This window comes from Camelus dromedarius, chromosome 12 (genome assembly GCF_036321535.1).
Source record: "Camelus dromedarius isolate mCamDro1 chromosome 12, mCamDro1.pat, whole genome shotgun sequence".
NCBI lineage: Eukaryota > Metazoa > Chordata > Mammalia > Artiodactyla > Camelidae > Camelus > Camelus dromedarius.
The window spans coordinates 59,564,930-59,637,018 of record NC_087447.1 but is presented as its reverse complement, the minus strand read 5'-3'; the positions used below and the strand labels follow the sequence as shown (position 1 = coordinate 59,637,018).

The 72,089-nt window shown below is 42.3% G+C and overlaps 1 protein-coding gene across 1 annotated transcript; it reads left to right on the top strand.

Annotated features, from left to right (window-relative positions):
• The first annotated feature begins 13,727 nt into the window (after window positions 1–13,727).
• RAB38 (RAB38, member RAS oncogene family) lies at window positions 13,728–70,167 on the top strand. Its single transcript, XM_010990608.3, has 3 exons — window positions 13,728–14,013; window positions 35,715–35,995; window positions 69,356–70,167. The coding sequence occupies exons 1-3, from the start codon at window positions 13,812–13,814 to the stop codon at window positions 69,506–69,508; spliced, it is 636 nt and encodes a 211-aa protein (XP_010988910.1). The 5' UTR covers window positions 13,728–13,811; the 3' UTR covers window positions 69,509–70,167.
• Window positions 70,168–72,089: the final 1,922 nt, after the last annotated feature.

Sequence of the window (72,089 nt, the reverse complement as noted above, 5' to 3'; positions counted from 1 at the left end):
AAGCATGAGGATTTAGTAAAGTTCTTAAAGCTATTTATCTAATTTGACCATACTTGATTTAAAACTTACTATTTGGATCTATTTCACTTTAATAAATAAGTACAATAGGTAAATAATGAAAATAAATAGGTTTGTTTGATTACATTTGCTGTATCATCTTGAAATAAACTATTCATCTTAGTGCTCTAGAAATTGAGTATTTCACATATCATATATTACATGTAGCATCTTATAAAGGATATTTTTGTAGAATTTATTTGTTGAGTATCACCCCAAATTAAATCTTTAATTAAAAAAGAAACTTTGAATCTTTCTTAAAATGTGTGAAATGCTTTGATGCACTCAAGATAAAGAGTGTTAAGTACTAAGTATAATTAGATGTATAAAATTTGCATGTGTGAAAATTATGTTCAAAGACTACATCTTTTTTTGTAAAATTCACATTTTGGAATAACTTCCAAAATACATGAAAGATAATTTATATGGCTCAAGAAGACTATTTTTATTACCCTCTATTTAATTTTGAAAAAAAATGTTTTATTATCTTTTGAAAAGGAAATGATATTTTCTTAACATGCCATTTCCTGTGATATATCACTTCCTACATAATGTGTTAAAAATAAGGAAAAACTCATTAAGACTCTAGTGATGTTATACTTAAGGAGCTGTATTTGAGTTCAAAGGTGATAATTTGCTGAGCTTCATCTGAGATACACTTTTAGGGGAATATGATGTATGATAATTTGGAAAAAATGTATTTCATAATGTTTGAAATAAAGGATATCCCCATTATGTAAATAAGTAGAATTAAGAAATCCAGGTACATATACAGTATTGTTATAACTGTATTTATACATCTATATAGGTACATGTACATTCCAAAGAAATAGAAATAAATAATAAAATAATATGTAATATAATGTTGGCAGTGATTGTGTTAGATGATGAAATTATAGCCGAGTTATTTTTTCTACTTTCTATATTTGCCAGACTTCCTGAAAATGCACCTATATGAATGTATAATAAAAAAAGAAAAATAGCTATTTGTCATGAATGAAAATTCAAGATTTAATATATGTATTAGCAGAAAGAAGCATTTATGACTTACTAGTAACTCTCCAAAAATAAATTTTCTTTCTAGTAATTATATTTTATTCCCTCATAAAGTAAAGTATTTAACAGATTGGTGAAGAGAAGTTCAGAAAAATTATTGCTATTAAGCAATAGTAGTTCATATTTTTTAAGCACCTAATCTATGTACTTTACATGCATTAACTTGGTAATCAGAACAACCCTACAAGATACTGCTGTTTTTAGCTCCATTTTACAGGAGAAGAAAGTGACACAGAGAGGTTAAGTATCTTGCCCATGATCACACAGCTAATAAATGGCAGAAGCAGAATGAACCCAGGCAGTTTGGCTCCAGGGCCCACACTCTGAACCAGGATACTTTTCTATCAAAGGTCTACTCTGTGCTGTGAACTTTTGATTATTTGTCATTGTTTAATGGAAAGGATGAATACTTCAGATCTGGATGATTGAGTTTAAATCCCAGTTCAAGTATTGCCATGTACTGTATCTTTGGAAAGGAAATCTAGCCCCTTGGCCTGAGTTTCTTCATAAATAAATGGGAATAATGATACTAGACAGCCATGAAAAAGAATGGACTTGGATCACATACTGGATATGGACATGAAAAAGTCTCCAAGACGCATTGTTAACTGACTTCCCCATAATTATACAGGCAGTGAGTCGTGGAGCCACAGTTCACACTCAGATCTGCTTGATGCGAAAGCAGCATGTGTTACAGACTTACAGAGGGGCGAGGGGATCACTTCTATTTGGCAATGTTCAGTGATGCTTTCTTAGAGGAGGTTGGATTCTTTCTGTCTTTTAGATTTATAGTATGAGCTATAGAGTTCTTTTAGCCCTACAGTATACGCCATATGCTTAGCCTTACAGTAGGGTATTGGCATTCAGTCTTGTAGCAGAGTTCTTTCACTCTTACGGGACAGGCAACAGGAGGACTAAGAAATCGTAACTTACTTTTGTATCGCGATCTCTTCAGTTTCCTAAACGACTGCTTAGTCAATTGTCTGATTTGATTTTTACAGCTAGAGAAGGTGCTAATATTCATCATATTTTACTGCCAAAGAATCTGAGGCTTAGAGAGGTCCAATGACAGCTCAAGGTCAAACTCCAAGTGAATTATAGAGCTGAGACCCAGTAATTTGTCTTTTTCAGTGGAATTTGAAGAATCATGAATGCAAAGTTAAGAGTTACCACTGGCCTCCCAACTTAATATGTCCCAGGATCTGCTCTGCGTGTTTCCTTCTGTCAGCCAAAATGATCATTATTTCCCTTGCTGGGACCCATAATTACAGCCTTTCAATAATGCTTGTCAGTCCAGTGTTCCAAATCTTGTTTTTCCTAGTCCTGCTAACTTCTCTGTATAATAAATGCCAGGCAGCACTAGCTAATTAGCAGACAGCAGACAATGCACATTGATACATAACTCTTACTCTTCCAAGGCCCCTGTTTACTGCCAGTGACTTGCGACCTCACTGTGAACCCAGATACAATAAAGCTACCACTGTGATTAGGGTTAGAATACATGTAATCTCCTTAGCCTTAGTTGAAACTGTGAAAATCCCTTTCATCTTCAATTATTATTTATTTGGCCCATTTCTCTGGAGGGCAAGGGGCTGTCTAATCCCCCAGGCTGAGCCTCAGGAGTCTGTTTTAGCAGGAAAGAATGCCAACCTTGCATACCAGGCACTGGAAGACTGGGCCGTGGGTCAGAGAGGCCACGACCCCAATGGCGGTGGAGATGGGGAAGCTTTAGGAGCTTGCTTGTCTGATGGGTATTTTCCAAGGGAGCTGCTTCAAAAATGACTCAAGACAAGTTCCCAGCAATGCAAAATTTTTCTAAATGGAGGCGAATTAGCAAACTGTAGAACTTTTTATTAAAAAAACAACAATACATAAGCTGAGGTACTGCAGAGTGACTCAGGAGTCACCAGTTCAGAGGATTCAGCTAGTTGAACTACTGCACTCCCAAAGGATCTCATGTCAGCAGAGCCAAGATGTGCTCATCGGAGATGCACAAACCTTATGCCAGAATAGCTGAGAATGTTGGAGGGTGTGTTTATCAAGACCATATGCCCAGATTGAATTACCTTGGAGGAAGTCAACTTTAGTGAGTCAGTGGTAAAGGCTTGGCTAAAGACTTGTTCATCAATCAAATGGAGGAGACAGAACCAAAAACCCTTGTCGGTGGCTGTCACCAGGAGCACGAAACAAGGCTGTTTCCATGGAAAAGGAGATGTTCTGACCCACTGCTGTTGTAAACACTTGGAGTTTTAGATGCCTGGTCTTCCTGAGACTTCTGGAGGTCCTGATGTCATTTTTTGGAATTTATCATGGGATTATCAGGTTCAAGAAATCTAACAGACAAGTCTGGGGGGGGGGGTGGCCCTCTGGTCCTCGTGTCTCTATTCCTCATATCGTAGGCCAATTTGTATAACAATATGGCTTATCCCGGGAAGATGATCCCAGCTGTCTAGATAAGCATCTCCTTCCCAAGGTCAAGTGGTGGAGGAGGCTGGCACCAGTCAGTACACCTTCTGACTCAGGAATCCTGCTGCTGACAGAGATCTGGGATCCAAACTCTCATCAACAGAAAGGTATTTCCAGACACCTTTAATGGGTAGATTTGAATCTAAATAGGCCAGAGCTAAGAGTTTTTAGGTCAGAGCAACAACAGCATCAACAAACTCCCATCCTTCCTCATCGCCACACTTTTCTGTCTTTTCTTTGAGTTCTTCCTAACCCAAATTTCTGAAATAAAGATGGTCATTCGATGTCAGAGGGGAGGTTAGTGGATACAAGTCACTTTTCCCTGCCTCCCAGCTTGCCCCAGGTTGAGTTTAGCTCAATGAAAGGGCCTTCCAACAGTAACACAATTTAAGAATTCCTGTCCCCCACAGACCATCTGTTACCTCTTTCACAAAACACCTAGGTTATTGTTGAGACTGGGGCATGTTAGGGCTTGCCAATCTATAGGCAACCTACAATTCCAGTGCTATTTAAACTCTTCCAGTGTGGTGCGTTGCGGGGCAGGAAGTGCTGAGTAGTAAATTTTCCAATGACTTTTTTAGGAGGCTGCTATGAGATTGTTATCAAAAATTGACAAAGAGAACTTAATTGATGAGGCTGTATATTTATGTCTTAGGAAGTGGTCACTTTTTTTTTTTTTTAAAGTAGATAAATAGATCTGAACATCTCTTGGAAATTGAGTAGCTAATGAAATACTCTTGATTGAAGACTTGGAAAAGCAAGGTGAGGAAATCTTCCAGAAGGTAGCATAACGAGACAAAAAGAACAAAACAGTAATTTAAGAAGTTTTAATAATGATGGTCTAGAGTTAGATTAGTTAGAAAAAGGCAGAGAAAATTGTTCAAGAAATGATGTGCAAGAATGCTTCTGGAAAATGAAGTGAGTATCTAGATGTCAGAGACTACTTAGTGACTTAAACAACAGTATACTACTGTGAGATTTCAAATTGCCAAAAGTAAATGAATATAAGTAGCAAATCCAAAATAATTATACATTAATTTTCATCAATTTTAAAGTCTATATATATATAGTAGAGAATTTAGGAAAGCATAAAGAAGAAAAATTACCATTAAGTCTATCATTCATATTTTGTTTAGTTTCCTTCCAGCTATATGTATAAACATGCATATGTTTGCAAAGTCTGGATGATTTTATATGTGTGTGTGTGTGTGTGTGTGTGTATGTATTTACATTTGTTTCATATGTAATTTTATACTTTGCTTTTTTCAGAATAATATTATGTCCTAAACACTTTGTGACACTAAATATTCTTCATAAACATGCTGTTTAATGGCTATAAATATTAAATTTGATGGATATGACATTACCTTTTTCTAATTAAAATATAGTTTCAGGTGTATAGCAAAGATTCAGTTATACATATATAATGTGTGTGTGTATATATATATATAACTTATAATGGAAAATACATATATATATTCTTTTTCAGATTCTTTTCCATTATAAGTTATTACAAGATATTGTATATAGCTCCCTGTGCTATACAGTAGGTCCTGACATTGTCTTTTTAACCAATTTTCTATTGATTGGCACTCAGATTGCTACTAAAAATAGTGCTGCATTAAATATCTTGTGCATAAATCATTGAAAGACTGATTATTTCTTTAGGATAGATTCTTTAAAGAAGAATAGCTGATCAAACGGCACTTACTATTTCTTGGGTAATTATGCCTGTATTTGAGACTCTTCATGCATATGGCCAGGTTGTCTTTGAGGAGGTCTTAACAATTTAGGGAAGCTGTTAAAGGGAGCTATAGGGGTGGGAGGTGAAGTGACCAGGTCGACCTGGGAGTTAGTAGCAGTCACAAATGGAACACAGTCCTTAACACTTACAGCCCAGCAGTCTTTGGACCCCCTGCCCCCTTCCCATTGCTTTCTGCAGAAGCTGGCAGCAATGCTCAAGTTCCTTGTAGAAATTAGGCAGCTTGTAGCACCCAGGACTCAAAGTGATTGGCAGTAACATAAGACATGGCCACAACATCATTCATATTTTTCATTGTCATTAAAGCATTTACTGAGTGTCTGTGGGAGTCAGGGCACTTCATGTAGCCTGGCCTGAATGAGGACAAAACATGTCTTGAGCCCACAGGTGGGACACGGCAGGGACTGTGCCAGGTACTGGTAGGATAGAGATTGGGAAGAAATCTACAAAAAGAGGGAGGCTAAGGGTAGGGTATAGCTCAAGATATTAGCATTATAGATTGCATGCTTAGCATGCATGAGGTCCTGGGTTCAATCCCCAGTACTTCCTCTAAAAAAATTAATAAATAAACCTAATCCCCCTTCCCCAAAACCAAAACAAAAGAGTGAGGTTAGATAGGACATAGACCCGTGAGATGGCGTATGTATAAACTGCTATTGCACGGGCGTGCTCGGGAGGGAAATGACCTCTTCTGTCTGACTCAAAGAGGTTCATCATTTAGGATTTGCTTTGTCTGCATAGAACAGAAAATACATCAACAAAGGGCTGTATAAGATAGAATGTATTCTTCGCACACAAAATAAACTCAGAAGTTGAGAGTGGAGGAGTGCCCCACTGAAGTAATTTATTTATAAAGAAGATTGATCCAGGAGTGACAACAAAACAGGTCCAAGCAGGGGAAATGGAGTCAGGGAGGTAGGGTGAGGAAACATCTCCTTGATGAGAGGTTAAGAGGACAGACGTGAAAAGGACAGGATGAACGGGAGAGATACTGGAGGGAAGAGTCAGAGAATTGGTGTCAGTCCAAAAGTAGGGCACAAGCCGGAAGGAGGCAAGGTAATAGCAAGGTTTGGGAGGGCCACATCTTTGGGGGAAGACGGTAAGTTTCCTTCCGGGCAGATGGAGCTTGTGGGGACCGCTTGTGGGGAAGGCTTCCGTCATTTCCTTGCCACCTGAGCCTGGGCTGCTGTGGCAGCCACCCCAGGACAGTGTGGGGACCTCTTGTGGGAGGTTCTGGAGTGTCAGCCCGGTTATGCCGCCCATGAAATGCTGCTGTGGTTCTCCTGGGAAGGCAAACCTCTCAGCACTGATAAGATCCGTGCAATCAGGATGAGGAAAGGTTGGCTGGAAAATTACCGAAACCTAAAACACTGACACTGTGTACCTACTGAAGAGGCCTAGAAAGAGTCATTACATGATGACTGCTGGGAATCCTCCTCCAAGACCACTCAGTGGACACCCTTTTTTTTTTTTTAATTTGTTTTCTTCTTTTGAAAATAATCATATTCCCTCTAAAAATAAAATGGGAAACATAGGAAAACAGAAAAATATATAATAAAAGCAAAGCAGTAATTTTATCATCCAGAAATCATCTCTAATAACATATTGGTGTATGATTTTCTAGAACTTTATGCGTGTGTATGTGGATAATGGAAATTATGTATTTTTATGCCAAACTGGGTATATATTTTATAATTTTTTCCCAATTTTAAAATGCTGTGATAAAACATTGTGACTATCTTTCCAAGCTAATCAATATTTTTCTTAAACATCACTTATAAAGGTTGTATAATACGCCATCACATATTTATAACATTGTAATATTTAACCTCACGCATATTTAGAAAGCTCCCTTTTTTCTATAATAAACAACACTGTAATATGCATTCATGAAGTTAAATTTTTACAAATGTCTTTCTTTATTCATTATCTTAAATTCCTACAAATATAATTTTTACATCAAGGGGCACAGACACTTTTGAGGCTTTTGATGCATATAATCAAATTTCTCTATAAGAGCTTTTTCTTAAATTATAATCCCACTAGTATCATATGATAGTGCCCGTTTCTTTGCATCCTTATTTGATATTGAATATTTTTAGTATTAAAACATTTGTCAATTTGAAAAGTGAAAATTGGTATCTCATTATTGTTTAACTTTTCCGCTTCTATTACTAGGGCAAAATATTTTTTCGCATTACTATCGGCTTTTTGTTTTTCTTGTGTGGTCAATTGTTTATTCATATCCCTATTCCTTTATCTATTTGGAGGTTTGAAAAAAACTTATAAGAGCTTTTTATATACATAGTGTATTCTCTTTTGCCTGTCTTAAATGTCACAAATTATTCCCCATTTTTCATTTGCCATTTGTCTTGCTTCTGGTGATATATATATATATCAAGCAAGACAAATGGCAAATGAAAAATATATATATATTTATATATATATACACACACACACACACACACACATATATATATATATATATATACCCATTTAAAATGTTTTTCTTTGAGAGGGAGGGAGGTAATCAGGTTTATTTATTTATTTTTTTAATGGAGGTACTGGAGATTGAACCCAGGACTTTATACATGCTAGGCACACGCTCTCCCCTGAGCTATTCTCTTCCCCCCTAAAATGTTTGTCTTTTTATGATTTCTACCTTTAGTGTAATGCTTAAAAATCCTTTGCCTACAGTAATATTAGATCTACATTCACCTCTATGTTCTACTAGTACTTTCATGGAGTAGAGGAAATGCACTAAGGAAGCTGAGATAGCATCAGAGGACTCAGGCTGATGGGATGGGTGGCAATAAGGAGGGAGGGGTCAAGTGTGACTGAGTTTTCAGGTTTGGTAGATTCTGGAGAGGGTGGACCCAATGACTAAAACTAGGAATACAGGAAAAGGAACAAGTCTGTTAGGGTAGATAGTGACTTCAGTTTTGCACATGCTACATTTGAAACGTCCTCCAGAAAGCCTAGCAGAAATGCCCAAAAGGCAGTTGCAAGGAGGGTGTGGAATGCAGGAGTGAGGCCAGGGTTTTAAGTAGGGGCACAGAAACCAGCAGCAGACACTTGGTAGGTGAGCAGCATTTTCTTGCTGAGCCCCTCACTGCATTACTTCCTTTCATCTTCTGACAACTTTAGGAGGTAGAAATTATTATTCTCATATTATACATGAGGGGACAGGCCAACAGAAATTAAATTACTTTACTGAGGTCTTACACTTGGGTAGTGGTGGGCCTCGAATGTGAAATCAAATAAGTCAGCCTGGTTGCTGAGTTTAATCTCCTGCCAGTTGGCTCTCCTGGCAAAGGAGTGCGCCAGCTCCAGGAGGGAAAGTCTGAGTCCCGAGGATGGAGAACCGTGCTCTCGAGGCGTGGGCAGCAAAGAAGGGGAGAAGCCAGTGAAGGCATTAGAGAAGGAGGCAGAGGGCCGTGTGTGTGTGTGTGTGTGTGTGTGTGTGTCAGTGGTGTGTGTGTGTCCGTGGTGTATGGTGTGTGTGTATCCGTGGTGTGTGGTGTGTGTGTGTATCCGTGGTGTGTGGGGTGTGTGTGTGCGCGCTGAATGACATTCTAACCAGAATACCCACTGTTTGATGGCAGGGGCTTATATCTTAAATATTCTTGTAGATAAATGAAACCTCACTCCTGACCTCGACCGTCCAAAAATTCTGTCAGTGTTTTACGTATAAATATTTCTTGATTGACACTCTGATGTTGTGTCAGTAACTTTCTGGAGTTACCCTAGACCACACCAGTCCCTGTGTCCAAACTTGCTATGAACGAGGGGCTCATTCACAGGAGAATCTCAGTATTATTAAGCCGTTGAGTTCTCTGCGAGCTGCAGAGGTGGAGTCCTAGGTCTTTACTCTCTACACAGGCCGGGTAGGATCACTCCCACAAACGAATAGCATGCCGTTTTCACTCGTGTTGCCTTTTTGCCTGAGTTGTTGAATACATGTGAGATAAAGCCTTTTATCTTTGAATCATACATTTTCCTTTTCCTCTTTTGTTAGATATTTCCCCGCATATTTAGGACTTTCTAAAATACCTTTTTAGAAACCCTTTTTCCTTACAGCCTGAATATCTAGTAGTTTAGCAGAAACAAAGCTGGAATAGAAGCCTGGACCTGGATTGTATCGCATGCCAAAGGAGTGTGGTAGGGTAGGAAAAGCACGGATTTAGGAATTAAGAGTTCTAATTTTCATTCTATCCCTTTTGGGTAAATTATTTAAATTCTTTGAGCCCCATTTCCCTCATTATAAAGTGGGGGTATGTACTAACAGGGTGGTTGTGAGGGTTAAATAAAATAACCAAGATAAAGGGCTTGGCCCATTGTAGGCGCCCAGTACAAGGAAGCTGGAACTCTGAGTTCATATAGAATCATTTTGCTCCATGTCCTTCTCAGATGCTTGCCCTTTGGCCATTCCGTAGCTCATTTCCACCCATTCCGTAGCTCATTTCCACCCATTCCTGTTGGGCAGATGAAGAGGAAACTGAGTCCTAACTGAACCATGTCTGTCCCTTGCAAATCTAACATGTGTAGCTATGGTACATAATTTTACTTGTTAATAAATCTACCACTGGAAATGATTTAGGGCATAATCTGGTTTTCTTGGTCCAGACTCACTTGCAGTCATTTGCTGATGATAATCAATAAAGATCCTATTCTAGTTTTTCTTTCTGATGAAAAAGTCCGACATCAAAATTCTGGTAGACTGAAATGTGTTCATTTCCAGCACTTCCCGTACAGAATCCATCATGGACTCTTTCCAAATAATCTAAAAATTATTGCCTATTTCCAGACAACTGCTGCACCCCGGAATCAATACTGGATGTGACTCCCCTGGCAAGTTAGCACAGGTTTTAGACAAGCCTAGTTGATAAAAGGGGAACTCTCTGAAGATGACAGAGAAATGAGCTGCAGCCTTAACTTGGCAGAACTATTTATTAAAATAGATATTTAGGAGATTTTTCAAATGCTGCTCTTAGTGGTAGATCTCATTTGAGAGCTTTGGCCCTCTGCTTCAGGAATGAACATTCTTTAGGACAGCCCTGGCTAGTTCCTGTGGTTTGGTGTAATTATTAATAGTGCCTCCTTTCACTCTCAAGAGTCCCAATTTGGATGATAAATTTATGGTCTCCTCTTACAGGCCTTTTCAGAGTAAAGTCCATCCCTTTGAAGATTGCATTAATCTAAGAAAAATTACCTTACCTTTCCTACAACAGGTTATTTGGTGCCCTATCTTGCAGTCATGTAAGTATTTCTTCAGAGCAATAATTAAGAACCACATAAGCTAATGAATAACTCCCTATGGCTCTCTTATTGTTGAAAGCAAATAAAGTAACTTCATAGGGATGAGCCTAAGACAGCAGGCCTGGGAGGAAAACACGAGGGTCTCACATTCATGGTTGCAAAGCAATTTCCAATCATTTAAATTAGCTTTTTCACTTAATATGTGCAAGAATGTGTCCCTACCCTGGACAACAAGGAAATAGAGTCTTAGAGAAATTTGACTCTGTGCCTTCTGAAATGGAATACCTTTCACTCTTGAATTCTGAGCACTTGTGGTTCTCATACACTTTTTACAGACTTGAGTCACCTCCCTTTTTATTCTTCAGGAAGGGGTGTGCTGTGGTTTAGCAATTCGAGGGTAGTAAGATTGTCAAAACATTCCCAGAGATGCTCTGAGAGTTACTGCGGAAAGCAGGTTTCCACAGTGCACGGCGGCTGCTGGGAGGAGGAGCCACAGGGCACAACTCCAACCCTTTCTCTCTGGAGGGGAGGAGAGCCGGCTTGTCAGGATAAAGCCGGGCATCCTTCTGGACAGCCTGAGGCAGATGGATTCTCAGGTTGAGACAGATGGGTTCTTAGGAAGCCTTGTAATCTGAGGGTAGAGGGAAGATAGGAGGCAAGGATGGTCTACTTGTTTGCTAATGCCCTTTTCATCTAAAGATGCTCTGGCCTGAATCTAGTTTATATTCTATCCCCACCTACCTGGCTTCCTGTTTGCAGCCTAGTTCTGAGCAAAGGAAGTAAGTGCAAAGCAAAGCCAGGGAGCACAGAAAAGTTTGCCCTCCAAAAAATGTGCTTGGAGAGCCCTTATCTCGGGGGAAAATGCACAGCAGTTGAGAAGAGAACAGAGCCACAAAACCAGAAGGGAACTATGGCATAATGTTTGTTTTGACATGGTCCTTCCACAGCCTTCCTCCCAAATCTCCTTAAGTAGGGGTGGTGGGGGGATGGAGCAAAGGACAGAAAACGCCACCTCTCCCATGATAGTGCCATGCTGGGGTTGGTTAGAATCGGCTGGGGATGTCACTTTTGCTGGAAGATGTCCAGAAGACCCAGAATTCTGATACTTTAGAGTCAGGAGTACTCTCCAGACATCTTGCAACCCACCCCTCTCATTTTACTCAGGGTCTTTCAAGATTTTACTGAACTGTGAACCTGAGGTGCTCACCAAGCCACTTTAGTCTAAAAGACTTAAAAATTATAAACTGAGAGTCATTTCTTTCCACTGTGAAGAATTGTCATGGGACCTAAATGAATGATTCTGGAAACAAACTGCAATACTTCCTGTGCAGCCAGGGAGCTCGCTCACCGTGGCTGGCCACTGTCCCCGGCATGGCAGAGGGATGCCCTGCCCCCGGAGAGGTAGCAAAGCGAAACTGAAGCTTCAGGACTGGTCCTCAATTTTGCATTCTTTTGCTTAAAGAGACCCCTTCCCCTAATTGTCTGAGCTTCAGGTCCCAGAAAACCTGCATCTTGGCCTGCCTGCCTGCACAATAAATCTAAATGTCTGATGCTCCAACAGATCAGAAGAGGAGAGCAGGTGTGGGTGAGGATGACTCAGCCTGGACCCGGCTGGGAAAACAGGCTGGGGCTTGTGAAGAAGTTGGATCAAGCATAGCGTTGAGGGCTGGCTCACATGACATCTCAAACTTCCAGACCCTCCTTGCTTCCACCACCATTAGCGTCTTGCCCAGACCAAATGTGTCTTTCAGCTGCAGAACCAGTGGAGTCCTATTTTTGCCATCATCCTTAATTTTGCCGGCTCTCAGAATGGCTTAAGCACCTCTGGTTTGTGAGTTCCCACCCTCCCCTCTCCCCCACCACCAAGTGAAGCCACGTTGTTGGCCAGCCTTCTAAGGAGGTAGAATACTTGGCCCACTTATTAGATGTAATACTCCTGGTGTGTCCCCTTGTGGCTAGAAACCAACCAATTATTAAAAAATGTATTTATTTACTCTTGTCTGTCTTGTCTGCCTATGTTATCCCTTATCATCCTAAGCACAAATATAATATTGGTTAAAAGAGTGAATGAAAAACACAAACGAAACAACCTCTTTGGCATGAAAGACCTAGGTTTGAATTTAGCTTTTCCTTACCAGCTGTTTGACCCAAGGTACATGACTTAAAATGTCTAGGCCTTGGTTTCCTCATTTGTGAAATGGGAAGAATAATGGTATCTATTTTTAAGACTGCTGGGATGATTAAGTAGCAGATAGATCAAAGCGGGCACAGAGCAAGTGCTGGATAGATGCTTGCTATTATTATGATCACTTGAAGTAATCTGATTCCGTTTAAATTGTCTTTCAGTGGCACTCAGAACATTGAAAGGAAAGCATTTAGGGTTCTCCTGAAGGATAGGAGAGGAAGCAGCTAAAAGCCGTGGATGCCCTCAGCATTTTCAGCCCAATTATCCTCCTGGCTAGACCATTAATAGCTGAATAGGTGTGCAGGTACTTGGCGTTCACACTCTCAGGCTTAGGTCAGGCTTAGCATCACCGGGTCACTGCGGAAGAAAGCCGGCTGGGGCAGCTCAAATGACTTGCCCAAGGTCACTCCCCTTAAAAACCAGGGCATGCAGGACCCAAATCCAGCAGTGTGCGTCCTGACATTGTATTATCCGCCGCCTCTCCTCCAAGCTCGCTCTACCGTGTGGGATGGCGGGGGGCGGGGCCCATGACCTCAAGGGTCCTGTGTTCAGCCAGGCTTGTTACCACCATCTCCCGCAATTCGCTTAACTTTTTGAGACTCAGGCTCGGGAAACTTGGAAAATAAAACCCACACCCCCAGTGTTGTGGCCTAGATCACAGGCGAGAAAAGCTCTTAGGAAACTGTAAGCGCTGTACGAATAACCTCTGCAAAAGACATTGGCACCTGAGCCACGACCCCCCACCCCCTTTCCAGGCCCGGGAATCGCTCTGGTCTCCAACCCTCTCCAAGGGCGCACGGCGCCGGGCAGGACGGAGAGGAAGGAGGATTAACCCTTGGGCTCCTGCCTGGGCGTTTCTCCAGGCGGCGGGGGAGGAGTTCCGCCCCTCGGCCGGGTCCCGTCCCGCCCCGCCGCCTCCGCTCACTCGCGCCCGCGCTCGCCGTCCTGGAGTCTCTCCCGCCCAGGTCCCGGCTGCGCTTCCCCCGCCCGCACTGCACCGCACCGCACGGCAGGCGGGCCCTCAGGATGCAGGTCCCGCACAAGGAGCACCTGTACAAGCTGCTGGTGATCGGCGATCTGGGCGTGGGCAAGACCAGCATCATCAAGCGCTACGTGCACCAGAACTTCTCCTCGCACTACCGGGCCACCATCGGCGTGGACTTCGCGCTCAAGGTGCTCCACTGGGACCCGGAGACAGTGGTTCGCCTGCAGCTCTGGGACATCGCAGGTGAGCACCCCGGGAGGGGATCCGGGGGCGGGAGCGCCTCGCAGGCCGTCTCCAGTCCCAGGGCAGCGGCTTACAGGCCAAGTGGGAGACACCGATCTGGTCGATGCGGCTCAAGAGACTTTTCTGGTGGGCTGGAAACTTGGTTTTAAAGAAAACAAGAAAAGTTTTTCTCTCTATCGCTGAAACTTCAAGTGCAGTCCCTGACGCTTCGGGGCTGTTGCTTTATCTCCCTCCCACAGCCTCTCTTGGGACCTGTCGGACAGCGCGGGTCTCCCCAGAGCCCAGAGGGAGACTGTCGGAGTTGCATTCAGTTCTAGGTCTCCTGCTCATTTTCCCGGCGCGGCGCGGGCAATCCTGCCGGTGTCCTGCCCGCCCTTCCATGCCCGGGGCCACCGAGGGGAAGCCCCTACACCGGTTCACAGAGGGAACCGGGAGAGTTCCAGACTAGGAGTTTACCAATTCCTGTTTCCAGTCGCTCACTTTATTACAACTTTTGCCACCCCGTTTTCTACCTTTCAGTCAAACAAGTTTGAGGTTCTCTGCTTTGAGAAAACAAGGACCTTTTTTCTGTGAATAATGTGTTGCAGGTAAACTATTATTTCTCTCTCTCTCTGTCCTCTATGGAAAGGAGCTTGGGCATATATATTTAGGGCCATTTTTGTCTAAGGATCTATGACACTAGCCACAGATTTCCTGATTTGGCCCTAAAATTTTCATTGAGAGATCTCAATGAAAATGAGAAGCTTCTTCACAATTGTTTGAAATCAGAATTTGATTCCTAGGGTTTATACTGGGAAGTTAGACCTTGCAATCCAATGGGATGGTGCAAAGAGTGAGTCTTTGGACCAAGGCTGTTTGTAAGCCGGGCATGTCCAACCCCTCATTATAGATCCTGGCTCTGCTGGTCACTGACCTGCTCAGTGAGGGGCTTCAGACAAGTCCCACCAGCTCAGCTGCATCCCTGTTAAGTGGGGAGCGGTTGGACAATGACAGCTCAGGAACCTTCCTGCTCAGAAGTGTTGAGTCCTCTGGGACTCTCTGTGAACCCCACCAAACAGTCCACTTCAGCTCTGTCTATTTCCTGCTCTGTGACACTAGGAACCTTTTAGAAGTGCTAGACCCAAGCTGGCCATTTCTTGTTCGGAATATAGGTTCATTTTAGCTGGTGCATTTGACTGGAAACACTTCATCATGATGTGAAGTGAGAACAAATGTGGAAAATTTCTGAAAGGGCACTTCTGGTTCTGGGAACTCCAGTGCCTCTTTAATCATGAGCTGCCAGGTCTTGTGATAAAACTCTTGGCATGGGAACAGATTCACGCATTTGGTGTCATCTTTAGCAGCTTTAGTAGCACAGGGGTTATCAGAGTCCAGAAGATGTCATCAGCCACTATCTGATTGGGCTTTATGTCTAGAGAATCCACTATGAGTCTGTGCACTTTGCTGCTGTTTGTTTTAAGGTCAGACAGCTCTTCTGGCTGCATTAAAGTCTCTGCGACCCAGGTTTACAATTAGCATACTGTTTGAAAGGGGATGTCGCTGTAGTTTAGACTTTTGTGTTAAATACAAGTAAGGATGTGACCTCAGGCATGTTATGAGGGTCTCAGTGTCCTTACCTAACAGGGACAATAGTAGGATCTAGCAATTAAGAGCTGAAATTCCAGAGTCAAACTACTTCTGTCTGAATCCCCTGTTTTACCCGTATATCCTGGACAATTTTAGGCAAGTTCCCTAACTTCCTATAAATCAGTTTTCTTATCTGTAAATAGAATGTTTTCTCCTAACAAATGAGAGATGAGCAACCAGCAAATGCTAGCAAAATCCATTAGTACTTTCTGTGTAGGAGAGCTGAAGGATTGCTGTTACACTAGCTACCTTTTTTTTTTTTTGAACATGTATAAATGCTGGGCAAGAAGAACATGATATAAATATGCTAAGTAAATCTTAATAACTGATAATTCCTAACAATTGAGGAACACATAAACTGCTCCCAAACACCCAGCACCATCTTTCAGCTTTATCTACATTACAACATGCTTTCTTGAGCAATTTCATCCCCAAGCTTAGACATACCTCCTGAGTCATGGTTCTGTGCTGGACTGAAGTTGCCATGGAGGCTGTGGTCACAGAAGCCTGTAAATAAGAAATCTGAGAAGCCTTGAAACGTCAATTCTACAGACACAGTGGTGTGCACCGTCTCTGCGGGGAACCCTCTCTTCCCCGGAGCTCTGTGGTCAGTGCTAACCTGTCTTTGGCAATGTCCAGCCCAAAGGCTGTGTGGGCAGAATTAGAAGTTGGGCAGCAAACAAAGCTGGTTGTGGGGAAGCCGGGTCACTGTGGGAAAGGATGAATGGAGCATGGTACTGACGTGTTTCAAGCTGCAGAGCTAGCTCTGCGAGGAGTGAGTTCATATGAAATTCAGCCTCAACTGCCCAGCCAGACTCCAGTCAGCTAAGTGTATCTTACAGCATCTTCACATCAGCCTGTCTGTGCAACCTTAGGAATGCTTCTCTGTCTGCTTTGTGCTCACTTCTGGTGCGTGTCTGGGAAGAATGGGCAGTGAAGTAGACGGCCTCGCCTTGAGAGCGCTGGGGATAAGGATGAGGTAGAGGGGATGTGCCCTGTCCTGATAGGATGGATGTCAGGTCTGTCTGCTGTCGAGGGAATCTCTTCATTTAGACTTTTGATATCCATTTGGGTCAATGGCAAGTAGCGTCCAATTTGTTCAACTCATTCCCATGATGTATGTCTCATAGCCACTTAGACTGGCCAATCTGCTCCTGAAAAGGACTCTGAAAAGTAGCTTTCAGGGCTTGTGAAGGAGGCCTTGAAACCAGCGTGATGAATCCCACAAACCCCACAGGGGACGGCAATTGCCCTGAATCCCAGTGATTCCACTGCAGAGGAGCATCTGGGTCCACTCTGGGTTCAGAAGCTCTTGATAGAATCAGAGAAATTAAGTCACTTTGCCCAAGGCCACCCAGGTAATAAGTGGACGAGCCGGGTTTGACGCAGTTCTGTCTGATCTGGAACCAAGCCATGCTCTTCATGGCCACGGGCCTGTGAGTGCCTGGTGCACCGTGGGCCCACTGGGGTTATGCCCTCTTCCTCTTTAAAAGCACTGCTTCTTCAGTAGATGGGTAATCCTTGCCTTCTCTTTCCCATTTCTCATGTGTTTTTGGATATTAATCAAAATTGCTGTGCCGACAGTAGAAGGAAATGGAATTTATTTCTGAAAATTTGATTCTTGATTACAGGGTTTTTTTCTTTTTATAGATTTATCCCCAGAAAAGTAAATAGAAAGTTCATACTTGAGACCCTCCTTTCCTGCCCCCCTCCAGATCTCAGCGCTGTGGTTACTTCACCGGCCCTTTCAGAGAGAACTACACAATTTCGTCTAGAACTCTTGATGCACTTTGGGAACCAGCTGCAGGGATGGGGACAGTGATAGTGAGAGGAACCAACATTTCTTAGGCATTTGTTATTCCTACCATTGTCCATGCATATTTAATTTTTATTTTCCCAGTAAAATAGCTGGTAGTGCTAGAATTTAAAACTTGGCCATTGAATTCAGCCCTCAGGTTCCTAACAGCTTTGCTCTATTTCCCACAATTTAAAAATAGAATACTGTAGGCATGTTCTAAATTATAGCTATTCTGAAAATGTAATACTTGACACTGGGCAAGTCATGAAACCTTGCTGAATCTTAGTTGCCCCATCTTTGAATGGCTGGCTGTTTCATCTTCCTGTGATGTCACATGTTGGAACAACGTTATCTCTGGCGGTCTCCGTCAGCACTGATGTAGTCTCACTGTGCCCAGTTAGTATGTGGCAGCTTACACCAACTTCTTTACCTACTAGCTCTGCGACTCGTGCAGGTTACTTCACGTCTGTGCCTTGGTTTGCTCTCTGTAAACTGGGGACAATAGCAGAACCCGCATCTTAGAGTTAAAAGAATGAGATGAGTTAGTTCATGTAAAGCTGTGCCTGACACATCCTACATGTTAGTATTACTCTTGTTGTTTTAATTGTCCTTATAAACTACTTTCACATACATTCTTCTGCTTGATCTTCCCAGCATCACTGAGAGTATAGACAGAGCAGGTGGTGTCACACCTATTTTATGTTCGAGATGATCAAGAATCAGAGAGGTAAGGGACTCGCCCAAGGTCACAAGAGCTTGCAAGTAGCAGAAGAGACTGGGAGCAGCAGTTCTGTTTAACTCCATCTCTCATGCATATATGAGAGTGATGACCAAGTCTCTTGGTCATCAGAAATCCCAACTCTAGATTTAAGAAATATAGTAGAGAATAAATTAAGTTGGCAGATAATTTAGAGAACACTTTTTCACCATGTGAAAGTTTCACTGCAAGGCTCTCCTAAATAATTAAATTCCCCTAAACAGTTAAAACAAGATCCAACTTATAAGATAAATATTTCCCTGCAGGGCACATCTATATGGACCTTCCCCACCCAAGCTGTATGACCAAGAAGCATTGGAGGACATTAACTATCCAACAGGCAGAGTGACAGCAGGAGTTAGCCCCAGTCAGACACCGACTCCCCACACCAGTGGCTGTGAGATTCATCCGGGTCACAGTGGTGGGGTTGTTTTAGAGTTTATAAAGTGCTTCCAAGTTGTGAAATTCAACTGAAGGAATGGTTTGGACATGACTGCCTCTTCAGTATCTATTTCTAAAAGACTAATTCTCCAAGTTTTAGAAAAAGTGTATTAAATAGCAACCTAAGAGATCTAAAAATGTAGAAAGAGCTAAATTTGGCAACCACGTGTTGGGCAAAAATAATCAAAATGCATGTCAAGTCTGGCCACTTTCTGCTGGACATCTTACCACCTTGTTTCTAGCGTGGCTAATTATAGATTTTTCTAAATACCATGTGGATTAACACACTACGTGCTTACAAGTAAATAATACGTACACTGAGCAAAACAGTGAACTTTCAAAGTGAGGTGAGGAATAGGTGGGAAATGCGCCTCAGGGCTTCTTGCATGGGGGTCATTAGAGAATTTCCGTGTGTCACAGGCACACGGGAATTAGGCATGTGGGACAAGTCCCCTCATCCAGGTTTTAGAGGACAGTCCTGACAGGAGGGCACATAGCAGCCTGACCAAGGAAAGCGAAGTCATTTGAGAGGAGGGAATGCGGCGAACATCTCTTATGTGTACGGCTAGCTTCTTCAGCAGATGTGTGTGTTAAATGTCTGGTGTGTGTTAGGCACTGTGCTAGGTAGTGGGAAAACAAAGAAAGGTAAAGAATTGAACAAGACTTGATTCCTGACCTCAGGAACGTCACAGTTTAATGGGCATGATGGCATGAAAGCAAATCACTGTAACAGTAAGTGAAGTGTGTCGACACAGGTGACTCCAGAACACTCTGGTGAAGCAGAGGGCGTCCTGTCCATACCACATCCATCCATTCTCTGAGATTAAACCTGAGCAGACTGAACAAAGCCTCCAGCTAGTGTAGTATTTCCTGCGCTCTTACCTAGCATCAGTTAATCCCTCTGAGTGATTTCAGAGCCGCATAACTTGAGATGGAAGTTCATCCTCTGGTCCTCTTTAATTCTGTCTCCTTCTCTTGAGGAGCTCATATGTTCCCATGGCTTTAAACTCTATGCCACTGACTCCAAAACCATGAATGTAACCTTGACTTCTCACGAGCTTCAGACCTACGATTATGTCTTCTGGCTGGACATCACCTTTATGCTATATCACTTATATTATAGGATCAATATGCCATAGCTGAGTTGCATTAAAAAATAAGATAGTTGTTTTTTCTATTAGTAAAGTAATGTATGCTCAATATAGCAAAAATGGAATGTACAAAAGAAAACAACAATAATAACAACAAGGAATACAAACAGAGAATATCTACCATCACCCTCTTGATGGAAGTGGTAAATGACGCTGCTTGTAAATCTCAACTAGAAGTGTCTCTCACATGGTGGGTCTTTGTTATGTTATGTTAACAATACTACCTTTTACCCAGTCACTAAGACTTGAAACCTGTGCCACCTTTTCTCCTTCTTTGAGCCTCAGAGGTTTTCGATCTCCAGGTCACACAGTGATCGTACCTCTCCCGTCACTGTCCTAGACCAGGGACAGCACTATTATTACTCACCTGTTCTGTTGTCACGGCCACATGGCTAGTTCTGGTCTCTTCCTCCTCTGGTTCTTATGTGTACCAAGGTCAAGTTTATCTTCCCAGAACATCACTTTGGTGGTTCCCCATCGCCCATAGATTATATACGTCCTGGTGAGAAGAATTAAAGTGGTAGAGATGAGCTGATTGGAGGGATGATGACTAGAAGGAAGACAGATTCTAAGAGCTATTGAGGGAGGAGTTCATGTGATCCTTGAAAATAAGAAGTAAGTGGAGTCCCTGAGACCTGATCAGGTCAAATGGAAGTCCAGGATCTATCTCACCGTGGCCTTGTCAGAACACAGTTACTGTCATTTAGAGTCGAAATGATACTTAAATATTTTGTTTTATTTTATTGCATCTTATTTAAAAAGTTGTTTTTGAACTTCAGGATTTGAGAGGTATAAAAGCTTACCTGGGAAAACTTACTCATTCACTTAATAAGCATAGGGTTTTAGGGGTGAATAAAATAGACCACTCTTCACTCTTATGGAAATTGATTTTTGGTAGGGCATAAAGATATTTAAAGATAATCATGGAGAAAATTATTTAATCACTGTTTTGGTAAGTGCTCTGAGAGAAATGTCAGATGCTAAAGAAAGTCAAAACAGGGCACCTACCGTAGCCATGATGTGGAGATTAGGCGATGTGGTAGGGACTGGAGGTGGTCCAGCACTGCTGGAGATTACAGTGTGAGGAGGGAAGTGGTGAGAAGGAGCATTTGACGAGTTACAAAAGGACGTATATGCTAAGCCAGTGGTGAAGAGTGATAATTCCTTACATTTTTCAATTTATCAACGTAGTCTTTGGAGTTTAAACAGTGCAGTGATTCTGGCAAATAGGTCATAGTATTTCCAGTTTTATAGGTGAGGAAACTGGGCCAAGTATAAATATAACATGGTGCCTGGTACATTGTAGTTGCTTAATAAAAGTCATTTGGTGGTAAATAGCCACTGGGATTGATGCTAAAGTCATCACTCATCTGAAAAAATTTTGAGGGAAGTTATTGTATGGTATGTTTAGACCCCAATTGCTCCCTTTTCTGAGGATTAACTTTGGGAAATCCTGCAAAGCTTCCAAACCATTGAGAACCCTTTTTATTTTTTTTACTCTTTTTGATTCGGAGATGGACATTCCCAGATGGATATGGTGGCCCTAACTGCTCCTGGGGTAGAAATCAGGTTCATTCCATCCAGGGAAGATTCCTGTCTTCTAGGTGGGTGAACTGAGTAGTCTCCATCAGACTTGGCAAGGTCAAGTCTGAGGCTTTGGCCTGCGGTTCCAAATTATTGAGTTCTACTAACTTTTTTCAGCTGTTTGAGAGCTTAAGAAGTTATATGATCCAAAATTACTGTTTGAAAATAACTCAGGTTTCAATTTCACCGTTTCCCACTCCCTTTAGTTTTCTATTCTCTGGTATTAGTCAGATCCTATCTTTTCTACCTTGAACGATAACGCTATCTTATCTTTCCTTTCAGTAGCCATGTCTTCCTCACAACTCATCTGAACAACTGTAGCAGCTTCCTAATGCCCATCCCCTTCCTCAAGATTTCCCACCCATCAGCTTATAATCCACAGAGGTGAGACTTAGCGTGGCATCATCCCGGTTAGGTGTTCTCCAGTTTGGCATCCTTGGGTGGATCCTCAGCACTTTCGGAATGAAAGACTATGCTTTTTAGCATGAAATTCAAGGCCTTTCATGATCAGGCCTCTGTCACCCATTCCAGTTTTATCTCTCATACCTGTGATTCTTGACCATTCTGGGTATCTTAAAGTGGCTTCAGGTCAACTGCCTTTCCCTTCATACTGTGGCTCACACAGTTGCCTCTGGCTAACGTCACTTTCTTCTTTGTTCAGATAGCTCCTGTGGGTTCTTTGTCACTCACCCACCTCACCTCCTACAGGAAGTCTCTTTTGAGTCCACGTGACTGAGGGAGACACTGCGTGTCTGCTCCCATAATATCCCATGCTTACTCCAGATTAGACATCCTCTACTACTGCACTGGAATGCTTTTTCCCCCAACCATAGCCCTAGTACTTGGTATGAGTGGATGCTTAATGAGTATTTGTTCAGTAAAAAGTTTCAGTCAACTCTTTCATCATTGTTTTCATTCTAAGACATATCATCAATCTAAAAATTTCTTCAGTAAAACAAAAAAAACTTTTTTGTTTAGGAACAAAATTAAAGTTTTGTTCATGCTTGAAAGACTTCATAATTTTAGGAACATCGACATATGAAAAATACATATGTTTTCGAATTGATAAATATGGCAATCACTTTCCTTAAGGTGACAATCTGTTTTACTTTTTCACCATAAAAACTGGAGAGTGGGCTCAAAGACCATTCTTAAAAGCTGTGCTTCTTCATTTAACAAAGTCTTCACAATTTGGAGTTGAAATGTCATTCATTTGCTGGTCAAATGGCAAAACTCTATTTTCTTTATGATTTTTTGATAGCTAAAATGAAGTAATAAAGGTAAAACCTTGAGGGCTCATCAAACCAAATCCCTTATTTACGGATGAGGAAGCTGTGCTCTGAGAGGGGGGGCTGTATTAGTTTCTGAAGCCCATACAGCAAGTTAATGGTAGAACTGGAACCAGAATGCAGACTTCTCTGGCTTATTAACGATGAGATTTGAAGAACTAAAAACGTGGTTTTTAATACCAGATGTTTTGGTGTTCTCTTAAGTACTGGGGCACAAAAATAATTTAATTTGGTAGGCACCCAGCTATGGAAGTTCATGCAATGAAGAAGAGAGGATGGTGGTATGGCATTGGGGTGAACGAAAGTCACCCATGGTCTGGCTTCAAATAACACCCCTAATATAATTTCCCCCAGTGCTCCATTATGAGACCAAAAATGTGGCCATTTGGACTCCTTGCTCCTCCTATTCACACCCTGTGTTTATTGCCTCGCTGCCTTTGTTCCTGCTCTTCTTGCTGGTTCACATGCCCTTCCCTTTGTTTCCACATACCCGCATCTTACCTGATGTTTAAGACCCCCCCCCCCCCCCCCCGAAAGGGCAACTCCTCTACAAAGACGTCCCTAATTCTCTCCTTCCCCTGGTAACTTCTTCCTGCCTTGAATCCCACACGCCTTTACTCCCGTCTGGCGCTTCTCCCCGTGGCCGTTTATTAGTTTACGTGCCCCTCTCCAGCTATCCTTCCCTACGTTCAGCAGAGCTTGCCGCACGTTGTTATGTAATTTAATGAAATGACTGTGGGGTTACCACAGAAGTGGAGAAGGAGAAATTTCTATGTAGGTGGAGAACGAGGCAAGGGCCGGTTTCAGAAGCAAAGGGAAGAGAGTTTAAGAAGAAGACAGTCAATCATTTCAAATGTCTGGGAGAAATCAGAATGCTTACCTATTGTCCTGAGTCTCTGCTTTTCGTGGTCTGTGTTATCCAAACATTATTTAGCCTCTCTTCCTCATCAGTCTTGCATAGATCTGCTCTCTCAGGAGGAACAATGGAAAACCCAGCTTCTTGTGTATCTCCTCAGCCTAATGGAGGCAAAGAAATTATCGACAGTGTGAGAGATTCAGACACATTTCCATCTAATTTATGGAGTGAAGTTGAAAACAAATTGATTTAAATTACTAGTTGGGAGGACTGTTTTCCCGCTACAATGTAATGTGTTATTAATAGCCACCATTTATTGGGTGTCAGGCGTGGTGCCGCGCATTTTTGTGTATCAATTTATTTACTGCTCACAGTGAGCTGATCCGTAAGTACTATTACTAACCCTGTCAGAAAGACGAGAGAACTGTGCTTAGACGGCGAGACAACACATATATAAGCAAACAAACACATAAAACTTTTCAAAAGTCACACAGACAATAAGGGACGGTGCTGGGATGTGAAGTGAGATTTGTCTGCTTACAAATTCTGTTTTTTAACCACTCTATTCTACTAGTTCCTGCTGTGTAACAGAACAACGCAATTGTTTTCACATGTCACGGATTGTTTACGTTGCATTCGGATGATACACCTTATTTATTTTAAAGGAATATTTATTATTATTTTTAACCTTTCTACTTTGGATAGAGCTAAGAATTGAAGGAACTAAATTCTTTGCACACATCATTGCTTAGACCACGTGGTTGGTTTGACTTAATAAGAACCATCTTAATATACTACTTTTAGACAGGAAAGCCATAGTGCATAAGGGACACGAGTCTCTAGTTTGAGAATTAAAAATAAAAGTAGCTAGGCCACTTGATGGTATTGGAATAAAAATTAAGTGTTATATGGCAGTAGAGGGGTGTGTGTGAGTGTGTTAAACTTAAGAAAACGATCCTCTAGACTAGACTCTAGTCTAGACTAGACTAGAGCTAGCAGATGTTCTCAAATTTCCTCAGTTCACAGACCCTTTTGTGTCAGTTATTATTTCATGGTGCCTCTAGGCCAATAGAAATACCTAAAATTCTGTTTCTTAAGCACCAAACAATTTGATAGGGATTATATTCTAATAGCTTAATAGCCACTTGGAAAAAAATGGAAGACATGAATGAAAAGAAAATTATTTTTATTTCATTTTTAATAACTAATTATTCACTGTTGGCATATGCATTCCTTTGGCCATAGACTAGTGTCTCAAAACTTTGAGTCAGTGGACACCACCACCCTCATTTCTTGTTTCCTGTTGACTTTCACATGACTCTTGTTTCTTATCACACAAACTGCAAAAACCCCACTCCCTTTAAAAAGATGGGATCACATCAAAAGGAAGTAGCACTATCTAATGTTAAAATTGTGGACTGCTTCTGGCTAGTAGTTCCTGAGGTGTCTGATTGATCTTCAGCACCACCGTGCTTGCCTTGAAATTTAAAAAATCCTGTTGTCCCCCCAGCCCCCACCCCCATGAGTTCACTGAGGCACCCCCAAGCACCTTGGCACACATCTTGGGAATTTAGCTCTAGAGGAATCTGAAAATTCTTTAAGCGTGAAACTCTTAGAGTCTAGGGTCTCTTGAGATTTATAAAAGTATCTTTAAAGGTTACTTAGAGGTGATGTTTTAAATGCTAAGTAGTTCAAAGATAGTTTTTTATTTAATACATTTGCTCTTACAATTCAGTGGATATATTTTTAGATTGCTTGTTCAGTATTTATTTAGGTTGTAATTGGTTTAATTCAAACCTAAGAAACTGACCCTCCTGTCTTGATTCATGCCAACCTGTCTTCTGTGGCTTGCTTTTATTCCCTCCCTCCATCCAGTATTGGACATTGCATTGCCATATGATCTTTTTTCTCTATCCAAGCGAGTTACTTCATTTAAACTGAGTAGTGTCGGACCCCGTCAAAATTAATTCTGACAAAAAATCTGAGATACTGTTGGATACTCATTTACACACACCCTTCTCCACACACACTGCTTTAAACTTAAATATAAATTCAGAATTTAGTGAGGAGGAAGTGTATAGCTGAGTGGCAGTGTGCCTGCTTCACACGCACGAGGTCCTGGGTTCAATCCGCAGAACCTCCATTAAAAATAAATAAATAAATAAACCTAACTACCTCCCCTCCTCAAAAAAATTTTTAAAAAACGTAATGAGAATATTTTTGAAATTTAATTTAAAACCAGACACTGTAATCCATCCACCCTTGCTTTCTGTAATGCTGTGGACCCTAAGAAACCAATGGTTACTCTTTAGGGCATCCTAGTCTCTTGCCCACTTTAGCTTACTTCAATACATTGCATCTAGCTTTACCTTCTTGTTCGACAGAGACAAGACTGACAACCAGCAGTAAGATGAAAGGAGAGCCATCGTTTATAAGGGAGCTAAAGAAATTGTGGAAAGAGCTTGGCGGTTCTGAGCTGGGGACAGATTTTTTTCAGAGTGGATTTTAAGGATGAGTAGGAGTTTAGTAGGCATAGAAAGTAAATGAGTTCGATTCAAGATCTTGCCTTATTGAGTCCACTCCTCTCCCTGCCGGGGCTCCCTCTCCCAAATAAGAAATCAATATTAATTGTTCCTTTATTATGTAAAGAGTACTTGTATTGCCAGTTCCATTCTGTTGTGCAAGTCCATCGAGAGCACAGACTGAGAGCCTCTCAGTGTGAGCTCTGGAGGGATAGAGGACGGTGGCGAGGAACTCAACAGTGGGCTCAAGGAGTCTGCAGTGTGACCGGGGACACGGGCTGCGGAGTTTGCAGCACATAAAAATCCATACAAGGCAGGGTCTGGTTAGGTGAGGCTGTGATACGTTCAGTCAGCCCTGGGTGTGTGTAGGGGAGGAAGGTATTGAGCGTGAGGCCAAGTAGTCAGAGAAAGCTCCAAGAAGGTAGTTTGGTCCATCTTTGAAGCAGAGGTAGGATTTAGTTATGCACAGAATTAGAGAGGATGCATTGCAGTGTGTGTGGGAGTGCCCTGGAGTGATTGTGAAGGACAGCAGGAAGCAGAGCTGAGCAGAGCCTAGCAAGGCATCCTTTTGGGCGGGACCCTGACCTCAGTCTGAGGATTAGCCTTTAACTTGTAGATCAAGGTGTGCGACCTTAAACATCCCATAGAAGCCCAGAAGGTAAAATAAATGAACTCTTTGCCTGGCAAACACCTGTTTATCTTTCAAGGGCTTCCCTGTAAAACCTGTTCTCAATTCGGGACCACCCAAGCTACTGCTCCCTGTTTCCCTAGGAAATGGGGACAAATCTTCCCCAGAATCCTGGCTCCCACTTTGTTTCTTACAAAACTTCACATACAGCTGGATGGATGTACTGGAACAAGACCAAGTGTGTTAAAGGGTATTTCGAGGCAAAGAAACAAACATGGGATCCTACGTAACTGTCTATAAGAGCCTTACAGTAGGAATGGGTCAAGAGCAATGATTTAATTTAAAATAAAATTATGTATATAATCTTATATTAATAAATTTGAGGAAATAAAGGAGCTTGAAAATATTAAAAATTATATAAATTTCACTGAATTCTAAATATTTTGTTAGCATTATTTTAATAAAATGTATATAGAAACATTAAATTTAAGGCAGTATTTCTGTGGTATCTAACACGGTGAAAGCCGATTTTTTTCCTTTGTTCTGTACCGATCATCTCAAATGAACTTGACAGCATTATTCACTTAATGTAGCCCCTCCATTTCTGAATGCTGAGTTTTCATGACATTCCCATCTGTATATGTATGTATCTTTATTTCACCGTATAAAGATACAACATCTGTATATTTATCTTCCTATTTATAACTGTTGGAAAATAGTTCAACTTACTTTAAATCTTGTGCAAGTCACATAACATGCTAGCAGTCTAACCTCCAGTTTTTGGCATCAGTTTTAGGCAGTCGTGGGTCCCTGAAAGTTTTTAACTGGCAAATAATAGGGCAAAAACAGGGCTTTGGAAGGTGAATCTGGCAGAGATGTACAGAAATTAAAATACAAGTTAAACCTCCAGTCCTGCCCTCCCCCTGGAACTTCAGACTCGAATATCTGGTCTCGATACCCAGTATCGCTGAGTTCTGCCTACTCAACGTGTCTGTGTAACAGACATCTCAAACCTCACATGTCAAAATCCCATCTACTTCCACAAAACCCGCGCCTCCAAAAGTCTCCTCCAGCTCAGCTAATGGCAACTCCATGCTTTCAGTAATTCGGGTCAAAAGCTTGGGAGTCACGCTTGAATCATCTCGTAATCCATATCCCACGTGTCTCCTCTATCTCCAAATATATCTAGAAAACAACCAGTCTTGAGCATCTTCACCACTTCGGTCCACGTCATTGTCTCCTGCCTTGATCACTGTCTCCCCACTTCCCAGTGTGCGTCCTGCACATCGTCCCTCACTGCAGCAGCCGTGGTTATCCATTTACTCCTGTCAGTTCGGGTTTCGCGTCTGCTCACAATGCTTTCCTCTCTCACCCAGAGGGAAAGGCAGCATCCGTGTCATGGCCCCACACTGTCTGCCGTCCGGGTCACGTGATCTGCCTGCCTCATCACACGCTACTCTTCCCCTTGCTCGGCCCTCTCCAGCCAGCACAGCTCCTCGCTGCCTCCCAGCACAGCTCCTCGCTGCCTCCACGCATTTGCCAGGCACATCTGTGTCTCAGCGTCTTAGTACTTGGCCGTTCCCTCTGCCTAAAGTCCTTTTCTCCTAAATATCCATATGGCTTGCTCCTTTACCTCTTTTCAGTCTTTACTCAAATGATACCTTCTCAGTGAGCCTTCCCTATCCACCCTGCTTAACTTTGCCCTCTCCTCCAGCATTCCTGTCTCTCCCTTCCTACTTTATGTTTCCTCCATAGCACTTTTCACCAGGTAGTAGTAATCTGTGTATCTTCCTTTTTTTTCCCCCTGCTTATTTCTTTAGGGGGAGGTAATTAGATTTACTTATTTATTTATTTTTTGATGGAGGTACTGGGGATTGAACCCAGGGCCTCGTGCATGCTAGGCATTCACTCTACCACTGAGCTAGACCCTCCCTCTCTGTTTGTCTCTTTTTACTAGAATGTAAGCTTCATGAGGGCAAGGCTTTTTAATCTTTTTTTTTTCTCCTAGTTGCTGGTTTTTCTAGTTGTGTGTTTCTAGTGCCTGGAAATTAATAGGCATTCAAATTTTTTTGTTAGATAAATGAAAGCGGTGTGGTGAGATGAGACAACTAAAGTGATCTCAGTGGGAGGGGAAAGAAAGTGAATGCCAGAGACATGGCAGAGGATAATAAAGACTTGTTAAGCCGTGAGTAATCACTGGGAGAAGGTAAAGAATTAGGGGTTATTCCTTCACTCAGCAAGGACACCTTATTGAACACTTATTGGCTACACAGGGCAGTGTTTGTCGTGGGGCTGCAGAAAATTGGTTCTGGCCAGGGAGAGGTTAGCACTTTTGTAGGGGAAGATTACACAAGTTTAATTCTAGAATATAAGGCTAGGTGACTTGGGAAAATGGTGATTATTTGACACTTTTCTCTCCCTGGTTTGGTGGAGCAAAGAAGTGAGGAGAGATGATGAAAAAGTTTCAGAACCACTGCCAGAGGGTCAGATGGGCTCTTAAAAAAAACAGAGAAAGCCTTGCTCACCAGGATGCCAGCCTGACTCTGATCCTTTTCTGTGGGTTTCCCTGAGCCTTTAAAACTAGCTTACACCATTGTAAATTCAGTGCCCATTTTATCATCATAGCAATTGGGTATTTTTTCTCCAGATCCTTATTTAAGGTTCCTATTTTTAGTTTTATCTTCCTGCTTTTCATACCGTTATTCTTTAGAAATAAAGAGCATACATTGGTGGTACTTTTAGTTCTACTGATTGTGCCATGACCCAAACAGTATATATTTGGAACACAGTAAACTGATTCAAGAGATTATTTCTTAAGAAGGTGAGAATGATTATGAAAACATAACATTCCATTCTAAAACTCATTGCAACAGGTATGCACATAAGCCTGTTAGAATAATGTTAATTTTCTCCATCAGTGAACACCTATTGATTATTTACTGAAAACAAGAGTAGAATATAGAGTCAGTGCATTAGTATGCTGCACTGGTCCATGAGTCCATGACAATGTTGTATTTTAGAGGAAGGAGGAATCTTAATTTCAGTTTATTTCTACCATGGTATCTTGAGCTCTTACCATATCCAAAAGGTAGAGAAATAGGCCTCAGATTTACAACATGAAAACACGACCAACCTGCTCTCCAGGTTTTTGCAATGCCAAGGCAGAGAGAGAAGCATGAATACACAGCAGTGATAACTGTGAATAGAAAAGGCTGGAGAAAATGCTGTGGGGTTGTGAAGAAGGGGGCCATGGTTCCAGCTGGCAGGATGAGAAGGTCGCACAGATGTGTGAGATTTCAGGGCACAATTATGGGATGCACAGGATTTCACTGAACAGACTGAGAGGAGAGACGGGGAGGGAATTCAGGCTTTGGGAACAGAGATACAAAAAGGGAAGAGAATCCAGGGAGTAATGCAGGATGTGTTTCAGCAAGGACAGGTAGGCCAGTGTGGCCTGGCCGTGGAGCACACTGTAGGAAGTGACAAGAGAAGAGTGTGGCAATGTGGTTGGAACCAAAGGCTCCAACTGTGGAGTGTTCATAAAGGTTTTCTTTTAAGCATATGAGTCACTGAAGGGCTGAAATGGCAGGGAAGAATGGTGATATTTGTATTTTGAAAGTGGATTCTGATAAAAAATTGAAGTTCTAAGACTTCACCTAGGGAGGGTTTTAAAAAACCGATTCCTGAGCCCCATACAAGATTAATGCGGTAAGAATCTCTGAGGAGGATGCCCCAGGAATGGGTGTTCTATAAACACCTCAGATGATTTCTAACCACCCCCAGCTTTGTTGCGATATCACTAACATATAACTTTGTGTAAGTTTAAGGCATGCCATGCAATGATATGATATATGTGTGTATTGTGAAATGATTATCACAGTGAGCTTAGTTAACGCCTCCATTACCTCACCTAATTACCTTTGTGTGTGTGTGTTTGGTGAGAACATTTAAGATTTACTCTCTTGGCAACTTTCTATTGTGTAATACAGTGCTGTTGACTGCAGTCACCCTGCTGGACATCAGATCCCCAGAACGGATACATCTTACAACTGCAAGTTTGTACCCTTTGACCAACATCTTTTGTCCTGTCCCGCAGCCTCTGGCCACCACCATTCTACTCCCTGTTTTTATGAATTCTAGGCTGTTTATGACCTTTATAGATTCCTCATATAAATGAGATCATACAGTATTTTTCTTCTGTCCGACTTATTTCCCTAGCATAATGCTCTTACAGCTTTTGCCCATGTAGTTGCAAAAGGCAGGATTTCCCCCTTTTTCATGGCTGAATAATGTTCTGTTGTACACACGTACAGCTGGTTCTCCGTATCTACAGACTCCATATCCGGAGATGACAGAGGGTGGAACGTACCAGGTCATTTTATAAGGGACTTGAGCACCTGCAGATTTTCATGTCTGTGGTGTGGAACCAATCCCCTGAGGCTACTGAGGGATGATTATAGTACATTTTCTTTATCCATTCATCTGTTGATAGACATTTAGGAGGCTTCCGTGTCTGGACTATTGTCGATAATGCTGCAGTGAATGTGGGTGGGCAGGTATCTCTTTCAGGTAGTGATTTCATTTCCTTCCAAAACATGCCCATCAGGCAATTTCTTGTGCTGCCAGGATGGCAACTGTATGAAGACCTGTGTTATATTTATATTTATTTTAAGGGATAATGGGAGTGACAACAACTGAGATGCTGAGAGCCCCCATTAGGGAGCTGTCAGGGGTCCAGGTGAAGTCCTGCACTGGAGCAATGTTGATGGAGAGGAAGGGGCAGAGTCAAGAGCCACTTTGGAATAGAAGGGTTGGTAGCATGTTGGAGACCCTTTGGATATGGGGATGAGGAGGGAGTTAGTTGGAAGATGATCTGAAGGTGCTGCTCTGGGTGGCAGTGTGGATGGTGATGTTGTGAACCAGAGTAGGGAACACAGGAGGAGTGGGAGGTAGAGAATGGGATTCCCCTGCCTATTGGGGAAGTTGATTAAAGGGTGTTGCCAGAGGCAATAATGAATTCAGTTTAAGGTGTCTAATCTGGTTCCTTATTTTACCCATGAGGAAACTGAGGCTCAGAATGGTAAAGTGACTGATCTGAGGTCACAGAGCTAGGGGGTTCATAGAAAATCCTCTTGTTTCTATGTCTGTCTAGAAGATTCACTGCTTGGTTATATGACCACTGAGAGCATCTCTAAAGTACTAATTACCAAGTGAAAATATCATTAAATACACACTATGGCTGTGTTGCTTGCGTGTGTTTTTAGCTGAGTCCATGACAGCAAACGGGCCACTTCAGGCAGTTGGAACAGAGGACCAGGTGTTGACTTAATGGTGATGTCATAGGGCTAGCAGGCATGAGAGCAGGAAGGGACCTTAGGGATCAGCCAGAACAACTTCGTTTTACAGGTGAGAAAACTGAGTCTCAGGGAGAGAAATACATTTGTCTAAGGCTCTCCGGTAACGAGGAATTAAAATTAAAATCTCTGTCTTCTGGCCTTTCGATATAGTGCCTCCTACAGTGAGGTTATCCAAACTGTTACTGCGGCCATTGTATTAACTTCGTGATTCAGTAGGTTGATTTGTTGTCTAACATCCCTCAAGGCTGAAAGCTGAATCACGAGCTATTATATACACATCTGAAGAGTGTGTTTAGAGACTAAGGGAAATGGGGACTTACATGGTGAATTGGATCATTTTCAGTACACATGCATCTCCTATGACACTTCTTAAGTTTTTCTAGGACAAAAATGTATATATTTGCAGCACAAAGCACAGAACCTGGATCATATTAGCTATTTAATAAGTGTGTGTCAAATGAGTGATTTAACCGCAATGGCATTTTTTGAACTGTAGTCTTTTTTAAAAAGGTAAAGAACCTATGATAGATTCATCAGGTCTCCACTTTGCCCACATGTAGGCTTTCGCTAAGAGCCACATGGTTCTCATTCTTTTATTAAGAAGCAACGGAGAGGGCTGTCAGCTGACAAAGGCAGGATAAAATGTGAGTGCTGGAACTGCCCTGGTCTGAATGTGACCTCTTGCTGGAACACCAGAACTACAAACTTCCCAAGTCTCCTGGCCCAGTGACCTCAATATACAAAGGTCTTTTCTTTCTAGAAACAAATCTTTTTCTCCTTGTTTTTGATCTGACACACATACCCTCACAAACTCAAACACACACACACACACACACACACACACTGTCCCTATGAAGGTATAAGCCTATAGTGTGCTTTTTTTTTTTTTTTTGGCATAGTTTAAAAATGACCCTTTGCCATATATTTGAAATGTAAAATCTTTCTTCTTGAGGGTTGCCTTACTCTACTATGAAAAACGCAGACAAGAAGATTATTGAATAACCCATGACTTTGGCCTTCATCTGATTAGTTCCCTAAAAGGGATCATAAGACATCCTTAAAAAGCCTGGAGGCCTTCAGAGTCCTGAATGATCACAGAGGGCCTTTTTCTCCTCTCTTCCTGAAATGTCATGGCCACCTTGATCAAGATCAAAGGAAATCACTGTATGCATCAGGAACTAAAGAAAAGAAATTTAAAACTCATTCAGGAAAAATGAAAGTTCATCTGTGGGTTTTGTGTCATATGAAGAGTGTTATACCACTTTCTTTCATTGACTAGATGACTGTGGGAAATTTTTTAAATGCTGGTACAACCCATGTAAGAAATATTTTGGGCTCGTCATGTCACGTGCTGGCCCTGACAAAGTGCTCTTCTTTTCAGTGATCCGTGCTTGAGCACACACACTCACACACTGGGACGAGCAGCCTTGACCTTCATGCATTTTCATTAAGTGCTTATGGGTCAGTTCCTCTTACAAACTGCAGTGTTAATAATGCCAGTGTGCATGCAACGTACAAGAGAGATTGGGTAACTTGAATTAGAACTCAGCATCCACAAACCTTGGGCTCAAAGTTAATTGTAAAGTGTTCTCACAGGTATGTTGACCTATATGTTCTTAAGTACACAGCAATTTCAGCATTTTTTAAAGATAAGTTGACTTCTTCAATACACACCTAACTTTGTTTTAATTTCTAAAACTTTGTAAGACTCTGAACACAAAGAAATCCCCAAATCAGCATAAAAGACCTTTGTCTGGCATAATGCTTCTGGAGTTTGGGGTTCAGAAAATATAAGCCCAGTCTTCATCAGCACCTGTCTTCAATAGCTACCAGTGCACAGAGTTACAAGCATAGGATTTTATTCATTTTTGTTGATCAGCTGAAGTGCCTGTAATTTTCTGTCACAAACTCTGGTCTAGAACTCTGATTTCACCACCTTCATCATACTGTCTTTCAGAATTTTTAGCATGCTGGAGAGAGAGAGGGAAAACTCAAGTGCCAACTAACCGTAAGAGAGTATGCTGGGCGCTTTCTGCATGTTAATTCATTTCATCCACGTAATAACTCTGTGAGGTGTATATGATTACTACCACTTTGCAGATGAGGGAGGCTGAACTTCGTGTGTTTAAGAAATGTGCATTTACACCTGCATGCTCACAAGACAGGAAAGAGGAACATTTATGGGAGTTCCTCTTGTTACTCCTTTGTAGTTTGTGTCTGTCTAGTTTATTCCATGAGGAAGTTCAGCTTATTTGTTCCCATTTGAACTGCTTTGCCTCTGGAAATTTAAGTATATCTTGGAAGAAGGACATTTGTGTGCTGTTTTATCTGATGGTCATTGTGAGGAATGCGTCTGCTTTTATATGCAGTTGGAAAAAATAATAAGTGAGAAAAAATTCTTTTATGTTGGAATGCTTAAATATTGAGATGTTAAGTATCCTTTATCAGTGCTCAGTTTATAGGCAAATATAGGTAATTTCTGTGCACTTTTGTAAGATAACTAGAATTCGTATAGATATATGTCAGAAAAGATTGTTTGCAGAATAAATTGGGGAAATTATAAAAATACAACAGCTACAATACAGAAAAACAAAGAAATGTACATTTATAATTCAGTTAGAAAATTAAGAATGAGAGCAAAACTAATTCTAGCTGATTGGTCTAAACAAGATCGATCGATTGATCGATCTATCTATCTATCTGTCTGTCTATTTTTATGTCAGAGGGATTTCCTTATCCCAAGGATTGCAGACTGCTCAAGGGTATCGGCCATCTAGTTCACTGTCGTATTCCTAGCATGTAGCTCAGAGACCGACAGTGATGCATAAATGTCTGTTATCTGTTCAGTTGGTATATTGACACTCCTGGTATCTAAACCTGGGGGAAAGACCATACAAGACTATGGTTCAGTACTTGAGAGTATTCAATGTTGGTAAATGACTATGCGCTCTGGATTCAAAAAGCTCAGATTTGAATTGTAACTTCTTAAGCTTTCCATCTGTGTGATTGGAACACGTTACTTAGCCTCTCTGTGGGGATAGTAATTGTACCTTCATGATTACTTATGGAAATCACATCTTTGATGGTTAGGGAACATACAGTATATGCAAACCATTACTATTACCCTTAACTGGAGTTGACTGTGGATGCCTTTTTAACAGGCTAACCTACTGTCCCCACTAAAATGTACGTTCCAAGATGGTAGGATTTTCATGTTTTAATCATCGTATCCCAAGTATTTAGAACAGTGTTGTTCGGTAGGACATTCTACGATAATGGACGTGTTCTGTACTGGAGTTGTCTAATGCTGTAGCTACGAACCACTTCTTATTATTCAACACTTGAAATGTAGCTAGCTCATGTGACTGAGGAACTGAATTCTGAATTTCATTTAATTTTAATTAATTTAAACTGAAGGAACCATATGTGGCTACTGGGATACTGTATTAGCACAGTTTTGGAATGTTACCTGGTGCACAGACATTTCAATAGTTATTAAATGAGTGAATCCCCTCGGGACTCAAAGATCAAAACCAGAGCTGCCGATTGTGTGTTTAGTACATTCTTCAAAGACAAGTAATGAAGCACTTTGCTGAGTGATCTGCTCATACTGGAAGCCTTATTCGAATCCCATATGTGATTCAGTTTACAATTGTGATAAGTTTTTGATTTCTATTGCTTTTTGGTGATAGGTCAAGAAAGATTTGGAAACATGACGAGAGTCTATTACCGAGAAGCCATGGGTGCCTTCATTGTCTTCGATGTCACCAGGCCAGCCACATTTGAAGCAGTGACAAAGTGGAAGAATGATTTGGACTCAAAGTTAAGTCTCCCTAATGGCAAACCAGTGTCAGTGGTTTTGTTGGCCAACAAATGTGACCAGGGGAAGGATGTGCTCATGAACAATGGCCTCAAGATGGACCAGTTCTGCAAGGAGCACGGGTTCGTAGGATGGTTTGAAACATCAGCAAAGGTAATGTGACCTTAAAGGATAAACCTGTTGTAGGCAAGATCCACAAAGAAAATGGCTCTAATCACTGTCATTATAATCATGATAATAATATGTGTTCGTTTAGTGACTTACAGTTCCCAAACGGCTTTAAGCTCTTTCTCATTTCAAAGGGATGAGTGGAACTATTATCCACAATTTAAGATGACTGTGGCTAAGGCAGGAAAGCAACCTGAACATGATCACATTGATAATACGTAATAACTGTGTTCGTTTATTGAGTGCTTATGATGTGTCAGGCATATTTTTTGTGCATTTTCTCATTTAGTCCTCACGACAACCCTATTAGGTACGTATGATTTTTGGAAAAGTGAAAGACTTGGGCCTCACCTTCAGTGTCACTGCTTCACTCAAGTATGAATTAGTTTACCCCATCAGCACTTAATGTGCTCTTCGGTATATCAGGAATTGTGCTTTGCCCTCGAGATGAAAAGATGGCAAGAACACAGAACTAGCACACTGGGAGTCCTGGAAGAGCGGGGTGAGAGAGTAGATGGCAGTGACAAATGTGGAGACATAGTGTGGCTTGGCTCTGCTCACTCTCCTGGGTGGCAGAGGAGCAGCGGGAAATGGGGCAGCGTCAGGGCTGGAGGATGCAGCGTCCCATGTGGCAGGTGGGGGTTTACACTTCCCATTATGCTCCACACTCTTGTCTGCCATGCCAGGGGCACGGATTTTGCTCTCCTCCCTTTTGCCTTGTTTACATTTTTGCATCTGAATATCAGAGAGAAATAGTTTCATCATGAATTTTGAAAATTAAAAAAAGCATAAGTAAGATAAAAATAAATGTTTTGCTGTATTTTTCTGATATCTTCTGTGCCTATAAATATGTATGTATGTTTTACATTATTAGGGTTGCATTAGGATGTAGTTTTACATCATGAGCTTTCCACTTATTTATTTGTGGAGCGCACATACTAAATACTTGTGGGGCACATGCACTGGGCTAGTTGTTCGGGATTCAGCAGTGAATAAGATAGGCATTGTGTCTGCACTGACGAAGTTCACACTTAGGACTTATGGTGAACATTTGAGGGCATCCTTAGAGAATGGCTTGAAAATATAACTTGAACGGACATCATTCAGATAGGCTGGGGAAGAGCCTCTGACTGGTTTTACCCCGGAGAGTGGGATGGTCAGAGTTGCCCGGGGGACTATGGAAAGGTAGACTGGAGGCAGGAGACCTGGAGACAGAGTGACGTAGTTACTGCCTTCCTGTGGGAAAATGACCAAGCCGCGAACTAAGGTAATAGCTTTAGAGATTAGAAAGAAAAACCTGGTCTGAGAATATCACTAAAGCGTCAGCACCAGCAGGAGTAAGCATGTGCTGGGCGTGGGGGCCATGGAGCGGGAGAAGACGGTGCTGGTGCCCCGTGTACCAGCAGGGTCGGGATGCTCTCTGGTTGCAGCCGTTTCTCGGAGTCTCAGTGCCTGCTTCTCTCCGTGCTCTAAGCTGGCCTTCTGTTGAGAAATTGTTACTTCTCAGTTCCTTGTTTTCCTTCTTGGGGACTTAGTGTGTTTGTATGTTTTTGCCCTTCTTTCCTTTTAAAATCCCTCGTTTCCCCCATTTTTTAATACTTCTCCTTTTATTTATTTTTTTTTTTTACAATGTTGTGTTAATTTCCGGTGTGTAGCATAGTGATTCAGTTACATATATGTACATATTCCTTTTCATATTGTTTTTCATTATAGGCTATTACAGAGTATTGACTGTAGTTCCCTGTGCTGTACAGGATTTTTCCTTTGAGTCAGGACACAGTATCTGTCATTTTCTACTTCCTGGCTCTCATTGAACCTTTTTGGTTTGTTTGTTTACAGTATTTATTGCTGTAAACAGAGATTGATCAAGCAATACTCACAGATTGTGATTAAGTTACAGAAATCTAAGAAATGTTACTTTTTTTTTATAGTCTGATTCTTAGACATTAGTCTGGCTTTTTAAAAAAAATTCCAAAATTTGGGTGAATCCATTTATTCCCCTGTTCTTTAGCCTCACATTCAATTTCATTCCACAGCTCCTACATATTTGTTCAAATTCCTTTCTTTCAAAAGAGTCACTCTCCAGCCCAGAAGCCTCCAGACACTGAGGTAAAAGAGTAGAATTTTGGAGAACTCCTTTTCTCCTTTAGTTACCTTCCACCTGGAAGGCACTCTGTATTGAATGACCCGTATTTGTATAAGGAGGGGAGTCTTCCATCATTTATTTGTTCATTCTTTCATTCAACAAATATTATTGAACACCTGCTACGTACCAGGCACTGGGAATAGAGAAATTTATAAAACAGACAGAATCCTGACTTCATGTATAACAATAACAACAACAAAACATAAGTGAAATATATGGGCTGTTGGATAGCCAATACATGTTAGCAAGGAAAGAAAGAAAAGAAAGGAAGAGGCCTATGAATTTGTGGGCAGGGTTGAAACTGCTTGTGGGACAAAGGATGTTCTGCAGGTTTTCCTTCCCCTCACTCTGACATCCCTTGCACAGCCACTGCAGTGTCAGGCTCTGCTTAAGGGCATGATGTTCATTAACTTAAGGCCTGACTGACCCACTGCGTACTTAGATACAGGGTTTCTAATCCTCTAAATCCCTGCAAGTGTAAACTTTGAAGAGAAGCTTTGTGCAGAGAGAGGGTGGAGGGAATTCCACAACGCTCAAGTGCACCGAACGGCTAATGTGAGCACGAGGGTACAAGGCCTCATTGCAAAAGGTGGAACACACATCCAACATCTCTCCTCCCTCCAAACATACTGCTACTGAAATTGTCCTTCTGAATGTCTTAATCGTGAAAACCGCTTCCCGGGGGCTGGTTAGCGTTCAAAGTCATCTCCTAGGTGCGCAGGAACAGTACTACAGCACTGACAAGCCAGAGTGTCATATGTCAAACGGTTTGTTTTTTTTTTTTTTTAAAGATCTCTGATAAAGCTCTGCTTGCTTTCTGAGGATAGTATTTCAGCATTTACAAAACGGAGGCCCAGGTCAAACTGCCTGAAGCTAAGACGGTAGCATTGGGAACAGCTGCCAATTCATTCTTCGATTACATTTGGGACCAGGGAACATTTTCCATAAAGATCTTTCTCTTAGAAAGTGAATCTCCTAACAATCAGAGTCCTCTTCGTGTGACATTATAATCAGTCTGGTGATAAACATCTGATTTCCGTATTTTTTTTTACATTTCCCGAACTTCTAATGAGCCAAAGGTCACCACCTCTGGCTTTGTCCTCATGGACACACCCTGCAGAAGTCCTATGGGTATCACCATCAGCTTGGCCATGCCTGAGGCTGAAACTAGTAGGGGGTTAGAGGAGTCTGTCTGTCATTCAGACCTTCCCACCCGAATTTACATGCCTTAGTTCTGTTGCTGGAATAATCATGGTAGCCTCTGGCTGTGAATTAAGAGAGACAAAAAAATTAAATGTATGCGGACATCTCTGATTTTTTTATATCATCTTCAAATATTGGACCCAAAGGAAAGAAAAAAAAAAAAAAAACCAGTCGCTCCTAAGTCAGGTTTTCTTTCATTTTCAGCCTTTGCATTCTTTCCCTTTCTGTGCCATGTTTAGTTGAATTCCACCCAGGGGTTCACTAGGGCCAGATAATGAGTAACTGGGGTGATCATGTGCCCGTTTCCTGGAACATTCCTGGTTTATGTCCGCTACCTTAGTATCATTATTAATAACACCCCCATTTCAGGTCTGTAATTTAATTTACATTGTTAACCTATAAATCAGGGGCTCCAGTACATCTCACCGTCCACATTATACCTTAACTCTAACAACAGTGATTTTAAGCATTTCTGTGTCCAAGCTCAGTCTTCATAATATACTTTGGTAGATTTGTCTCTTTAAAATGAGCACCCTGGCCTGCTATTGTTAGTATATTCCTAAAATTGAGAATCTGGTCTTTTGGGCCCATCTCAATGGCTAATGGAGCCCCGCGACTTTGTGGCCCATTTGCCTGGTGCTTTCCTGGTGTCCACTGCCTGAATCTCCACCAGCTGCTCCTTTTGGCTTCACTCCATGGCCACTCCCAACCATCTTTTAGGGTTGCTGTGAACATCAAGTGACATATTATATGTGGGGGTCTCTGGATGTGTTATGTCTGACCCCACCACACGCACACACGCCGTATTATCACTGTTATCTGTTCCCGCAGCCCATCCGCTGGTCTGGGTGTCGCCGCCCATCCGTACCTGGCTCTGATGCTTATCATAGCTGCGCTCAGAGGAAGGGTCTGCTTCTGGATCTCAGCCCTTTCCAGGCTGCTCCATCTTGCTATGATGCTGTAGTGGTTCACAGGTGGCTGTGCTCAGGAACAGGACACCAGGAAGATGCCAGTGTAGGTGGGAAATAATGGAGCAAGTAGTACCTACCCAAGTGGTGACAGGAGCCTCAGTCACAGAAAGAACTGCAGTGCCTTATGCTCATGCAGCCTCCACCCGTGCCCTACTCCTGGCAGAGTTCCTTGTCTGTTTCTATCCTATTTACAGTGACTTTTAAGCCTACCCTCTGTTTCAGAATGTTCTGCGATCAATGGGTGCCCTGAGAAGAAGCTTTCACATTAAACTCCACCAAATTTTAGTCCCTTCCCTGAAGTTAAAAAGAAAAATGTTGATGTGTTTCCTGCTGAGGGAAGGAATATACTTAATAGTGTTCTCTGCAAGAAGTTACTTGTTTTTAGGGGGAGGAGTAGGTGTTTCACAGTGTAGTGGAAATTTTTTGTGTGATTTGGCTTTCCAGTTACGGTTAAACACATTTGCTACTCTGGGGAATGTCTAGCCATGGGAGGTTCACCTCCCCAGGAAGAGCCCACAAAACTTTCTTCTTTTGCTTTCTTTGCAGCTAGATCCCAGACATATGACCTAAATTGCACAAATCACACTGCTTTAGAAGTGAGCCACTAGAGGAAGAAGGTACAATGCAGAACCTATTTCTTTTCTGAGGAGGGCGAAGGCAGAACAGGCCTCCATCTTTGGGAGACAGCAGAGTTTGCAGATCCTGTGTTGGACACAGAAACAGGACCACTGCTGGCCCCAGGAACAGTTGCTTTCAAGTTGAGTTTCTGGGAGCTTTGCAGATTACAGGCCCTCGTACTCAGTGGTAGCTGGCAGCAGTGTCCTCATGACGCCTGTTCTATGTGGGATTTGGGTTTTTGGAAGCCGAGGTGCAATCCTGTTTCCCTAGACGACTGTTTCTGTAGCTTCCTGAGTAATTGTGCAAGCTACCCGACCTCCCTTGAATAAGCGATTTGCTGTTCAGCCAGCATCAGCTTCTGTATCTCGCATCTGAGAATCTGGCTTAATATTCACGGTCAATTGCATCGGAGAAAACCAACTTCACTGTCTCCCTTGCTGCAGGTCTTAAGCCTCTGACAGCCTATGTGCACGCTGAATCTCCAGTAATAACAATGGCTGTGTTTCTTGCTGTCTGCTGTATGTCAACTTTGTGCAGAAAATTTTGTGTGTGAACTCATTCAATCCTTAGCATGATCCTATAGAGCAGGTATTATTATTATTATTATTACCATTTTAAAGGGAAAGAAAAGTTGAGGCTTAGGTGATTTGCCTAAAACTATATAGTTACTACCTTATTTCTTTGACTCTAGTATATACTTTTTGGCCCTTCCTCTGTTAACATTTCAAAATGAAGACATGTCCGCTAGTCAGCATGGATTTCTAAAATGATGGTGTATCCTGCAAAGAATGGCTTTTTTACTGTCTCTTTCAAAAAGACTATACCATGCAGCAGTTTGTAAATGTTTTTGGCCACACAGAACACTTAAACGAATGGAAGGTGGCCTAGAATTCTCGTGTAAAGAGAAAGTTTTCTGCATTTTGCTGAGTTTAGTGAGCCTCTTTCATTATCATTATTATTTTTTAATTGCTCTGCAAGGTAAAATATGCAGCAGTTAAATGGCTAGTTTTCCAGAAGCTGCTTGAAGAGTAGGATCACACATCATTTCTTTTTATAGGCTTCTAGAAAATATGCAGTTAGAAATACAATGCATCTATCACAAACTGGAAATGCATAGATCATCGCCCTTGAGTATGAGTAGTTATTCTCATTCATTTTTTAATGGCTTGAGTATAGGACATCATTTTTTAAACATCCTTTTAGTTTTAAATTGGGTAGTAGGCCATCTCTGGTTATCCCAAATTTTTAAATGTCAAACCATGAAAAAATTCTTGAGAGTCACTGGTGTATTCATTGATTCCGTGCAATTTGTACTGAATGACTGTTCAGGTCTGTGCTGTGAACAATGTATATTAAGCCTTTTCTGGGTTCAGAGAATGCTATTAAGAGCCTGTTCTTCTTAAAATGCCAGAATTCCCTACGGGAAATAGATATGCCAGGCTTTAGGCATCCATCTCCAAAGACTTTAGATGGGATTGCAGGATGTAACTCCACTGACTTAATTGGGACACAGCACATTTAACCCTGTATTTTCAGCTGATCTGCTTAGAGCTGGTTGTACTTAGGGACACAAAAGGATGGACCCAATCTAAAAATTCAAAATCAGAGCAAAGTTAGACGGTGTCATTTAAAGGAAATGATGGCAGTGTTTAATAGTCATGATCATTTAATATAATGACCACTAGTCTGTAGTACAACTATTTGAATTATCGCTTCTGACAGATTCTTAATGCCCTGCGTGAAAAATGGAATCATTTGCTGAAACTGAGAATAGCTTAAGTACGAGAACCTCAAAGTCAAGCTACTCATCTGCTTACAGATCAGTATAAATTCAGAATAACATTTTAATTTTTATCTTTAGCTGTTCAGTTCTCCAGAGATTTTCAGGGTCTATGCTAGTAATTTGCTAGATAATCTGAGATCCAACTATGACAAAGACACTGTAGGAAAACAGACCCAGACCCTCAGAGGATATGACCGCGGCGGGTGTGTAGGAGGCCGGGTGTAGCACTCGTCGTCGTCTCCTGCAGGGGTCACATGTCCATCATAGCACAGGCCCTTCCTGCCTCCTGCTTAGACCATCGTAACCGTCTCCAGACCTTGCTCGTGGTAGTCTGTTTGGCATGGTGCTAAAAACTCAGCCTACCCAAGGCAAGGAATCACTTTGATTCCATCACTGCCTAGTTCAAGAATCTTCTGTAAGCTCTACTTCTTGATTCCAATTTAGACACCTTAGAACAGGGGTTAGCAGACTATGAACTGTGGGCCAAATGTGCCCCGCCCCTATCTAGTAAATAAAGTTTTATCCGAACACGGCCATGCTTGTTGGTTCACAGGTTAGCTAGGGCTGCTCTTCCACTACCCCTGCGGAGCTGAGTAGCTGCAAGAGAGGCTTGTGGCTTTCAAAGCCTGAGCTGTTCGCCATCTGATCTGGCCCTCTACTTTATTAAAGTTCACCACCGATGTTTTACAATAGCAATAGCTTCTTTTGAGCCAGGCAGTGTGCTAGTGGCGTTACATGCATTATCTCATCCTTCAAACTGTCTTGGAAGTTATTATTATTATTATTCCTGTTTTACGGATGAAGGGATTAAAGCTGAAATTGGAAAGCATAAATGACTAGCTAAAGATCTCACCGTTAGTTGGGATTTCAAGCCAGATGTGCTAAAAATATACCCAGTCACCCGACCGTGCTATCTTATAGCCTTTTCCAGTCTGGTCTTATTATATAACAAATATTTATTGAACAACCAATTCATGGTTGACCAGGGACTGGGATAGATATGAGACAGGAAGGAAGGGGACAGGGCACAACCATCAAAAGAATGACACAGCAATTAGCACCAAGATGGTAGAAGATGCAACTCCCAGTAGACTTTGAGCTTCATTATATGCTCGTTGCGATACACTAGCTGCTAAATGACACTCCCACAGGCACCATAAAATTTCCGAAGCTAATCACAAAAGGTCAAAAAGTGGGCGGTGGCCCAATTCCTGAGAATCCCAGCCCCATTCCCAAAGCAGTTGGAATAACCCTCCCATTTGTTAGCATATGGAGTTCCTGAGCCCATAAAAACTAACAACCCGGGACTTCATGGCCTTTCTCTTGCCTTTTGAAACGGCCCACACTCTGTCTATGGAGTGTGATTCCACTTTTAGTTTAAACTAAACACCCACCCCCATTCCTCGTGGCCTCTCTGGCCTTCTAAGATGGCCTGCACTCTGTCTGTGGAGTGTGTACCTCTCTGAATAAATCTACCTTTACTCACCTGTGGCTCACTCTTGAATTCTTTCCTGCATGAAGCCAAGGACCCTCACTTGATGGAGCGTGTCCCAGGGACTTGCCTGGGACCTGGGACATGGCCATTCTCTTGCGCCCACTTTCCTGTGTCAGATAGATAAGCAAAAGGTGGCCCAGTCTCTAGAAGTTTAAAGTCTACTGACAGATACACAGATGCGTGAATGGGTCTTCCAGGAAACGCAGCAAAGCAGAACAGCTCGCTTGGAGTTACTGAAGGGGTGGAATGAGGAAGGGGCCTTTTCCCACACGGACACTGCCAGCCGCTTGCCTTTCCCTCATCTCTGTGCGTTTGTCCATGGTGTTCCCTTTGTATGGAATGCCCAAGGCAGTTAACACTGTTTATATTCCGTTGTGTCCCAACACGTCCAGCTTTGGGTGTGAGAGAGGAAAGCGAGAAAATCCCGTGGGTTTAGCAGGAGCGCCTTCAGCAACGAAGCATCAGTGGGCGTAAGCCACCTCACTTTCCGGATGTCTTCTACGTCCCAGTGACTCATGAGAGCAGGCCTACGAGGAGCCTTTGTTCTCAGAGAGGATGAAGGCAGACCTCGCCCCTCCTCTAGAAGAGACCCAGTAAGGCACAAGGCGTGTTTTGTAAATGATTGTTTTCAGTATTCCTCAATTGTCGTTCTTAAGGGAGGGGTGACTTTGTCAATGTCTGGGAGTATTTTCGGTTGTCATAACTGACTGGGGAGAAGAGGGAGCTGCTGACATCAAGTGAGTGGAGGCCAGGGATGCTGCTAAACACCCTGTGGTGCACAGCACACACCTTCCCAACTCCCACTCCCAAAAAGGAATTACTTGGCTCCAAATATCAATAGCAGTGAGGCTGAGAAACCCCAGACGCCATGCTTTCTCTTAGAATTTTCTAAATGCTCTAAGGAGAAGGCACTAAGTGAATAAAAGATCCTGTTCGTTGGTTGGCACCTTTAAGAAAAATTAAGTAGGGTGGACTTTTGACTTTTGTATGTTTACCAAGAAGCTGTTGAGTCTTTGGGTTCAGGCTTCTCTAGCCTATTAAGGATTCCCTGCCTGAGGGGTCGATGCTAAGGACGTCGTTTGACGCATAGCAGAGTTTTGCCTCCTATGGTCCCCACCCATCTAATACTTTCATCTTAATTTTAGCATTTCCAGTTCTCACCTCCATGCCTTTTCACATGCAGTTCCTTCTGACTAGAATATTCTTCTCCCACCTTTGCCTTAGGAAATTCCAGATTTTCCATGTCTTTGTTCTCCTCCTACTCACACCGTACAGCCCCTCAGATTTCCATAAGGGACTTTGTCTCTCCCACCCACGTGCCTGGCACCACCTAGGAGATGTCTGTATGTCGGACCAGCTCATATTACATGGCTCAGCCTGCTCCTCTGATAAATGGGTGCTATCATGGAAAGATGACACAGGTTGTGTGTCTCTCTGAGTGACTGTGTCTTTTTGACCCCAGAAAAACAACCCTTTCCCCAGCTGGACCCAGGTTGTAGGATCACCATGCACTTCTGAACCTGAGATAGGACCCTGAGAAGCACGGAGGGGCACTTTGGCAGAGCATGGCGAGCGTGGGCTTGGGTGCTAGGTAGATAGGGGTCAGAATCTTTCCTCGGGCACGAAACTGGGTGGCTTTGGGCCAAACCCTTAATCATGCCAAGCCTCCATTTCTCATATGAAAAATGGGCTTAATACTTTATAGGGTTGTTATAAGAATCAGTGTTAATATCTGCCAGATGCGTGGAAGATTAGTGTGCAATAAGTGACTCGTCTGTCTAAAAAAAAAATACACATTTATGCAAAAATTGCCCACAATTTCAGAGGCTTCCCAGGCAGTCCTGCCCACTGAAGCCAGGACCCTGTTTAAGCCAGACCATAGTGCCTTCAATTGCTTGATTCCTCTGGCACCGTTAGGAAAATGTGTTAAGAGTTAGGGGATTCCTGAAGAAAAAGTTCTGTGTAGCTAGAGCAGGGATTTTTTGTTGGGGTAGAGTATCAGAATCAGGAAGAAGGGAGCGAGGAGCTTTTTAAACAAAACTCTCTCCTCACGTTTTTGCAGAATGCCTCTGTCGAGGGTGCACTGCTCTCCACCGGTCCCTTCGAGGATCACTGTGTGTACTGAGAGATGTTGCCCCCTGTGAGTGTGCTGCACTTTTGCCTAGTGTGGAGACAGGAAACAAACGCGGGAAAATGATGAGCTTGGTTAGAGGAAGATTGGAGAGTGAAGGGAAGGAGGAATAAGCTCTATTCTAAAGGGCAGAAGAAGGATTTGGAAGGACTTGCTGAGTTTCCTGGTGCTGTCTAAAAATGGGAGCCAGAGTTACAGGCAGGGAGCGTCTGAAATCTTTGTCAAATTTCCGTGTTTGCACTTCTCAAAACTCCTGTCCTAGCCTCTCCATCATAATTATTTCTGTGAAAATCTCTGAAGGAAAAAAGGCCTCTGTGTCTGTCTCTCAGAATCTCAAGGAGGGAGGATGCTCCTGAGGTTCTGTGCTTTCTTGAGCAGCAGCAGCAGCAGCAGCAGAGATGAGCTATGTGGAAAAGTGTAGGTGATGAAGGATGGAAAAAGCAAGCAGAATCCTGGTGCCTTTGGGAAAGAAAATATTGCCTGGGTGTAGTGGGGTGCAGACCTTGACAGAATATGGTCTCTGGTCTTCACTAGTAGACCATCACTCCCGCTCCCAGACTCAGGGAATGATGAGCTACAACCAGACCCTGCTGTCCTCCTGGATCTCTTCCTCCAGCCGGGACTCCTTCCCCAAACTTCAGACTTCCATGTCCCTCTGGGTCTCTACCTAGATATCACCCAGACAACTCTTTAAACTCAATATGTCAGAAACTGAATTCGTTAGCTTTTCTGCAAATCAGATTATCCGATTTGGAGAACTCACGTCCATCCAGACATCCAAGCCTGACACCCACAGAACGGGGTTACTCATCCTTCAGAAACCGCAAGTTCCTGGGCATAGAAAACCCCCATAGTTAGGCTCTTCTCTGCCTCTTCAGGTCTGCCCCTGGTTACTCTGTCCCTGCATTTATCCCCTAGTGATACTAACGTGCATCAAGTCCCCTGTTCACATCTCGGGAGGCCCCCTTCCTGGAACATGCCTCCTACAGTTGTTCACCTGTTTTTCACTCTACCTCCAGGCTCAAGCATCATCTGTCACCGACTCTCAGGTAGTCTCCCTTATCTCTTACCACATTATGCTAAACTTCTTTGTCGGCGCTGCACTGTGAAATCCTCCTGGTTACCCACCAGCACATTGGCTTGTACGTGGCAGGTGATCACTTGATTAATGTTTACTGGATGGAAGAGAAGGGTTTGCTGCACTGTTTTTCAAGCACTTATTTGGAGGATTCTTTTCTCTGCCCTTTGTGGGGGTATTTCTGTCCTTAGAAAACTGTGCAGAAGCAGAAAAATTAATTTACTGCTGTATTTCCCAGGAGGATTCCACATTATGTAAGTCCTTTCATCCAGAAAGCTCTCTAGACACTTCGCACAGCAGGGAGATTGCAGTGCCCCACAGTGCGGAGGGGGAAGGAGAGAAGAAAAATGAAGATGAGGGAAGCAGCCCCCGCTTAGTGCTTTGGGCCCAGACTGGTGAGTCCACATAGCATCCTGCAAGAATCTACCATCAGCCTCTGGGTTTTATTAGCCAGCCTATTCCTCCTTCACTCTCCAGAACAAGAATTTAGCAGTTTCCTTCTCACTGAAATGCTCACAATCTTACTTCACATGTGTCTCTCTTTTGTTTCAAACCCTGTCATTTAAGCCACACACAGTGAATATCGTATTTGTCTTTTTTTTTCACTAGTAAAGAAATGGAGTTCCAGGGAAGCTTTTCAGTGATTTCCACTGGAGAAACCTGGACTTCAGATCTTGTCCAGAATTCTATCCAATGACTTGATTCTTTCTTTTTAATTTTTTTTTATTTTTAATTTTTTGGGGGGAGGTAATTAGGTTTTACTTATTTATTTATTTTTGGAGGAGTCACTGGGGATTGAACCCAGGACCTTGTGTATGCTAAGCACGCACTCTACCACTGAGCTGTCTCCTCCCCACGATGGTGTGATTCTTGAAGAGTTGTACAGCAGGGATGCATGAATTGCTGGTTAAAATTCAGGTGCCTCAGCCCTACTCCAGATGTCTGGAGGGGCATAGAATGTATGTATTTGGAAAACAGTCCGTTGGTGATTTTAATGTGATCCCTGATTCAGACGCATCGTGTTAGACTTTGTTCACTCAGTCACTCGTTCGTTCATTCATTCATTCCTGATGTATTCCTTGAATACCTACTATGTATTCATGTGGGCACTTTGCTAAGCACTGAGGTGCCGGTGATAAAGGGCACAGTATCCCTCCATTAAGAAGTTCTCAGTCTCTTGGAAGAAAATCCATATAAACAAATAATTACAATTCAGTGTGAACTTCCTGGTTATTTCTTTGATGGTTTTCTTACCCCCTCCACATTTTTTTTGTTCTTTCTTTATGGAACTTCTAGTTTGGTGTAACTTTTTGAGTTGAGCCAGTGAACCTACTATGCTTTCTCTTTTTCTCATATTTCCAACGTTGCAATTTTTATTTTATTCTTTTATTTTTTGACTTCATTTCTACTCTTCTATTGTAATTTTTAATTTCAGCAGTCATAGTTTTAATTTTGAAGAGATTTCTTATTCTCTGATTGTTCTTTTCTGTAGCATACTTTTCTTAGTTATGAATATAAAAAGTGATACAAATGAATTTATTTACAAAACAGAAACAGACTCGCAGACAGAGGAAACAATCTTATCGTTACCAAAGGGGAAGGCCGGGGAGGGATGAATTAGAAATTTGGGGTGAACAGATACTAAGTTCTCTGATTATCCATATCTCCCTCTACGTATCCTTTAGACCACGATGTGTGCATCCTCTTCTCCATTACTTTCAGAGATCTAACAATGTGTTGAAATCTCTTGGAGGCTGATGCACATTTTCTTATTCTTTTAATTTCTGAGATTCTATTTGAAGTATTTTGTTCCTTTGAAATCATTTTTCCAGAGGTTTGGTAAAGAAAGGAAATAAATATATTCTCTCAGTCTGCCATCTTTAACTGGAAGGTGCCCATGGTCTTTGACCTTCTGGTAATTGTCTACTTTATTTCCAACTCAGTCTTAGTCATTATGTAACTTAATTCATTCCAGTTTATTTTACGATTAGGATTATTTTATCTTCATCTTACAATGTGGACACCAAAGTCCAGCAGGATTTAAGTAACTTCCCCAAAGGAGTACCAGGGCTAGGATTTAAACTCCGGTCTGACTGATCCCAGACCTTCCTGGTGCTTTGTGTCCCAGCTTTCTACTTTTGAAAGGAAAACAAAGGGCAAAGGCTGTCTCCTCTGTCAGAACCACGGTCAAGCCCTTCTGGAAAGGGTTGCTTCCTTGCTTCAGGAGGGGTTTTGCTACTAAGACATGTTTGCCTGCTCCCTCCCTGTGCTACGTCTTTACTTCTTTTTTTTCAGTGTTGATTTGTTTGTCCCTACTTTGTGGTCCTTTACCTTCTTTGATGCATCTTGTATGCCATCTCTGGAGCATCCCTGGATCTGTGGCAACAGCCCTGCTCTCTTGAGGCCTTCTGTTCATCTCCCTCTGCTTCGCTGACTAGCGAGGTATTGATTTCTTGGGAGAACCTGCTGGGATTCGGGGGAGGGGGAATCAATCACCCACTAGACTTGAGGGGGAAGCAGCAGCCACCGCCTCTCAGGAGCCTGTCCTCTGGCCTGACGTGCTGGGGCCCTGCTCAGAGACAAGGCGAGCCCGGCGTGTCCAGGGGGATTCTGCAGTGATTAGACTGTTCCAGGAATAAAGCAGCAAAGTCACTGACGGAAAAATCAAGAGCTGCGAACCCATGTCCTTGAACTAAACAGAGTGGAGTCGCTCTTGAGAATAAGTTTGCCTGTCACAGGTTGCTTCAGGGGAAGGAAGTCCTCTGTTGAGAACATTTCTGATTCTCGGTCACTCTGAATGCTCTAGCCGAGGCACAATCTTTGTGAACCACAAGGCAAATCATTTAGCTTTCACGTTCTCCGGGTTCCCCAAAATGAGAGAGAGGGTGTCGGCAGTGGGTACCTAGCATTGTGTGTGCAGAGTGTTTCTGAAACATTGGGTGTAAATCCCCTTTTTTAAAATGTGACCTCAAGGGGCTCATTGTGGCAGCTCTCTCTGGGTGAGCCCTTTTGAAAAGGAAGAGTTCCTTTGGAAAGAGAATTAGCACTGTCTGGTTCATCTGGTTATAAGTGTAGGTCTTATGTCTCAGATTTTTGTAAAGAAGGACAGACATGAGCAGTAAATTCGAATTATGAAAGTCTAAAGAGGTCTCGTGTTACCGCTGCGATAGAAACCCGCCCTCAGTCCCCCACTTACCATGTCGTACGTCTTCTACCGCTGCAGGGAAACACAGGAAAATTAGATTTGGAGAGCACTTCAAAGTCATCTTGTTGTCTAACCCATTATTTTATGGTTTCATTTATTCATTCTACACATATTCATGGAGGGCCTCTTTTCCATGGGACAGACATTGTGTTAGGCTCCGGAACTACACCTGGACAAAACAGAGACAATCCTTGCCTTCCTGGCGCCTGCATTGTAGGGGTGGAGACAGATAATGGAGTGATAAGTAAGTGCGCTATATAGCTTGTCAGGTGGAACTAAGTGCTAGGCAGACAATTAACACGGGAAGGAGTCTAGAGCTGGAGTGGCATATATGCATGGGATGTAGGGGGGAGGTCAAAGAGAGGGGAGCAATTTTAGACAGCTGACCTGGGAAGGTTTCAAGTTTTTTTTTCTTTTTAATTGAGGCCTAGTCTCACTCAGGTATTTTTTTAAATTAAAGATTTGAAAGAGGGACAGTACTGAGCCATATAGACTTCTGGGAGGGGAATGGTCCAGGAAGAGAGTATAGTATGTGCAGAGGCCCCGTGGCATGAACTGATAGCTGTGCTTTACTAGGACAACAGAGATGAGGTAAGAGAGGTGATGGGGACGTGTTCAATCTTTAGAACGTTGTAACAATGTTGGGTTTTGCTCTGCGTGAGAAGGAAAGATATTGGGTGTTATCAGAGATGAGATATGATTTGACTTAAACAGCCATTCTTGTGGTTATAGTGCACTTGGACTGTAGTGGGAAAGGTTGGAAGCAGAAGATCAGCTAGGACTCCACTGCAGAAAAGTTGCAGGAAGTAATTAAATTCAGTGTGTATTTCTGAACATACAGCAGACAGGATTTCCTGATGATCTGGATGAAGGTTATGAGAGAAAGAGGATATGGGGATGGCTCTACAGTTCTTGTCCTGAGCAACTGGAAAAGTGGAGTTGCCACTTTCTGAGCTTGGGGTCCTGAGATGTGGATGGGTCAGGGGGGAAAGCGGTCAGGACTCAGTTTTGTGTATGTGAAAATCGATAAGACATCAAAGAGCAGATGTCAAGTAGGTAATTGTGTTTGATTCGGGAGTACAGGAGCAAAGTCCAGGCTGCAGGTAAGAGGACCAAGGACTGATCTCTGAGCACTCCCAGCATTTAGACAAGAAAATGAGGCTACAGAGAGAGGAAGTAGCAGGGGGAATAGGTATTTTGCAAAAGAGCTGAGACTGGAACACAGTGGACTCTTCTCAGTGTACAATCCTAATACGATTACATTTTTCATTAGCCTGCGCTTCCATCTTCCTTGCCTGTGCTCTTCATCTCAGGAGTACAGTGGGGAGATGCTAGACAAGGAAAAAAAACAAAGAATAGATTGCATAACATCGGCACTCTCTCTAAATCATCAAATAGTAGATTTATTCACTGTTTCTGCAAGTTAGTGGGTCTGAAAATCAAAGTAGGCAGGTAAGAAGACTAAGTGATCATCTCCCTCTGTGCTGTCGACAGTGCACTTCCTTTTAAGTTGCCAGTAGTTCTTTCATAGGTCAGAGGTGGCTAGGGTATGACTGGAACATGGCTTTCACAGGGTTTTAGAGTGGTTGGAGATATTTAAATTTAACTCTAAGAGCAATTATACAAATTTAAGTTTCAGGTCTATGAAAGGGCCAAAATATTTAGAAACCTTGTAAATTAACTTCATCATGTAGATTGAAAGTCAACTTTTGTGACTTGCCAAGAATGATCAAAATGATAATAGTTAACATTTGTATAGTGCTTTCAAATTTAGAATGTTTCCAACATCTATGTTTCTTGCTTGGCTTTCACAAATCCCCAGGACAGAATGACTTTTCACTCTTTTGTAAGACTTCTCTTTGTTAAGAACTCCAGCCTGTTGTTCGTGTGAAATGGCTTTAGGAGTCCTTCCCACCCTGGTCCCCCTACCTGGATACCCTGTAATCTGTCCATATGCCTTTTTCTCAGTGTAGGAACCAGATCTGCTGACAACATACCACATGTAGATGACCAGAGCCTGGTATAATGAGGCTTTAACATACCTTGCCTGGGTCACATTTTTATTTTAGATAGTATTGTACTGTACTTATTTCTTTTAACAGTTGGATCAAACTGTTGACACATGCTGCACTCATGGTTATCTAAAAGCCCTCCCCGCTTTTGTGCAAATAATACACTGCCAAATAAGGTCTCACGCATGTAAGCTATTGACAATTTGAACCCAAGTGTAGGATTTTACATTAATGTTTATTAAAATTTATTCTGAGGCTTTCATCTATGATTCCAGTTTCATTTTTTAAAATAAAAAAAGAATTTTTGGCAGGGGTAATTAGGTTTATTTACTTATCTACTTACTTACTAAATGGAGGTACCAGAGATTGAACCCAGGACCTCGTGCATGCTAAGCATGCACTCTACCACCGAGCTATACCCTCCCCTGTCCAGATTCATTTTTAATCTATTGTTTTGCTTATCAAAGTAAAATTTCAGTTTCAGTTAGGGTTATGTCCATCTGTTACCCCAAAACGTAAAGAACCCAGTTCTCGTCATGCCCGAAAGGCAAGTTTACAGTCAGCAGATGGTGCGTTGTGTAGCAAATGGTTTTAAAATATTTATTTAAAAAAAGGAAAAGTACACCTCCAAGAATGGGAGGCGGGCGGATCTAAGGGAGGAAAAGCTGTGGCTTTTGTCTCCCCTTCCCTTATATCCTCACTTAGAGGTGGTCTTTTGATTGATCGGCAGCTCTTGTCCCTGGAATGCTTAGTCATGTTTGGCTCCTTTTGCGCATGTCCTCACCCACGGCGTATACAGAAGAATCCATGGGATGTGGGGCCCAAACCACAATGTTAATTATAACACAGTGAACGTTGGGTCATGTCCCATTAAGTCCTTTCTGCTACCCCGCAGCTGTGGCTGTCGGGTTTTAACCAGTTTCTGGCTGGCACTCATTTAGAAGAAATAAAGTCCCTTTACGCTGGAGGCGAGTGTAACACCATCTTCCGGACCACCCTCCCTCTCCTCCACCTGTCTGCCCGGTGTTCCCACCTATCTAACTACCTAACATGTCTACATTTGAAAGAGTCCAAAAACATGACAGCTGACCTAGAGGCTGACTTCAGTTCCCAGCCACGTGGCCTTGTCGCAGCATGGCGGGAGGAGGGTCTCTTCCCAGTCCACAGTGGAGCCTTACAGAAGGCAGCAGTCAAGGGAGTGACTGTTCCATCCTGTTTACGGGCCCCATCTACACTCGGTGGTCATGTGCCCCAGGAGCTGGGAGTCATAGGGACAGCCTGGATTTCAGCCTGCCGTACTGGTTTCTAGCCAGGAACACGTCTTCTGGAAAGGTGAAGAGCAAAAGGCATGTAACAACTGAGTCTGCCCCCTCTCTTTTTTAAAGTTTAGAAAATAAGTTTTACTAGAAGCCCCACCCAGCTGCTTCCACTTCTGTTTCATTAGCCTCAACTACCTTTAGCACAGGGAAACCAGGGAAATCAAGTTGGGGCTACCGATACATGATCGGGATTCTGTTAGAAAGGAAGAGGAGATGTTGCATATGCTGTAAATAGAATAGTCAGGGTACGAATGGAAATGCCAAATGGAGAAAATAAATCTTTAGGAAAAGTGGAAGTTAATAATGAAAAAGAAAATCACAAAAACGCTCCCACACAGGATTGATCACTGCTGACATTGTCATATCTCTTAATTACATCATATTATATGCAATTTTTAAATTTATCATGAGAATTTTTTCATGCTAAGCTCTTTGTAAATATAATTTTAATAACAGAATAATATTTATATTAATTATTTTAATATTAATAACAGAATATTTAATATCAGAAGGATATACTATAGTATCTCCTATAATTAATCCTACACTTGAGTAGTTTTCAGTGTTCACTATTAAAAATGATGTCATAATGAGTACTTTTTGCATAAAATATTTTGTACATTTAAGACTATATTATTAGGCTTTATTCTTAGTAGAATTACTGGATCAGAAGGAATGGATATTTTTTATGGTTATTGTTATACAATTTCATATCCATTTTCCAAAATGATGAACTAATTTATATTTGCCAACAATAAGTAGAAGTGTTCGTATCCATATGAGAATACTGTAATATCCCAATTTCATCATCATGTCAGTTCTGCTTCTTGCCTTTGTGTCTAACAAAAATTTGCTAAGTATGCCTTTTATGACTTCCTCCAAATTTTGGGTAAAAAATGAGGTTAATTCCTCATGAGGTCAGAGGTTTGAGCTCTGTGCCACTGACTTAGTAAGTACTCTTGTTTAATGTAAATAAATAATGAGTAGTCCTTGGGGACCATTTGAGTCAATGAAATCTACCCATTCTACTTTGAAGCCAACCAATAGCCACCTTGTCCACAGAAGATTATGGGGGGGTGTTAAAGGTAAGACGTGACAGGCAGTCTCCTGATCGTCCAATCTGAAATCCTTATTACAGAAGAAAACCAAGTTAGTTTGTTGTTAGGTCTGCCTTCTCTGTGTCACCTGACAACCTCACACCATATTCTTCAAGAACAAGTCTGCCTCTTTGTGACAATACTTTGCTCTGAATAAACCCCTACACTGTCTTTTTCTGCCTTTAGCATTTTCCCAGGCATGTTCTTAGACTTGAGCTTCCTGACCCGATCTGGATGAGTTCAGACCACCCTTGAGTCTGTTCTGAGCTCATATCCCTTCTCCTTCTGTCTTTTGTATGTGTTATTTTTAAACCTGATTTTACCTGAGATATTCCTGTAGTCAAACATTTTTTTTAAGATCTCTTTCCTCTTTCTTCTTCATTGGGTTACTCATCATTGTACAGTTAGAATTTCTGTTTCTGAGCTTCCTCTCCTTTTTTTTTTTTTCTCCTAGACAATATTTTGGCTTGTTTTTCATCTGTGAGGAAAACCAACATAACTTTCCATTCATTCTTATCTATTTCTATCTTACAGTTCATGAAATATTTATAGGTAGTGTCTCTCCTTCCTGTTGTATGGGCTTCAGAGGTATTAGGGCTTCTTACACTGTTCATAGTTCAAAATTAATCACTTATTTTCTTTGTTCCATTCCTTTGAATGTGATTATTAAAAAACACAAACTCCTTATGAAGAACTTATAAAAGAACCAGAATTATAAATTAGAAGATTAAAATGATGTGAAATCAAACCACCAATTGATTTCACTGTTAACATTTGGTCTGCTTCCTTCTAATCAGAAATACATATATATTTAAAAGAATTCCACCTACCTCTTTTAAGTCATATTTATCCTTTAAGTGTCAGCCCATAGAACTGACTTACTAGCTATAGACCTAAAGCTGCATATACATAATACCAGAAGGAGGAGAAAGAGAAAAGTAAAAGGTACCCAGGGTCAGTTAAAAGAGGTAAATCGTCTTCTGAATAATATTTTATAATGCAAGAAAACACGTAATACATCTTAAGTGGTTCTCATGAACAAAGTCGATATTTTTAAAGTTTACATTTGAAGCAGAAACGTCCCTTATCTGGCAACGTTATTGTCTTCTTGAATCTATTTAATTCAGTAGAATTCTGTATGAACAAGCAGAAAATCAGAATTGAGGTTGTTTTAAGCCCTAAGAAACCTCTTTTTTTCCTTGAAAAATTTATTAAGCAACTGCTTTAAGCCTTTCTGAAGAGGTACTTCTTTTTAGGTCATTTATGTTTCAGCTCTGCTTTCCTCTTTTTGTATGTCCAATATAAGATCCTGAATCGTCCACTTATTGTGCACATGTTGAAGTTATCAGATGCCACTGGATGTGTCTCAGTTTCAGGATGCATAACTCGGTGGGAAAATAGTTTTCTGTTTCTTTTTTGAATCATACATTGCTTGTATGTGTCTAAAATGTTAATGCACACACCTGCATTGGTGTAGATGACAGTGAATGTCCACAAAAAGGGACAGTAAACAAGGGAGGGTTCCTGATTCTTGCCGTGATTCCTCCCTGGCCAGTTCTGTGCTCTCACCCCCGAGCCATTCCCTTCAGCTCTCCCTACAGGTTGCCCCAGTGAAAGTGTTCAGCTCCTCCTTACTCTGTCTCTGAAGTCAGAGTAATCAGCTGATAGTGTCCACATGACCTAAGGAGGCCCCTCCTAGTACCATTTCTCTCCTGGACTTAGAGTTGCTTGAGTCTCAAGTGTGAACATGTGACTGAAGCCAAACTCATCAGAGCCCTTCCCTGAGTTTGGGGGTAGGAGGCCCTTTCTCATGGGTGGCAAAGCTACGCGTATGGGTATAAGCCCAGCGACTCTTTATATGCAAAAAGCTGTGAGGCAGATAGAGGAAATTAAGCTGACCTGATGGTGTTGGAAAGTCTGATTTCATTTCCTATGAATCCTGGCAGTGGCCTGAATCTTTTAGCAATTCTGTCACTCCTGGGAGCTACCCTCCCAATGACCTAGGCAATTCAATGGGTTTCTGATTTTTTGCAACCAAAAACGTACAGCTAATCATGTAGATGGAGCACCCTCGCTCTAGTAAATGACTGGTTAAATAGACGTCTTACAATTAAGCTCTCAATTTGAGAAATGTTCCCCATTAAGGGAGCATTATTCTTAGGACTCTCACAAGTTTAACTACATTAGTCAAGAGCTGGGGGTAGTCTTAAGAGTCAGCGTCAGTCCTGTACGGAAAAAGGCAGAAGATAAATTCTCTCCTTCTGCACCTGATGAAACCCATGCCACAGCAAAGACTTGATCTGTTTATAATGACTGTACTAACTTGTAGCAACATCAAGGCCAGGACCCAGGTCCCTTAATTCTCTGTCTAAAGCCTTCCTGAGTGTACAGGAACTTCACTATAATAGATTTCAACGTAGAGCAGCTCACAATATTTTTCTGATTTTTAATTGGTATTAGTCCATTTTTCTTTCCCTTTCACGGGCTGCTTCATTCATAAGTTACTTGTTGAGCATGTACGTGCCAACAGGCCCTGTGTAAGCTGCTGGTAACACTCCAAGCACAAAAAAGTGCCACTTCTGCTTTCAAGAAGTTTACTATCTAGGAAGAAGATAAATTTCTAAAGTCGTTGCAATCGTGCATGTGTGAAGTTACTCTAGGGAACAGCTATGGAAGCACTAAGAGCTCTACCCGACCCAACCTAGCTCAGGTTGGGGTGGGGCGTTGCTCAGAAGAGGCCGCCAGAGCGGGTAAGGTCAGGACCCATCAGGCCCGCTGTTTCCAATTTTGTTATGAACATTATCTCATTCTGCTCTGTTAAAGTCATGTTAAAAACAAATAAACAAACAAAAAACTCATGTACTTCTTTTCAGACAGGTCTCAGAAAAATGGAGGAAGGTAAAAAATGGAGGTAGTACTACCTAGGTAAGGATATAAAAAAAAAAAAAAACCAAAAGTACAATACAAAATTAGTTAATAAGTGTCTTTATTCACCCACACCCGCAACTGCCATCCACAGCCACTCCCATTTATCCCACCACTACTCCTGATCAAAAGTTGCCAAGTTGTGCAAAGAGGAACACCAGCCCTGTGAGCCAGAGCAGGAGATAAGAGTTCTGTGATCAGATAAGTTTATGAAAACTGCACATTCTCTACTTGGAGATGAGAGGGGGAAAGGAACAGATGGCTTCTCTCCAAGCCTCACTTGCCAACCTGAGTCTGCCTTTTCTTGACTCACATGCTATTGTTGAGGGTCTGCCTCTTCTGCTCCCAGTTCTGCTGTGTTGCTCCCGTTCCCCTCATGCCCTCCCTCCATGATGCTAAACCTCTTCTCCATTTAATGCAAGAAGTTCAATCACATGCCACATTCTGTGAGCGTCTAGGACTCTGAGGAATCCTGTGACAAAGAAACATTTTGAATTATTTTTAACTTAACATTCCTAAAGTGATTTAACCATACAATGCCCTTTTTCTCCCTGTACCATCTTATGAAACTTCAGAACCCACTTTGAGATATTTTACTCTAACAAAGAATTATGTTTGTCCCTCCAAACATTCTTACGTAAAACTTAATAATCATACTTATGCAATGTTGTATTGTTTCCTAAGTGTCGTATTTTCTTTTCAGGATCTCTTGTATGCCTACACTATGGCTGAGTTCTTTCAAATTTCTCATCTCATTTTATACACATTCTCAACAACCTTGTGAGGTTGGCATTATTTTTTATCACTGATTACAGGTAAAGGAGTTGGGGCTCAGAGAGAACTTATGGTGGCTTCCCTGAGGTTCCCCAGCTAGCACTGGCAGAGCTAGGAGAATTCTGAGTCTTTCTACTGCACCTATTCTCTTGAACAAATACGCAGATAATAAAAACTCAAAATGACGGGACAATTCTGAAACTGGACGGTGTACCTGAATTTCATCCAAAAGTTCAAAGCAGAATAAGACGAAATCCTTGTGAATCAGTGAGTTGTCAGCAGCTAAATTCTTCCAAGTGAGGTATGTTTGCTCTAGATGGGCAGGGGACCTACGGATGGAGATGGAATAAGAATAACCCAAGCAGAGCACACTGAGGGAATGGCCTGTGGCTTAGTTTAGTTGGAACTTAGCCAAGTAAGATGAGCCAGTGCAGATGAGACAGGAGAGTTGAGTCGTGGCCATACTGGTTGGCCCTCAGTGTAGTCATCTGCATTGATTCTGAGTAGGCAATGTGAGCCAATAAAGGCTTTTCTGAGCTGGGAATGGGGGTGAGGCATGACCGTCCCTACACTGTAATTAGAGTAGTTGGGAGACAGTCTGGCAGGAAATCGGAGGACGATTGCCAGGGGAGGAGGATGGAGGCACATGACTTAGGGTGAAATGTCCGCTTGATTGTGAGCAAGGAGCGTACCACCACCAGAATCTCTCAGCAGAGGCAGAGGAGGCCTCGCCTAATAAGATAATCAGATCATGGCTGACTCCAGAGTGTGTTAAAGCCCAGAGTGCGAAGACTTTGATGAATAGTGCCTGGTCCATGGAAAGTGCTCAACGATTATTTGCGGAATAATGAATTATTTCATTTAGTCACATGCTATTTCAATATTACATGATAGGCACTTTAAATGGATGTCTCTCTTCTTTTTTTTCCCTATTACAAGTTTGTAGAATGAAGAAAAGGGTAGTGTTATTCCACATCAGGAAGAGGAAAATTATACAGCGCATGCTTCCTCAGGGAGGTTGCCCAGGCTAGGAATGCCTTGTTGTCTCACTGTGGAATTTAGGAACTAGACAGCAGCGGTAATTAGGGAGGAACAGACGCACATTCTAGGGCCGGGGCTAGACTTCTGGTAGGTAGCCAATGTCGTGACATTCTAAATACAAAAAGGTGATCAAAAGACGGATTTGTTTAGTTTCAACACATCCACTTTCACTCCCAGTTCTTGCTCCTGTATGTCTTCACCCAAGCTAACGTTATTCTAATAATGGTGGCAGAAAGAGTTTCATTTATACTATCTGGAAAAGCAAGGATTTCAAACTCTACTAAAGAGTTGGTTGACATACAATGGAAAAGAATCTGAAAAGAAAAAATATATATGTATGTATATGTATAACTGAATCCCTTTGCCGTACACCTGAACCTAACATTGTAAATCAACTACACGTCAATAAAAAATAATTTTAAAAGAGTTAGTTGAGGGCTGGACTAAAGGCTCATATATAAAGAAAAGATAAATTAGAAGCCTGAAAAGAAATTGTTAAGCTAGAACTGATCTTTCATTCAGTTTCTTAAAAGTTCTTAAGAGGAGAAGATGATATTAAAATAGTTACGTATAATTTAGAGTCACAAGAATATATAATGTTACCCAACTTCCACTTTTGCCCCAAATATGATATTTCTAATCCTGGTAATTCTGTAAGGTGGGTGCTATTATCTCTAAATTCTAGGTGAGGATCAGAAAAATTAAGTCTTTTGTCTAAGTTCATCTAGTTACTAAAGAGTGTAAGCCACCTGAAATTGTTTTTGAAGCAACCAGATATGAAGAATTATTTTTAAAAGAGCAGAGTCAGTACCCCAACGTAGGTTGCTCAACTGCCAAGCCTTTAGCAGCTCAGCTCAATTTTTATAAACTGGTTCAGTCAGTCTTCCTTCATTTCACCTAAAAAGAATGGTGTCTAATTGTAACTGGAAAACAAGATAAGAACAGGCAGTTTGACTTGTGAAGTAAGTTCTGCTGTATGTTTGCCTTTTCACGCCCTATATAAATCACCCACACCTGAAATTATTTTCAGGTTGAAATCTGAACTTGTTCTTCTTATGACGGCTTCGTTGATTTGTTCGTTCATTCATTCATTCATTCATTCATTCATTTGTCCATTCATCTACGCAGTATCTTCCAAGTGCCGGCTGCCTGCAGGCACTGTTCTAGACACTAGGCTGAAGCAGTGATGCCCCCAGGAGCCCCCAGAGCTGTAAGGATACAAACAAGCCATCACATATTGACCACTGACAGGTACTGGAATAGAGGGGTGCTTGTTGCAGACTGGGGGAGTCAGAGGTGACGTCTGATGAGAAGTGATCGCTGAAGAATGACCTAGGAGGTGAAGGTGAAGAGAAGCGGACATGAGAAGGGAGCATGTGTTCATCTGAGGCCCTGTATGCAATGTCTAGGTGCTTCATCTGTGTGTGCCATCTGATTCCAACGTGTACCCTATGAAGGGCAGTTGCCATTAGCCTCATTTCACAGGCTCAGGATTTGGACTTGCCCTTGGTTCTGCAGTAAGTGGCAAAACCAAGTTTAAAGCTTGACTCCAAAGCTCATTCTCTTCCTATGACACTCTGCTGCTTCCTGGGACAGCAGTGCTCCAGTCTCAGTTCTCAGACACGGCACATAGCGGTGCCAGGATGAAAGCATTTAATCATAACAGAAATGAATTATAAAACAGATAATTTCTGCTCATAGTTAGAACTTCATAAATATGACTTTGAATTGAGTAAATCCAGCAAACACTTGGCTAAGTAGCTTATCCTATATATGTCTCAGTCTCTTAATCTGTAAAATAGGTTAATAGTATAGCTCACCCCCAGGGTGTACTGAGGTTGAGTGAGGTTATATATGAAGCATACATGCTTAGCACCCATGTTCCACAGTAAGTGTTCATGAATGTTAGTAATTATTACTATCAATATTTTGTGTCTGGTGAGCTATTTATCTCCTCAGACTAATGAATGAGAAAGTATTTTGACTGAAGGCTTCTATATCTTCATTAACAGGGTTTATTAAGTCTGGCTAAATGATATTTTCAATATGTATGTTTTTTCTTTCTTCTCTTTTCAAGACTGATTATTGTGTGCCATTAAATTAGGAGACTAGAGTCAGTAAACATTTATGGAGAGGAATATGACACAGGAGGTTAAGACCAGGGGCGCTGGGCTTGAGTCTGGCTTTGTCATTTAATTGTGCTCAACTCTCTGGGGTCATAGGATGAGTGGCTGAGCGTGGGCTGGAGAATCAGGTGCTGAAAGTTTGACTTGCTGGCTGCGTGACCCTGGGAAAAATTCTAACCTCTTTATTCCTCAATTTATCCACTTGAATTTTCATGAGGATTATCTTCGTTAATACAGGTAAAGTACTTAAAAGGTACCTGGCCTATAAAATGTTATCAGCAGTACCAGCTAATTTTGGTATCATCTGTTAGAGATCTTTTATACACTAGGCCCTGAACTGGAAGCCAGAAGCACGAATATAATAAGATACCATCCCTGTCTCTAAGGACACATACAGCAGGCAGTTACGAGTCAGTGATAAGTGCCAGGTGGGTGGGAAGTGCCAGGGAGCCCTGAAGATACAGTTCATAGAGCTGAGAGAAGGCTACTCAGAAGGGGTAATATTTCTGGAAACACAGAGATGTGCAAGCAGCAAGGTAGCCCGTGTGATGCCCAGCAAGTCACTTCCTTCTCCGTGGCCTTAATTTCCAGATGCGTCAAAAGAGCAGGTCGCATTAGTGATGTCTGATTTCCCTCGCTCTTCAGTATTGGGTGGTTCTCTGTGAGCCTGGAGAGGTTTCATGGCCGAAGTGGGGTTCCAGATGCTGCTACAATAGTGGGAGGCAGATAGGGACAAGAGCTGTAAGGTATGAGGTCCTGGGACTATAGAAAAAGGGGAGGAAGAGGGTTTGAGATGGACTTTGACACCTAGTGCATCAAGGACAGGGGCTGCACTCAGGCTTGGTGAGGATGAGGGAGGCAGTTTTTGGAGCTGGTTTATTTGGGAACTTTCCTGTTCTTCCCTCATATCTTCATGCGGACAGTGGACTCTATCCTGTGTTGAAATCGGTGATAAGATGGCTCCGTCTGTCCTTCCCAGTGTCCTGTAGGTAGACTGAAGTCTGGTAACTTTCAAATAGTAGGGTATCAGTAAGACGTGGTTTGTCTAAATCACACTCTCCACTTCTGTGTTCCTTTCTGGAGAAAATGTGGCGAAGTGCAAAACCATCAGCTCTGGATTTAGGTAGACCTTTGCTTGGGCACTTACAAGCTGTTGGCCATTGACTCAGAAGTCAGCAAGGAGAAGAAAGAGAGAAAATAGAGAACCTTTGAGGACTGGAGTTGGAAGGCAGATCCTGCCCCTTGCCATCCCTGAGACCCTGAGGAGCTCCCTGAATCTCACCTTCCTGTTCTGTCAAATAAGGGCAGTACCTCCCACCCCAGCTTTATTGTGAAGATTAAATGAAATGCCAAAACACCAACTTCTGAGAACAACATCTAAGACGCGGGGCTCAGTTTGGAGGAGCCCCAGTAGGAGCAGTGGGAGGAAGCAGTTGCCCAAAGGGAAGGGGAGTGATCTGGGGGATGAGGGACGAAAGAAGTGCTAGGCAGACAAAAATAAATACAGGTGTGCACTCTGCTTGCCCCATATCAGACGTGAACTGCAGTAAATGAGAGCTAGTAAGAGGTCTGGCCCTTATGTGCTCAGTAAACAAGTGCTGAATCTTAGAGAAAGCATTTGTACAACACCTGCTCTGTGTACGACTTTTCACAGTGGTGTTACTATCTGGTGGGCCATCGGCTCTAATTAAAACTTCACGGGGCTGAGGAATTCAGTGCCCTGACCTCGGAGCTTCTGGTGCACTGGGTGTTATGTGTGAGGCTGATGCCTTTGGAAAGATTAGAGGATGAATTCTTTGCCAGCTTCTAACTAGGCAGATGGGAAGGCTTTCTGGTAGGATACTTTTGCTCTCTGGCACCAAGGGTCAGAGATTAAATAATTTGCCACCAGACAGATGTTCTGAAGAACTAATTAAAAAACTGACAAGGACCCAAGACCTCAGATAGTTAGATTTATATGCCTTCCTCTAAGGGAAGATCAGAATCACTGCAGCTTAAAATCACTGTATTGAATGTTATTTCCAGAGAGTTCACAATTGAGATAAAAAAGGAGCATCTTTAAAGGCATTCTTAATTATATGAGTGTGTCTCAAATCTGGATGCACATTTTAAGGGAGGGGAGAATCTTTTTAAAAAAAAAACAAAAAACAAAATCCATGCTGGGCCTCATCCCAGACCAATGTCTGTGAGGAGGGCTCTGGTGAAAGATTTTTCTGAACTCTCCAAGTGACCTGAATATGCAGCCAGGATTGAGAACTACTGATTTAGGAATAAAACTATTTTAGGATCTGCCTTAATCCTTGGAGAAACAGTCATGTACTGCATGGGAGCAGGATAGAAAGTGGAGTCAGGCCAGTCTTGGTTGGTACGACAGACTGACCAAGCTTTTGTTCTGTTCTGCATAAGTTACCTAACCTTATTAAAGATTAAAGTTTCCTTACCTTTAAAATAATGGCTATTAGTTCTTTAGTAGATTTTCGTGAGGTTTGGATGTGAACATTATTTCATAAATATTGCACCTGCTATGTGCCCGGCGTGGAGTAGACACTCAGAACTCACTCTGTACCTACTACCATTGGTTTTTACTAAAATGCTTTGTTAGGCATCTTAAGCCTGTTTCTCAGGCATGCTTACTGATACAAGTGAAACAATTCTGGGCAGTGCCATAAAGATGAGCACATATCAACCTAAAGTAGTCAGCACAATAGACCATCTTGTCATGTTGCAAATATGTAAATAAATCACAGTCAGGTTCAGTCTAAAGTATCCATGTCTTGGGGTGTACAGCTCAGTGGGTAGAGTGTATGCTTAGCATGCACAGGGTCCTGGGTTCAATCCCCAGTACCGCCTCTAAAAGCAAATAAATAAATGAATAAATAAATAAACAAACCTAATTACCTCCTCCCCCAAAAAACTAAAAGATAAATTAATTAAAATAAAATACAAAAATGTGCTGTACACCAGAAATTGACATAACATTGTAAACTGGCTATACTTCAATTAAAAAAAATACACACATATATATATACAAAAAAAAAAAGGATTCTTGTCTTGGAAGTCATAGGATGTATAATTTACCTTTCGGCAAAAGTTGCTCCTGGAGGTGTGACAACTCTCTAGAATAATTGTCAATAAAAATTCCCAGGTACTATTTTGCACTTGAGCAGCAGCTCTGCTTCCCCACAGTCACCTAGAATATGCGGGCTTGGCTGTGTCTACCTGGGTGCCAAGTAACTCAGTCAATTATATCGTAATGTAATTGCCCAAAAGGACTGAACTTACAGTTTTATCAAGCAGGGTTTGCTTATTCATGCTCACCTTGAACAGAAGGGGAGAGGAAGTTCGTTCTATATTGCTATTCCTTCTCCTCGCCTAGGCCTTGGCTGTGACTTCAGTGGTGTATAGAAAGGCAGGAGGACCAGCAGTACAAATCGGCCTTGCCTGAGGCCCCGACTGCAACTTCCGACCCTTTTGATGCTGGAAACACATGCCCTGGCCCTGCTGTTCGTTTATTTATTTTGGGAAATATTTAGGGGGACTTGAGCTAAGGGTCTGGCTCCAAGCCTGTGCTCTGAACACTGTTCAGCTAGCCTATTTGTAGTCGGTATAAGGGGAAGACCATGACAGACGTTACTATTTACTCTTGTCCCTGGGCTCACACCCGGACTTACCACTTACCAGTGTGTGTTTCGGGGCAGCTGCTTACCCCTTCTCAATCTCAGTTTCCTCTGCTGCAAAATGAAGGAGCAGAATACACACAGGACTGTGTTCTCCTGGTGACTAAATGAAGAGAATACATAGGTAACATTCATGGTGCTCTGTTTCACAAGTTCTAAGTGTTAACATGTATTCACTTGGAATCACCTGCAAAGTAGATCTCTTGATTCCCTTTTCACAGATGAGGAAACTGAGGTGCAGAGTGGTTAAAACAGTTTTCCCAAGGTCACGCAGCCAGAAGATGGGAGCCGAGATGAGAGTTTGGCTTCAGGCCTGTGCTGTAAACACTACACGCCATGCTTTTTTATAGGACGCGTGTGGTGACTCTCTTGCTTGCTCCTCTTCCCAGCTTCGCCTTAAAGCTTCCAATCTGAAATAGATATGCCATGGAACCAGCACCATGATGCGTATCATAGGTGTTTCCTAAATGCTTACTGATAGATTAAATAATAAAAAGGGGTGCTCAGGGTTTGTATGGTTTTGTCTAGTAATGAATTTCTATCAGATTGTGTTTACTGACGCTTCCCTTGCAAAAAAAACCCAAAAAAACTCTCAATGACTCGTATCTGACCAACTTAGCATTCAAGGCTCTACAGTGAACTGGCCCCAGATGCCCTTTCCAACCTATTACCCCTTTGCTGTTTGCCTTGCTAGTATGAGCTCAGTCAAGGACAGCTGACTTTGTCCTCTTTATCTTTGTATGTCTCATATTTAGAGGGCATCTAAATAGTGTTGATTGAATGACTGTGGCTTGGTCATCATGACCTGCTACCCTGTTCCTTTTTGTGATTCCAAAGCAGGCATTGCCACTCCTTGACTCTTACGGTGCCCTGGGTCTAGAGGCCCATCCCCCATGGCCTCGTGCCCTACTCCTAACGCCTTTGCTTGGTGCGTTAAACATCACAATTTCACCAGCATCATCTTATCTTTTATTAAAATGATCCTGCTAAGCTGCCACTAATTGAGCTTAGGTTTTAGTTGTTTTTTCTCATAAGGGTGATGGATTTTCATTCATTTGTTCACACTTCACTTTCCTCATTGGGAGATTTTGCCAATTTGCACGTTAATGAAGGAAAACCGTATTTAACTGGCAAGTCGATATATGAGTGGAGAATTAAAAAATACTGTCAAATCTAACTTGTATGTGAAGGAAGGCCTTTTTAAATGCTTAAAACTTGTTCAAGAAAGAGAAAGGAACTAAGATTTATTTAGCACCACTGGGCCTAACACTGCAGCCAGACTTTTGTCCTTGCACATGATCTTCAGAGCAGTCTTGAAAAGGACTTAGGTTAAGAAGAGCCAGGCTGTGATGTCAGAAAGACCTGGGTAGGAGCCCTGGCTCTCAAACCCACGCACTGCATGATCTTGGGGTGGGAGGGAGTCTCTTAATTTCTCTGAACTTAAGCTTTCTGACCTGCCACAGCTATGATGATGCCCCGCATTTGGTATTTGGGGTGGGATGTTGCTGCCTCCTTCCCCGACACACACACAAGAACCCCGTGAGAACCAAAGTATTTGTTCAGGGCTGGGCAGGCACGTTCAAACCACCCAACTGTAGAGCTTCTTTAGTGAGCTGTGCTGGCTCATGAGGCCAAGACCTGGGAGGGCAAGTGAAGCTACACATCCTCACGTTCCTTGAGTAAGAGGCAGTAGGGGACCACGGACCAGGCTTCCAAATTGATAACAGGAACAAACGGCTGGACTCGAGAGCGAAGCATTGGCCTGCGTCTGCCCCAGAGAGCCAAACGCTGCCTACGCCTCACTACTGCCTGAGAGCAGGTAGTTCAGGTGTGGCCCTGCGCACGATGCCAGGAAGACGACGAGTGGCAGGAGGCGTGGAAAGCGTGGGCAGTGACTTGAAGGCTCAGTAACCCACCCAGCATGGACGCTATGGACTGACTTCCAGGGCATGAGGCACACACTTGAGCTGAAGGAAGAAAGGTCACTTCCACCTCTACCCCAACAATAACAACAAAATGAGTAAGAACAAAAAACTAATCCTCGCCTTATAGGGCTTTAAATGGGTCTAAATAAGATCGTGGATATAAAGTGCCCAGCACGATGAAAGTACCAATGACCCCTGCAGCCCATAAAGGGAAGCAATTTTTATTTGATAATTATTATCTTCAATACCCTCCTATAGATAGAGACGAGGAAAGAGAAGCTCGGAGACATGAATTCTGGTATAAAAACGAGGAAAAACATCACCAACAAACAAAAAGGCAGCCAGAACTTGCTTTAGATTTAGAAACCCTCAGAAACATTTTTATGAAGGCTCTATAAATGGGAGACATGTGTTGTTTCTGGAACTCGAAAAGTTACGTCAAACTTTCATGGCACGTGAACTCAGGATTGGACTTGAATGATAGGGAACATGCTAATGAATGTTTATGTCTAATAGCATTAGCCATAGGCACCATTTGGAAACCATCATTACCTCTTACATTTCCCATGGAATAGGATTCTGTGGAATGATCTCAAAATATATCAGCAACTTTGACATGCACACAAAAATTTGGGAGAAGGAGTTATACTTCAGATGGGACAACAAAGCTTCATAGCAAAACAATTTGACCAAAAAAGTCCTTATTGCTTTACACTGAACATAAAGAAATACATCAGAGAAATTCTACAAATTGTGATGACAGTCAAATTTGACTGGTTTTTCGTTTAGTATACTAGCAGTAAATATTCTGTATTTCTGTTTTCTGACTAGCAGAGAAAAGGCAACTCAATCTATAGTTATTGAATAAACAATATATTTTAGATTCAAATGTTTGCTCCCTATATTCCCCCAATTGAAGCTGACTTCATTCTTGACACTAGACTCATCTTTCTGGTTTAATAGTTTCCTTTGAAGAATTATGTCCATCTGGCTTGTCTAGGGAATGTCACAAGTAATAAGCAACCCCAAATCTCAGTGTCTTAAAGCAACAAGGTCATAATTCTCACTCTTGCTACACGCGTCATCGTGGGATACGTGGGTCTTCTTGAGCTCCGTTCACAGACCTAGGCAGGGAGAACTTCCATCTCTGCTTTCCATGGTTGCAGAAGCAGGGAGAGAAGAGCACGGTGAACGGAGCATTGGTCCTTACCGGTTCTATGCGAAAGTGAAAGTGAGACACAACATTTACGCCGCATTTCACTGTCCAGCGACAGGCACGTGTCCAGGCCCAACTTCAAAGAGGTCGGAGCAGCGCACTCCTACCATGTGACTGGAAGGCAGACACCCAGAAATACCTTTGAAACCACTAACGACCACTACACGTGGTATCTTATTATTCCTATTTCACACCAAGGTCACAGAAATAGTACGTGGCAGACGGCAATGATGAACCTAAGTTAGACCGAAGCTTAGGTGTCTTCTACAATAATATGTATGCTGTAGTGTAAAAGTGTGTAAAAGTGTAAAAATAAGCAAGTGGCCCTCTAACTTCAATTCAGCCTACTAACTGGGCCCACTAGACACTATCCCTCGTAAGTGACAAAACAAACACATATTTTTACTTCTGTGAAAGACTGAAAAGGAAAGTTCTTTGAAGGAATGAATGAGAGGGAGGGGAACAGAAAGAGTGTGTGCATGGATAGGGGGTAGGAAGCGATATTTAAATGAACTGCTAAAAATACTGCCCTTTCGTCTCATATAGGTGTCTGCTACAGCATTATTCTAGAATGTTGACTAACGAAACTGTTTTCCCCCTCAGGAAAATATAAACATTGATGAAGCGTCCAGATGCCTGGTGAAACATATACTTGCAAACGAGTGTGACCTGATGGAGTCCATTGAGCCTGACATTGTGAAGCCCCATCTCGCATCGCCCAAGGTTGTCAGCTGCTCCAGCTGTGCCAGGTCTTAGTAGGCTCCTGGGCGGGTGCACGAGGGAAGCAATCCAGTCATCTCATGAGTTAGGTCTCCATGCTTACCATGCTGGGCCAGCGGCTGGACCGGCAGACCCCCAGGGCCAGCCAAGGAGCAATGCCTGTACCTTTCCTATAAGAGAAATAGCAAGCGTTCTTTTTGTTTTCCCTCCGGCATCGGCGCCCTGTTTACAAGCTTTTAAAATATTTAGTCTGTTACAAAAGCCTGTCCTGTAGCTGCCCACGATTCTGCAGGGCCAGAGTCGGCCCTGCTATTTGCGTCTTTGAATCAGCCAAGGCCTCCGGTCTGAGAAGGAAAGGGGAAAAGAGCAGCCTGGCTGCCAGTGTAAGCGTTGGCTTTCACTTTGTCCCCGGTGTCTTTGTCCAGATTTCAATACATCCTCTGCTGGTCTAGCAGGCCTGTTAAGCAGAAAGGGGACTTTTCTCCAGAGATGACCTCCATTCTCAGCAGACCTCGAGCTGGCTCTCGTGTAGCACTTCAGAGTCATGTACACGCCTCCTGTGCCTTTGTTGTCTTTGTCGTCACTTGCTGTGCCCTGAATGTTGGTCTAACTGACCCCGGTATGTGCCTTTCTGTTAGCTTTCTCTGACTCAAGCTGTGGGACTCTTCTGGACATGTAATATATATTATATATATTTTCACAAGTGAAAAATAAAACATTAAAAGATGCTGTTTCCTTATTTCCCAGAGTGCTTTAAATGTCTTAGTATTGTGAACTTTTTTTTGCCTGTGTGTCCATCGTTCTCAAGACCCACTTCTAAAATTTAATTTCAAAGAAGAGATGGGTAATGGGCATTTAAAGGAACTGCGGGGAACTGTTAAAACCGGGCTGAGTTCAGTGCATCTGTATGTACAGTTCATATTGGTATTTAGGCCAAGAAAGTGAGCAGTGTGTGTGTACTTTTTTGGTTAAGCAGAGGAATATATCCTCATATATTCTGGTCATGAAAGGTGACAGGGCAGTCAACGTCCAAGGAAACAGCTAAAATACGCACGGTGTTATCTTGCTTTGCACACTGGCCGTGGTGCAGGTATGCTGCACGTAGCCACTACTTTTTAATGGCATTATTTTACATTAATATTCATAATACACTCACAGGAGCATTGCAACAGCTGTTTTGAGGTGTCCTCCCCATATCATCTTGGCATTCACTGTTTCCATGAGTACCAACCGCACAGCTTCCTTTTATTCGCATCTGTGACCCTTTCCCTGAGGGCACTGTCTGGCCTCTGGAGCACTTGACCCATGAGGCAGGCAGGCCAGGGAATTAACGTCTCCAGAGCAGCCCTCAACCAATGATAGCTGGGATTGGGGGGTATAAACACCCTAGTTTCTTTGTCTCTCAGGAAGGACAATTCTCAGGCGTGCTCTAGGCGGCCTCTCAGACATCCCCAGTGGGATTAACATTCCCACCTGGCTCATCCCTTATTGGCTTCCTTTCCTTCTTTCCTCACTTCCCCACTCCTCTACTGGTGCTTCCTGGGTCACTTCCCAAATAAACTACTTTCACTCAACTCCTTGTTTCAGGGTCTTGTGGGGAAGCACAAACCCAGCCTAAGCTAGTTGGGACAGAGGTGGTTTAGGAAGCAGATCCTCAATACCAGCTTTTGAATTGAATCATTCACCACCCAAGTGGTAGCAAGGACCCCCTTGCTGGTGGATAATGTGGTGGAGCTAACCCTTGGCAAGCTACAGCACCATAAGTACTAAGACTCTCATCAGGCAGATTGGGATAAAAGTACAGCTAGATGGGAGTTTTTACTGCTCTTATGCTTGAAAGACATGAGACTGTGGAATTAGTTAACTTCTATAAACGTCCATAAGAAAAAAAATCACAGACTTGGGCCAGCCAACACTCAACTCAGGACTTTGTGTGGAAGCTTGAAGACCTCCAAGCAATCATCAGAACGACCCTCGTTTCCTTCAGCTACAGGGTAGACCACGCTGAAAATCAGGCCTAAGACTTGATTTTCGGAAAAGCAGAATTGTAAAGGAGGCCAAATTCACATGGCTGGCAAGTCTCCTCCACTAAAACCAAGATCCTTACAGGGAAGGAGTCAGACACTGAACTATAGGAGGAGATATCTGGGTAGATGCTCTTAAGAGCCTTGAACCCAGAGAATCTTCTGAAACTCTGCTCCAGAAAAAGAGGCCCTTCCCTTTCCGAGGAGAGAACAGCCAATTACCACGTCAAAAGCCCTACTTCAGCAGGGTGTTTTACAAGGTGTTTCCCATCTCAGGTTCTGCTCCCATCTCCCCTCATTGCTTCTGGACAAATAATTAGGACCAAGTCTCAGTAGGACCTGAGTGGAAAAGGATGATCTACGTTGCAGGGTGAAATGGATTATTAATCAAATAAACTACAGAACCTGGCTGATAATTGCTAGTAGGAATCTGGAGAACATTCAGAGGAATTGGTCTTGAGATGCTGGATCAGGGAGGACAGACTGTAAGACCAGATAATTGATAATCTATTGCTGTGAGAGCACTCTTTCACGAGTTAATGTTTAACATTCTGGCAAGTACACCTGGAGCTGATCCCAATGTGCTACTGGAA

Coding starts and splice junctions, on each gene's coding strand:
- RAB38 (XM_010990608.3), top strand. CDS start 13,812: ATGCAGGTCCCGCACAAGGAGCACCTGTACAAGCTGCTGGTGATCGGC. Junction 14,014..35,714: donor GCAGCTCTGGGACATCGCAG/GTGAGCACCCCG, acceptor TTTTGGTGATAG/GTCAAGAAAGATTTGGAAAC. Junction 35,996..69,355: donor GGTTTGAAACATCAGCAAAG/GTAATGTGACCT, acceptor TTTCCCCCTCAG/GAAAATATAAACATTGATGA.